Source organism: Nicotiana tabacum, chromosome 19, assembly GCF_000715075.1.
Source record: "Nicotiana tabacum cultivar K326 chromosome 19, ASM71507v2, whole genome shotgun sequence".
Lineage (NCBI taxonomy): Eukaryota > Viridiplantae > Streptophyta > Magnoliopsida > Solanales > Solanaceae > Nicotiana > Nicotiana tabacum.
The window spans coordinates 3,516,747-3,584,184 of NC_134098.1; the positions used below are offsets into that span (position 1 = coordinate 3,516,747).

Genomic DNA, 67,438 nt, shown 5'->3' on the forward strand with positions numbered 1-67,438 from the left:
TTTTCAACTGAGTATGCTTACAAATATATATATCGAGCTCCATAAATTCACAGCATACATTCTTTCCAATTCTTTCTCTTTTGATATTTAATTAGAGGTAATTAGATGAAGATTATTTATCAGGATAAGATGATGATAGGTATTAACAGTATTGTGATAAGATGATAAAATCTGATTAAGTTGAATAATAACCTGGAAAAAAGCAAAAGTAAATTGCCTAAGTCAATTAGCTAGAGGTGGACAAATAAACGTGAAACTAAAATCACGAAAAAAATTGCGGTGAAATGGTAAATACTCCTCTATCTTTAACCAGAAGCCTCGAGTCTGAGACAGATATAGAGTCATCTTTGGTAAGGAGCGTTTTACCCCCAAAGTGAGATTCCAAACGCGCGAATCCGAATTAGTCGGAACCCCAAAGCTAATATCAGACACCCGGACGAGAAAACAAGAAAAAAGAAGTAAGTTGGTAAAAAGCCAAATGAAAAGTAGCTTTCAAAAACATTCCCCAATGGTTCATTCAACTTAGTAAAATGCCATTTACGAACTACTAAATAAGAATGTTCACATAATGGTGAAAATGAGAGTTGCACACTTAGTACTATGTGTACCTCTCCCTTTAATCCTCACCATTTTTGTTTTTCTATAATTCTTTAGCGGATGGTCATTTAATTGTTGTTGTTGTTGTTATTGAATAAAAAGTACATCGAAGAGATTTGACTTATTTTCTCGAATGTCTATAGAGTTGAAACGTGAGTCCGAAACCAAAGTGTGGTTTTTTTGGACTCAAGCGATATAAATAGGTTAAAAATAAAACTGGGCACCATTTTATATATAGCGCGGTTATTCACTGCGCTATACCTTAACGGTAGTTTTGTCCGTTAAGGTATAGCGCGGTAAATAATCTCGCTATATATAAAATGTGGCCCCACCAATAAGTCATTTGCACTTAACTGACGCAACAATAATTCATATGGGTATAGCGCGTATTATGGATGCGCTATACATCAAATAATTGTACCCTCCGGGCTGGGTTTTTCCTTATTTAAGGAGTTTCATAATTTTGGTAAAAATCCATTCATGATCCTTCAAGTCTTTCGAAATATTTATTCGTTAAGTTATTTTGTATTTTGTCATAATGTCCGACGAGCAAAAAATTAGGGTTTTATTATATTGGGTGGGGGGGAAGGGGGAGGTTGTGGCGGAGAATAACTCAGTACGGCATAGTTGTTCTCTACAGTGTCATGTTAAGTTGCCACTTACAATGGGGTACGATAGATTGGTATCGTTGTTATGTAAGAAAATGAGTGTGTGCAAACGTTCGGTGAATATTAAAGTAACCGGGAGATATCCTTATTCTGTTACTCCGCAAGGGGTTGCTTGTTATACTGAGTTTAATATCGAAGATGATGAAACTCTGACAGATTTTTTGAGGACTCCGGATGAACACCGAGAACTTCATGTGATAAAAATATTGAAAATGTACGTCAAGGCTGAAGACGTTCGCAATAATGAGGTTCCGCAAAGCAGGGATATCCCTTAATCATCGGGTGGCAGTTTTAGTCGAACAGGTTCCGGGTGAAAGAGTTTGGCCTGATCTAAACTTATCTCCACTGGCGAATGAGGAGCGAGTATATAATTTCTCCCCAAGTTTACATAATCCGCAAGCGATGTGGTAAACTTCAATTTTTCTTTGTGTTACGATATTTATTTTTATGTATTGAATTTGTATTAATACTCGTATATTCCAATGGGATACTGGCCAGATATAAATTTTACTAAGTTATGAACCAACTGACAGTTGGAATATGCCTAGTTTTGGTGTGTTGGATCATGGTGGTCCATCCGGGAGTCATCACCAACAAGATAATGTGCATCATGGGATATCAACACATTATGATTTATAAGTGAAGTGATAAAGTTTATATATAAATTTTTGATGAATTTGAGAAACTCATTATTTTATTGGTTGTGTAGTGAAAATGAGCAACTTGAAGGTCCTGTCCTTACTCAATTTTCCGAAGACGACATATTTAATCGGGATTTAGAAGATGCGCAGAGTCAGGAAGATGATAGTGATTATGACAACAATGCCGACGAGTCTGGAGATGACACACTCTTCCCTGATGAGGGTGACGATGATGAGGACGAGAGTGATGAACCTGATTTGACGAAGGAGTATGCTCCACCTCCCGTTAGACCAAGAGTGTACGAGTCCCATGTGTCGTTTTATTCAAGGGATGTTCCCTACCTTGATCATTTGCCAAGTACGCCGGATGTCCGTGCCCTCACAAGGGATCTTGACGAAATTCAGACAGCAATGTGGGATGAATCTAGAGCAATGGTGCTGTCAAAGGGCATGCTTTTTGTTGATAAAGCGCGCCTAAGCAAGGCGGTGCGAATATAAAGCATAAAAGAGTGTTGTGAGATTGTGGTTCACGAGTCATCTCCGGAAGTATACAAGGTTATTTATCGTATATGGTTTCAAGGTTGTAATTGGATGTTGCGTGCGAGAAAGTTGAAAATAAATATATGGATTGTGGGGAAATATATATGCACCCACAATTGTGAAATGGACACATTCAGTGGGAATCATTTTAACTTGAATGTTGACTTGATTTATCTTGTCTTGATTCAACACATTGAAGATTTCATAAGGTACAAGATCAAAGAGGTATGAGAACTATTAATTAAACACACGAATCGTGAGTAAACGCAACACATATAAATCCAGGCCAAGTAAACTTAAGAATACATGTACCTGCGCGCCTTCAAGTATGTCCGACAAATCCCTGCAATAGGAGAGATGATGTCGAGCCTCGACCTCGCGTATGTAGCCTCGCCTATCAACCCATCTACAAGATAAAGGTAGAAACGGTAGAAGTGGTGCATCCGAAGTGATGGGTGGTAAAAGTGGCCGGAACTGCAGGAATCACTCCCAGGCCCAAACCTAATATAAATTGTAGACGTAAAATTTAAGATATTGTTTTTACTATGTATGTCATAATCATGAAAAGAATTGACTATGTTTTCACCTGCGCTAGCGGTAAAAATCTGACAACGTCTCTCTGGTGCCCGTGCACGCCCGACACATCTGCATATACAGGTAACCTAGAACAGTTGCACCCCAGCTATAATCAGGTAAATCATCTAGCTGCTCAAGATGATGTAGAAATCTCAAGTTGACTAGGTTTTCCGAAGTATTCGGAAACAGTACCCCACCAAACATCAGCAACTCCAACAATCTCGTGTGTCGGTCGATAACCTCCGGCGGTGAATCATCCGTAATCTCCGCATACATCGCCTCCAGATGCTGTCGGACGGGCTTCAGCTGCAAACGACTGGCCCCACTCAATGTAGTCTCCTCCGCAGGCTGGAATCCGGTGAGACGCTGTAACATATGCAGGTAATGCAATCCCCTATAGTCTCTGAGAGCATGCGGGTAAGCTACAGGTAATCTATCAACCGGCAGCCCGAAAAGAACCTCCACGTTCTCAAGCGTGATGGTAGCCTCGCTGATGGGTAGATGAAACGTGTTCATCTCCAGTTTCCACTGCTCTATCATAGTCGTGATCAACGCCCAGTTGAACTTCAACAGGACGATCTCTATGATCTTGTAGAAACCTATATCATGAAGGCGTCTAACTATACGGGGATGGAGTGTGTGGTCCTTAATGAACTCCCACATATCATCTATACGTCTGGTGCGGAATGTATGGGACAAACACTGCCCATCCCAGATGTGTGAAGACCTATGGTTGCCTAGCAATAGTAGCTCTCAAGATGTAGGTCGGGGATGCATAGGGGGAACCTCCATGACGATGTCTGTAAATTGAACAATATTAATTAAAGTATTTTTCTTTTTAATTGCTTAACATCTTTAACTATATTGTAATATCTTTTATATTAATATTTAATCGATATTTTTACTATATTATTACTTAGGTTGATACATTTTCTATATTATAATTTTATATGTTAGTTTATTATTTTATATGTTAGTTTACTATTTTATATGTTTGTTTCTTATTTTATATGTTAGTTTATTACTTTCTATATTTATTTATTATTTTATATGTTTGTTTCTTACTCACCTATTTTTGGGTATAATAGAATTAAATAATTAATTTTTATAACTATACGTGATATAATTAATAAGTACTTATATAAAAATACTTAGTTCGACAAATATTGTTGTTATTTATATTATTTTCTTACATTTGTTGACTAAAATTCGAGACAGTTTGTATTTGAACTATCATCCTTTTCAGATATTTTTGGGGTTAACAGATAATTAAATGATTAACTTCAATAATTATCAAGATACTAAGCCAAAAGGTACTACATTTATCTACGCTAAAGGGCACTACATTAAAGTTACGGGCACAACATAACACTAAAGGGCACTAAACAACAATAAAGTCACATATTAATATATGTACAACAATAAAATCCGGATAAAAAATAACTACACAATAAATAATCTAATCCGGATAAAGAATAACAAATTAATTTAATTACGAAAATACATATACCACTTTAAAAAATAACTAATAAATATTTTTATAACATCTAATAACATTAATTATTCATAAAATAATAATTTCTCAATTTTACTAATTATTTAGCACAAAAATAATCTGATCCAGATAAAAAAAGACAAACTAATGAAATCACAAAACAATCACAAAAAAAATAGACCATAGTAAAAAAATAACTAATACACATTTTTATACTTGAGTTTTGACAAAAAATAAGTATGAATACTCGATTTATAATTTTTTGCAAGGTGAAGATTGGATGATTTAGGGGCCGAAACGAGCAAACCACTACACGATAATGCCTTAGATTCGGTGTTAGCTTTCTACAATACGGACAAGATACGTTTTTTGTGGGACGGGTGGGCTCCACTGAGTTTTTTCTTTAAAAATGGAGGGGGATCGATTTTTGGGTTTTGGGGGTTCTGGTTCGCGTCTGGTGGGGGAAGGAGATGGCACGCTTTTTTATATAGGTATAGCGCATATATAGAAGGTGCTATACTATAGCGCCTTATATATGTGCGCTATCTCCCCCCCCCCTCCTCCCCCGTCCATTTTAAGTTCAAATATAGCCCGATTATTCACCGTGCTATATCTTAACAGACAAAATTGTCGTTAAGATATAGCGCGGTGAATAACCCCACTATATATAAAATGGTGACCAATTTTATTTTTAACCTAATTGTATTTTTTGAGTCCAAATGAACTATACTTTAGTTCCGGACTCATACCTCAAGGGGCAATTTGGTGAAGTCGGATCTTGCTTGCATTATTGTAAAGATTAAATTAATCTTATCATAAGGAATGTCTGTATGGTAAGTTTAAGTTGTATGCATTAACAATATAAAATCTCTTTTTACAATCAAATAACTTTAAAATTAAACAGCAAGTAACTGTTTAATAATGAACATCGGATAATAACTTTGAAAAAGAAGAATAAGTTACTCGTTAAAACCGTTTAAACTATACTGGGCGTGTAAAAATTTGTACACACTTGCTTTAAAAGAGAAAGAGCCAGAATTTAAAACTTATGGGTACGAATTCTAAATTTTTTAAATTATTGGATTTTTTAAATTAATAATTTATACATGTTCAATAAATTTTTTAAATCAAATACATAGTTTGGACCAAAGCTACTGGATTCGGCCGAACCCGTAGATTTTACTCACCCTCCGTCCTTGCTCGCTTATAAAACTTAAACATACTATTGTAATTTTAGCAATAGAAATAATAAGCAAAATAGAGGGACTACGAAGGACCAGAGGCGGATTCAATGTATCGGCACTGGGTTCAACTCAACCTAGTACTTTTGGCGAAAAAATAAATTTATATGTAAAAATTAACTAATATTATAATAAATAGCAATATGAATCCATAACTTTAAAAAGTCAATAGGCTCAATGCTAAAAATCCTAAATGTTAATTTAAATCCTAAATTTCCTCCCAAGAAGGATATGATCCTTCCACCCTTAATCAAAGATATCGAGTTCGAATCTTGAAAATAAAAAGAATCCTTGTAAGGAACACTCCCCTTATAGTGGGCCTTACAAAGCGTGAATCCAAATTAGTAGGGGTCCAAAAGCGAGGTGTGGGACAATGGATGGAAAACTAAAAAAAAAATAGAGGGACTACTAAGGGTTGTAGTAAGATAGAAAGGATCCCTCTACCCTAAATCAAAGGTCTAGAGTTCTAGTCGCCCTTGAAAATTTAAACAAAAAAAGTCCTTGTAGGGAGCACTTCATTTTAATGGGACTTACGAAGCGTGAATCCAAATTAGTCGGGGTCCAAAAACAAGGTGCGGGACAATGGATGGAAAACTTAAAAAATAAACTAAATAGAGGGACTACCAAGGGTTGTACTGGGATAAAAAAGGATCCATCTACCCTAAATCAAAGGTCTCGAGTTCGAACCCTTGAAAATTTTTAAAAATCCTTGTAGTGAGTACTTTTCCTGTTAATGGACTTACGATGTATGAATCCGAATTAGTTGGGGTCCAAAAGCGGGGTGTCGGACAACGAGCGGAAAACAAACAAAAAATAAGGAAAAATGACATTGTATAGCCGTTCTCAAAATAATAGTAAAAATGTGTATTTTTGTATATATATATATATATATATATATATATATATATATATATATATATATATACATGCTAAATACAAAAATTATATAAATTTTTTATATCTTTTCGGCTATTAAATATAAATAATTTTTGACGCATGCTAAAAGTGATATTTGCCCAAAAAGTAATAATAAACAGAGGGAAGAGGAGGGTCCCTCGCACAAGATTCCATTAGGCTCTTTGGACACCTACAAATATCCTGACAACCTCTTCCCCTTTTATTTGCATTCAGAAACATAGTAACCAAAAACACCCCATACTCTCTATACATACCAAATAGCAATAATAGTATCTTACATAATTTTTCCCCCTTTTTTGTCCTCTCTTAGCTTGCAACTGTCATCCAATTGGACACTGTTCTTTTCTATCTTCTTCTATTATCTGTTTCTTGGCCTATGAAGATATCAACAACTTGTATAAGCAACAAGAAAATCAAGTCATCTATAAGAATGGAAGAAGAAACAATTGCACCACAATTGAGTAAACCACCAATAATACCTTTGCCTAAGGCAAGTAAAGTGAAACAAGGGATAGTGTCAATTCTTGGATCAGAATCTGAAAGAGGAAAATCAAGTGCACCCTCAATTAGAAGAACATTTTCAGCTGATATGTCCTCTAAACAATGGCTAGCACAAAATGGATTTTTTTCTCCTATGAAAAAAATTGCTTCATCAAAAGATCTTGCTGTTGTTTCTGCTACTGATCATAAATCATTTGATGTTTGGAGCTCAATTTTGTCGAAAAAGAAAGATGATGATGACATGTCGAATCTTGAAACTCCTTATATTCATCCTCTTGTTAAAAGATCAACTAGTTCTTTGAGTGAAAAAAGTCTTGAAATTTGTACTGAAAGTCTTGGATCGGAGACTGGCTCTGATAGCTTTTCCTCCTACACTCCTTCTGAAACCGGAGATGTAGAAGAGGAGGAAAAAGACGAACAACAACAGCAATACTGCTCGCAATCCTTTGAGGAATTGCGAGTTGTAAAATATAATTATAGCAAGAAATCATCTTCTTTTCCTAAATCTTTTCCTCCTCCAATTCCTTCCTTGGCTAGAGGGGACAACAAGCCTTCCCTTCACATGAAATCTCAACGCCAAGATGGTAGATTGATTCTTGAAGCTATATCTATTCCTCCTCGAAATCTTTTTCGTGCCCATCGCCACGATGGTCGCCTTCTTCTCACCTTCATTGATGATAGTACTCCTACTTCATCATCAAAATCGGAGATGGAGGATTATGGGGAAGAATTTGATGAAGTGTTCGACGATATTGATGATCAAACATCTCAATTTGATGACAAGAGTATTGATTGTCCTGAACAAGAAGAAGAAGAGATAGAAAATGAGATCATTGTGACGGAGCAAAAGCCAAGATTATCAAGTGGGGTGATAAATATGAAGAATCTTGTACCATGGTCTAACAAGTTTAATAAAGTTATCGACTTAACGAGTTCTGTAGGTTCAACTGAACTGGTGGAGAAGCTAAGTCAGATAACCACAATTCCTCAGTCACTCCCAACTCAGCTAATTCCATCTCCACCACCACCGACCGTGGCCTCGGGCTCGGCAACTTTCAATGCCTATGAGTATTTTTGGAGGAAGAAGCCAACAGTTGTAAGCATTGCCAACAGTCCCATAGTTGCAACAAAATGCAACAACTTTCTTGCAACCAATAGTACTGCTACCAAAGCCAAGAGTACAACAAACATAGCAGCATTTGAGCAGCAAGACTTGGTTTTAATGAGAGGGAACAACAAAACAAATATGAACTATTTGGTACCTTTGCAAAGAGGATGCAAAGAGGCAAAGAGGTCTTTACTAATTTGGGAGCCTTATTGCATTGCCACCTCTTGATGTTCATCATAAAAGTTTAAATTCTTTAATCCAGGCCTAATCCAATTACTAATTAACCATTGAAATAAACATAATTAACTATGTAATAGTATAGTATATGTATTAGTAAGATTGTAATTTTCCTCTTTGAGTCATGACAAGTTTTTACTCTTTTTTGCCAAAAAAAGAGTTCTGTACAACTAAATAACAAAGAGAGAGATCATTGCTATATATGCAACCATCAGATTTTGAATAAAAAAAAATTCTCTCTTTTTCGATATAACCATCTGGTATCCGAAATCAACTGACTAATCAACTAATTCAGGTTCACGTCACATGAAAATACTCCTTAGTGTCAGGAGTGAAGCTATGCGTGGTCAAGGGTGGTTAACTGAACATCCTTCACTAAAAAATTATACTGTGTATGAGGTAAAATATTACTCGTTATTGATTATAAAATAGACTTTGAATGCCCTGCAAAGGTATTCAAATTTTGAACAGTGGAGTGTCATTTCTCTCTGGCTTGGCATCAAAATGGGAATTCTCCCTTTTTTTTTCCTTTTTTTCTTCCTTTTCCATAAGCTAATTTTGTCAGTCGAAACTAAGACTGGAGAAAAATTGAGTGGTATTGCTTTATAGATAGTGGGCAGAGTGGTTTCCCTTTGGGGAGTTTCTATGAACTTAATCATGAGAATGGTTTGCACTTTTTTTGTCCGTTGAATTCATTAGCTTTGACTTAAATTTTATATTTTTATTAAATAAAAAGTTATTTAATGTGTGTAAATAATATATTCAGAATCCAATAAGTGAAAGAATTATCGTTCAAAACTCATAAACTAAAAATTCTAGATCCTCATTTGTTTCATGCCCATAACCGCCATCACTCTACTGTTGATGCCAGCCTCCATCATCTAACACAAACTATGCTGTTGGGGATAGTGTGAAATATTATACTGCTACGTACTATATTCCATGCATGAATATTCGGTTCTTAATTTTCGATAAAGGAGTGAAAAGGGAAGATAATGGGGAATATAATTGAGGTTTCTATCCAAAAGAACATTTTTAAAATAAAATTAAAAAAGCAAAATATTTAAATAATTTAGTACAAAAAATTAGGTAAAGCGAATGAAGAGGATGGTTGGTTCAGGTGACGACGAAGATGGCTCAAGGAACAAGCAAAGCAATCATCTCTGCTTTCATAGGCCTTATGCGGTTGTGAACCTAAATTAGTTGGATCGATGAATTTTTAATGCCATATGATTGCACCAAGAAAAATTATAATAATTTATTTATTCTCATAAGAGTGCCAAAGCACAAGGAAAGATATTTCATCTGAAACGGGACGAATAAGTCTTGAAACAAGAGATTGTAACCACCAAACCGGCCGTTTTGAGTATTTGCATTTCGTTCAGCTATTTAAAGTATTGAGTAGCTTCATATGATGTATTATGACGTGTCTGAATCGTCGATTTTGGCGTTCAGGTGTTTCAGATTAGTTCGGAAGAATGAATTTCATGTTTGAAGCTTTAAGTTGGAGGAGTTGACTAAGTTTGACTTTTTAAAAATTCGATCTCAAATCGGAGTTTTGATGATTCTGTTAGGTCCGGATGGTAATTTTGAACTTGGGCGTATGCTCAGAATTTTATTTGAATATTTCTAGAAGGTTTCGGTACTAATTGGCGAAAGTTGAAAATTTTGAGGTTTAAAAAGTTCACAAGTTTGACCGGAAGTTGACTTTTTATGATATCGGATTCGGATTGTGTTTCCGGAAATTTCAGTAGCTTCATTATATCATTTATGACTTGTACACAAAATTTGAGTTCATTATGAGTTGATTTGATATGGTTCGACACGAGATTTTGAAGTTGATAAAAATTTAAAGTTTATTAAGTTTGAATTGAGGTGTGATTCGTCGTTCCGATATTGTTATGTGTGATTTGAGGCCTCGAGTAAGTCCGTATTATGTTATGGAACTTGTTGGTATATTCAGACGAGGTCCCGAGTAGCTCGGATGAGTTTCGGACGAGGTTCGGATCGTTGCAGATCATTTTTGTTAAGGCTGGGCAGGTCTGTTCTGGTGTGGTCGCACCTGTGGACCACTGGGCGCATGTGCGAATATGAAGACACAGAAGCAAAAGTTGGGCTGGTTGGAGAATCTTGCATAAGCGGCATTGTGGGCGCATCCGCGCCTCCGCAGAAGCGAAATTTGGCTTCGCAGAAGCGATACCTTGCTCGCACCTGCAGAAGCGGAGAAATATTTCGTAGGTGTGATGTGTCTTCTATTTGGTGGAATCCGCAAATGCGGGAAATTACTCGCAAATGCGAGTGCGCCAGTGTGCAAACCATGTCCACAAAAGCGGAAATCCTAGGAAGAAGCTTATATTCAAGGGTTTGAGGATTTATTCACATTTATAGATTTTGGAGCTCGGTTTGGGCGACTTGGAAGAGGAATTTCACCACACGAATTGGGGTAAGCGTTCTTAAATTGGTTGTGATTATATTTCATGAATTAATCTTCGTTTTCTGCGTTTGATTATCGATTTTGAAAGAGAAATTGGTGAAATTGTCTATAATTTCATAAAACGAATTTTCGAATTTTGAACATCGATTCGGAGTTGGATTTGAATGAAATTAGTATGGTTGGACTTAAAATTGAATGGGTTGTCAAATTTTGTGAGTTTTGTTGGGTTCTGAGAAGTCGGCTGTACGTTGACTTTTGGTTGACTTTTCGAGCTGAGTTGGGATTTATATAAATTGTTAAATTGTAAGAATTGGAGTATAATTTGATTAATTTGCACGTTATTTGACTAGTTTCGGATCGTTTGGCTAGAATTGAGGAGATAGGAAGGCGTTCGGAGGTTGATACGCGCGGAATGGAATTTTTGGAGTATTGTTTAGTTTGCTCGGTATTGGATTCGGCTTGTTCGAAGTAAGTAACACTTCTAAAGTTGGAGATGAGGATATGAACCATGATTATACGTGTTATGTGATTTTATTTGAAGGTGACGCACATGCTAGGTGACGGGCGTGTGGACGTGCGCCGTAGAATTGTGACTCAATTAATTCCGTGGAGTTGTGTAGTTAGATAATCTTGTCATTATCTATGTATTTTTATGTGTTAAAGAAACTGAGCTGTGACTTATGTTAGAAATCATGTTTAGACTATATGTCGGTATTATTGGGACCCACATAGGTCGAATTATTGTTGAATGATTTGCTTAATTTGTAATTACATACTCAGTCATATTTATTCATTTCATATCATATCTCAATCTCTGTTGTTATTTATTGATACATCATATCATCATTTTTGGTCTAATTTTCATGATATTTCTTTAGCCCGGGAGACTGGAGAGATTGATGACTAAGTGAGATCGAGGGCCTGATTGTGAGGATATTTATGGGATCGAGTTGCACGTCGTAACATGTTTATTTGATCCATTCCATGATTAGCTTATTATAGCGCTTGGGCTGGATCCGCCCCTCCGAAGTCTGGATACCTACATTGAGTGCAGGTACCTACTGAGTGCGAGTGCCGAGCGCAAGTGTCAAGTGATTTGGGAGGATTGAGTGACTGTGAGGATTGAGTGACTGGGAGGACTGAGTGAATTGATACTGTGAGAGTATGCATATAATTTTATACCGTGTTACATTACACTTGACATGGATACTTGACATACAAGTATAGAGATGCGTTTTTCTCATGCCATGTGATAATGAAATTTTTTATTGTGGAAGAACGTTTTTGGAAAAAATCATAGTTTTCAAATTTGCTCATATTTTGGTGATTTGGTGAAAAGAATTGAGTTTTACTGTCATCTTTAAAAAACATGCCTATTTTCTCGGAAATTGTGAACGAACAGAGCATTATATCTTGAGTTATTACTTGTATTGTTTTATTTTATGTTGTTATAAATTGTTTCATGAGTGTTGATGATGGACTCTGACTTTTGTCAAGCTCGTCACTACTTTCAGCCTAAGGTTAAGTTTGTTACTTATTGAGTACATGGGGTCGATTGTACTCATATTACACTTCTGCACCTTATGTACAGATTTCGGATGTTGATGTTGCTGTGTATGGTAGGAGCTGGCATTGAAGATGTACATGTGATCCGGTCATAGCTGCCTCTTGTTCTTGGTAACTTTAGAATTATTAATCTGTTCATTTATTTCAAACAGATGATGTATTTTATTTCATATTAGCTTTGTAAATTCTAAATTTTAGAAGCTCATGATTTGTACTATCAGTACTTGGGGAGTATATTAGAGTCAGATATATTATCTTTAGTTTCTCAGTTAAATCTCTTTTGAATCGGATTGTTGTTATTTGGCTTACCTAGCGGGTTGGGTTAGGTGCTATCAAGGCTAGTTAGATTTTGGGTTGTGAAAGAGATATAAATACTGTATATAATTCTATCACCATAATAAATCTTCTAGAAGAATTTTATGATATTACTAGAAATAAATAAGTCTCATGTTGTTAGGGTTTGCCTTGATTTTTTTCTCATATTTGATTCCCATGTTAGTCGAAGGAAGGGTAAAGTATTTACCTTAATTAATTTTACTTTTCTTAAAAGTAAAATATAGATCTTTTTCATATTTGATAGATACCTTTCTTGAAAGAAAAGATTGTGAACCTTAGTAAATTGATGATCCCTACTTTTCACTATAATACAATACCATCCACATTGTACTCCTTACGAGAGAATCTTATTTAAGGAGCGAATTTATTCTCTCGATAAGTATTTTTCTCTTTTATATTAGTAGATTGATGTAGGTCGATTGATCAAACCATATTATATTATAATGTTTTTTTTGATATAGTTTTCTTTTGTTGTCCCATTATCATCGCCAAGATTTACTTTGTTAGTTTTTGCATGGCGCCTTGTTATTTCGATCTCAACGTATATATGATGAACAATACAAAAGTGACAATATTTTTATCAACTGAAAGAAAGTAGAAAATCAAGATTTGAAAGAAATATATAGCGGACCGAAGAATCACCTAGTAAAAGTTAAGACATGAATATTTTTCAAATTAAAGCTAAGGTTGAAACTCGACCTTGTGGTGTTCTCAATCAAACAATATGTGATATTAGGACAATGTTTTGAAACTTTTGATTCATCCTAACCAATGAAAGGTTCGTAAAGATTTTTTTCAATGAAAGAAACTTTATTTAAAATGCAAAATTTAAAAAGGTTAAGTACATAAAAGAATTAATCATGGCGATTCACTTCCAAGATAGTCTTTGCAAAAATAATTGCTCCGAAGAGAAACCTGCAATCATTTAACAACCGAGAACAAGGTGATAATGGTAATAAAATGTGATTAATTAATACCTAAAATATTGTTTAATTCCACATTTTGTATTTCAATTCATCAAATGCATTGAACTAGTAAATGAGAGCAAATTTGGGTGGGGGTGTTTAACCAAAGAATTAGATTCTCAGTCAAAACTTATTTTAGAAGTACTCGAGTTACTAATAATCAAGAAATTCAATATTCTCTCAGAAATAAGAAAGGAAATAAGAATAAGAAATGACAAAATAATCAATAGAGAATACAAGAAAGTAATTATATTCCAATAACAATCAGCCTCCCCTTACAAATAAAATTCTTTTCCCTTATATAGGGGTTTACAAATATAACGTTTCATTCCTTTTATGTCTGAGTCATTATGAGCATTAATGAAATTAAATGAACTGTTATAATTGACGATCGTAACTGTTCATGAAGATTCTGTAACAGTTCTGATTCTTCTTCCTCATTAATTAGAGGTTCGTGAATCTTCTCCTTTTTATTATCTTGATTCATTCCATCCGCGTCTCTTCATTGAACAATTTAGGCTCGAGCACTGCGTCCTTTCATCTCGTGAGTGATTTGTTCGTACCTCTTGTAACTCGTGCATCTTTTAATTATTACACTCCAGTTATCATCTTCTTAGTGATCCATGTATCATGCCCTGTCAGCCACATATAACTCCACGTGAACTATTTATTTTCTATCAATACAAATAGTCCCCCCACTTGCCGAATATTCTGCAATTGAATATTTGGGAAGTGGCACGTATTTATGGAGGAAATATTTTGCCGTCGTTTCCCATGTATCATTACGTCTTCTTCAGAACCATCATGCCGCATGTCACTTCCATTTAATGTATGTGCTACATGGCCTTCGTCGATTGGGTTTGCGACTCTTCAGCTGTTTTTAAGGCTTTCTTGCGGCTGCGTCAATCACATTTAGTTTCACAAAACCTTCAATCTACAGTGTTCTTCTTCTTTAATCGTTCTTGTTCTTCAGCAAGCATTATTTTCTCGTATAACCATGTCTTCATCAAACCCCGATCCTCGCAGAGTAGTAATTATCGATGAACTTTCCCCTTCAACTGCTCGTGTTAGGAGTAGAAGAGGTGGTAGATTATGTAGTTTAGGATCTGTATCTATTCGTGGTTATACTTCTCAAACCAACATTGTTACTCCTTCTTCTTCTAGGTGTAGGGCTTCTTCAACCCATAGATCTTCTGTCAGAAATAGGGAATCAAATGAACTCATTCGAGAACCAACGGTTGATGAAATCGTTCCTCAAGAATTTTCTTTCTCTACGGATCGTGAATCGATTAGGAACCAAGTTACTTCTATGACTTTCCATGATCGTGTCGATGTCTATCCTTCCCATATTACTAATGGCTTGATTTCTCTTGTGCGAAGAGAATGCTACTGAAAATCTGATTTTTCACTTTTAGTTCCTGGCTCAAACCAAAGGATAACTTCGTACCATGCTGGTTATTCTTTTGTTTACACATATCCTTTTACCTTAGGTTTCAGACCAGCTATTGACCCAGCGATCATAGAATTTTGTCGTTTCTTTAATGTTTTTCTATGACAGATTGGTCCTATTGTATGGAGAGTTGTTGCATGTCTACAATACCTCTCTAATTTGGCTTCCTTATCCTTTACCTTTCAACACTTGCTTCATCTTTATTCCCCTAAGTTGTTTCGTTCAGGGGTCTTTACTCTCGTGGCCAGAAGCAAAAGGGTTTTGGTTAGCCCTGAAGATGATAGAGATCGTGGCTGGTATGCCCGTTTCGTTGCTGCTCCCACAAGTGATTTGGTGGGCGGGGAGAACAAGCCTTTTCCAAAAAAATAGAATTTTGCACGTAAATTTTTTTTTTTTTAAGTATCTCTCTTCTTCTTTTATGAGGGAAGAATAAATTTACGATCATGTGGCGTTTTTCTTTTCTTTTTAGCAACCATGGAAGTTTTTGAAGAAATACCATACTTCCGTGCTTGGGTAGGGAAATTGTTGTCGGTTGCTCCTGCGGAAGGAAGGTCTTGGAAATACCTTTCTCATAGGTTTGGTTGGAAAGTCAAGACTCATGGTATCCTTCTCTTTAATTTTTCACCTTTCTTTTGTATTTACTTGGAGGTTACTAACCTTTTACTATGCTAGGGTTTCCCATTCGAGTTGTCAGTGCCGCATCTATTACTTCATCAAGACTCTCTTTGTCCCTTGCTCAAGAGATGATTTTAAATTCTTCATCAAAGAGAAAAGCGGAGGGAGCTCGTGGCTCAGAGGAACAAGAAAAGGGTTCTTTAGTGCGCAGGCCTCGGGCTAGGAGGCGTGTTATTTCGGATGATGAAACCACCCCTCCTCCAAGTTCAGTTCCCGTGAATGAGCATGAAAGTGCTACTTTAGTGAGTTCTGATGAAGATATGAATGTTACCCCTCGTGATTCTATCGATAAATTATTTTCCCGTGGTTTTGATAGTGAAGATTTTGGTCCTATTTTCGAAGAAGTACCCATTGCCTCTTTTCCAGTGTCAGTTCCTATTGATTCTCAGATTTCCGCCCTTGTTGTTGTTGCTCCTCCCGTGGTTGTTTTCACTTCCTCAATTGTCCCTGTTGCTACCACTTCTCATGTTGAAGTTGATATTTCCAGTAGCAATAGGATGATGAAAAAGGTTACCATAGAAGTCCCCGAGGATGGTAATCTTTTGAAAAAATCTGGTCAAGCCAACGTATGGCTAAAATCTCTACTTGGCCCAGCTGAGAAGTCGAAGTTGGAAAGCCACAGTTCCTTAACATGGATGAATGATATTGTTCATTCATCTTTGAAGGTACGAGTCTTAGCTCTTTCCTTTATTTTCCTCGTGATTTTTTTTTATCTTTGTTTGATAACCACTTCTTCTTTTTCTTTTCTAGATCAACGTGATAGGCACGGAGCTTAAGAAGAGAATTGTCCATACTAAACAGCTAGTCGACGATTATTGTACGGAGGCGGACAACTGGAAGGAACAATACGAGGGTCTTCAATTGGAGAAAGAAGTTTTAGATGAGGAGAAGTGTGCTTTGGAGCAGCAAGTAAGAGTGATGGCGGCAAAATTGGCAATTGAAAAAGCCTCTTCCAGTCAAGTTAGCAAAGATAAAGGCATCCTTGAGTCTTCATTTACAGAGCAACTTTCCAAAGTTGCCGAAGAGATTAGGGGTTTGAATGAACTCCTTAACCAGAAAGAGACCTATGCCGGGGAGCTTGTTCAAACACTCACTCAAGCTCAAGAAGACCTATGTTCCTCTACTGATAAGGTCTAGTTTTTGGAGAGATCCCTCGCCCCTTTGATGGCTTCTTATGATGCCTCTTTAACTGAAAGAGAAGAGTTGCAGGCTGAGATCGAGCAATGGGAGAAGGAATACGAGGCTCTCAAAGATAAATCAACTCTTGACGTAATCTGGGCTTTTCTAAACACGCGCCTCGAGACTTTGATGGAGTCTAGCCAGGAAGGTTTTGACTTGAATGTTGAGATTGCAAAGGCTAATGAAACTATTGAAAAAAATCAGCATAGTCAGAACTTTTCCTCACCTGAGGTTGGAATTCCTGAAGGTGATGAACTTACTCTTGGTGAAGTTGGTGTTCAAGCCTTTTCTGCTCTATTCGAATCATCTTTCGCTGCTAGTGATGCCATATTGGATTCTACCTCTCCCGCTGTTGATAGTGTTGCTTTGGATTCTGCCTCATAGTGTTCTTAGTTTGTTTCTTTAACTTTTGATGGGAAGTTTGTTTTGTTTGTTTTTATTTTTGGAATGATTGGCTAGTTTTTACCCCTGGGCCATTTTGGGGTTTGTAATGATTTGGAAAGTTTTACTTGTTTTGTGATTTTGTATAAAAAAATCGGTTGGAACTAAGTTTATATCAACTCTTATAATATCTTATTTTGAGTTTCTGTACTACTCTCTTATTATGCATTTAAAAATGCTTCAATACTCCGTGACTTTTTGAACAGGCACGAATTATAAAAGAGGGCCCTTTTATAAACAACACTTAATGAAGAAGACGTCTCAACTTCATATTGGTGTAAACATACGAAAGAAGGAATAGGAACACACATGTTTCTTAAAATAATTTGAGAAAGTTTTGTATTGTTTGAACTTCCAAACTGTATAATACTTTACACGTATTCAAGTATCATCTACAACTCTTTCGTAACTGTTTTCCTTATAACAGATTTTACAAAATTCAAGGGTATATCTTGCAACCCATAACTAAATATTGCCTTTAACCTACATATTCGTAAGATTTTCTAATTTACATCCACGAGTGTATTCCTCATCATAGGTTTTTTGAATCAGGCTTGTGTTTATGAGGCTTGTGTTTTTGCTCTTAACTTTCGATTTGTTGGGTAGATTGCCTCAGGCTTGGGTAGATTGCCTCAGGCTTGACTCGAATTCTGACTTTTTCAGTCTTCTTTGCCTTTCATATATATAGTCCCCCAGGTGTTAGAGCTTTGAAGTATGAAATCTAGAGCACTTGATTATTCCTTCCATGTGGTCCATTTCCTGAAAAGGAAAAACATACGGGACTCGGAGGTATATATAATTTAGATGATGACTGCTTAACCCTTTATATTTCCATCAGAAAGGCTGCAACCCTAGACCAGGAATAATGTTGCTTCCGCGTGTCTTTCAAGTCTAATATCATCATTTGGTGTGGGCTAGCTTTTTGCCTATCATCTAAAAATTTTAGTATAATTTTAACTGTACAAAACAAAAATCGTAATTGTACGATACCTGACCGTGGGTATTTCTTTTGCTCAGAAATAGTATTTCTTTAAATGAGCAGCATTCCAACTCGAGGGTAAAACCTTGCCATTCATCGTTTCTAACTCGTAGGCACCTTTTCCAGTGATACCTCAAACTTTATAGGGTCCTTCCCAATTTGGATTTAACTTTCCTGCTCCGGTTGTTTTCATTGATTGGAAAACCTTTTTAAGAATGATGTACCCAATTTTGAAGTACCTGAGGTGAGCCTTTCTATTGTAGTATCGTTCTATGATTTGCTTTTGTGTTGCCATCCGTATTAGATCTGCTTCTCGTCTTTGTTCGAGTAAGTCCAAGTTTGCTCTTAATTCCTCAAGTTCGACTCTTCCGTTACCAATTTGAATCTCGTGCTTGGTTTTCCTATTTCAACTGGGATTAAAGCTTCTGAACCATACACAAGCGAAAATGGAGTTTCTCCCGTGGCTGTTTTTGATGTGGTTCTATAAGCCCATAATACTCCTGGTAATTCTTCAGGCCAATTCCCTTTTAATTTTTCTAGTCTTTTCATCAAATTATTGATGATAATCTTATTTGTTAACTCAACTTGTCCATTTGCCAAGGGATGGTAAGGTGAAGAGGTTATTCGTTTGATTTGCCGACTTTGAAAGAACTCCGTGATTTTCGAGCCTATAAATTGTGGGACATTATCACATACAATTTCTTTTGGAACTCCAAACCGACATATAATGTTTCGCCAAATGAAGTCTTTCACCTCCTTTTCTCGTACCTGTTTGAAAGCTCCTGTCTCTACCCATTTCGAAAAGTAATTTGTTAACACTAATAAGAACCGTACCTTTCCTTTAGCTTGTGGTAAAGGTCCTACTATATCCATTCCCCATTTCATAAATGGCCACAGGGAAATAACTGTATGTAATAACTCTGCAGGTCGATGCATATTGTTGGCATATCGTTGGCACTTATCACATTTGGCAACAAAGTTTTCCACATCTTCTTCCATTTTAGGCTAGTAGTATCCTGCCCTGATTAGTGATTTAACTAAAGATCTTCCACCTGCGTGATTTCCACAATGTCCTTCATGTACTTCCCTCATCATATACTCCATTTGATTGGGTCCAAGGCACCTTGCTAAAGGACTGCCAAATATTTTTCGATATAAATTATCTCGAATTAGGCAGTAACGAGCAGCTTTTCGTCGAAGCATTTGAGATTCTTTCTTGCCTTCAGGTACGATCCCATACTGTAAAAAATTAACAATCTCGTTTCTCCAATCCCAGGTTAAATTATTAAAGCTTACCTCATGTTTATCCTGGTCAAGTGCTGAATGAAATAAATGAATTACAATAGCATTTTCTTCACTCGTTACTTCTGCAACTGAAGCAAAGTTAGCCAACGCGTCTGCTTCTGTATTTTCTTCCTTGGGTATTTGCACGATCTTCCATGATTGGAATTGCCTGACCAGTTCTCGTGCTTTTTCCAAGTATTGTTGCATTCGTGGCTCTCTAGCAGTGTAAGTCCCCTGCATCTGATTGACTACCAGTTGAGAGTCACTTTTAATCATGATTTGCTCTATGGAGAGTTATCGTGCTAGTTCCAAACCTACAATTACAGCTTCATACTCTGCTTCATTGTTAGTAATAGGGTAACATTTAATTGTTTGTCTTATACTTTTACCTGAGGGTGGGATTAAGACAATACTTAAACCGGCTCCTTTGACATTTGAAGAGCCATCAGTAAATAAAGTCCATGTACCTGGATTAGCTCCAGTAAAAATTTGTAATTCCGTTTCTACTTCAGGAATTATTTTTGTATTAAAATATGCGACGAAATCTGCTAAAACATGAGACTTTATTGTTGTTCTAGGTTGATAAATAATGTCATATTCACTTAGTTCTATTGCCCACTTGGCTAGTCTGCCTGACAATTCTTGTTTATGCAAAATATTTCTTAATGGATATGCAGTTACCACGGAGATAGGATGGCATTAAAAATATGGTCTCAATTTCCTAGCTATCATGACTAATGCTAAAGCTAGTTTCTCTAGATGAGGATATCTAGTTTCAGCATCTAATAAAGATTTACTAACATAATCAATAGGAGATTGTTTACCTTTGTCCTCCCTTACTAAAACTGCACTTACCGCTACTTCTGCAACTGCAAGATATACAAATAATCTTTCTCCATCCCTTAGTTTAGACAGTAGGGGAGGATTTGTTAAGTAGGCCTTCAAATCTTTGAGGGCTTGTCGGTATTCCTCAGTCCATTCAAACTGATTTTGCTTCTTCAATACTGAAAAGAATTTAATGTTTTTCTCTGAAGATCTTGAAATGAATCTTCCCAAAGCTGCAATCCTACCTGTCAATCTTTGTACCTCTTTTTTGCTTGTGAGTATATCAAGTATTTCTTCAATAGCTTTAATCTGTACAGGATTTACTTTAATTCTTCTATTAGATACGAGAAAGCCTAGAAACTTACCTGCAGCTACGTCAAAAGCGCACTTTTCTGGATTCAGTTTCATATTATATCTGCGGAGGATCTCGAAGGTAGTTGAAAGATGTTGAAAATGATCTTCTGCTTGGGTAGATTTAACCAACATATCATCAATGTACACTTCCATCGTCTTCCCCAGGTGTTCTTGGAACATCTTGGTCACCAACCTCTGATACGTGGCTCTAGTATTTTTCAAGCCAAAAGGCATGACTTTGTAACAATAAGTCCCCCTGTTTGTAATAAATGAAGTTTTTTCTTCATCTAAGGGGTCCATTTTTATTTGATTATAACCAGAATACGTATCTAGAAAGCTTAATAATTGGTGGCCTGCGGTAGCATCAATCAATTGATCTATATGCGGTAAAGGGAATGAATCATTTGGGCATGCGTTATTTAAGTCAGTGTAATCCACACAAACTCTCCATTTACCGTTCTTTTTTGGAACTACCACAGTATTAGCTATCCAATTAGGATATTTTACCTCGCGTATTGAATGATCTTTAAGAGTTTATGTACCTCTTCATCGATCACTTAATTTTTGAATGATCCTTGCTTCCTCTTCTTTTGTTTGACAGGTAAGAATGATGGATCTTCATTTAATTTATGAATCATCACCTCCGGAGGTATACCTGTCATATCTGAATGGGACCATGCAAAACAATCCGCATTAGTTTTTAAATATTCAATTAACTTACCTCGCTTATCTGGGTTTAACCTTGCTCTGATATGAATTCTTCGATCTAGCCATTGTTCGAATAGTGGAACAGCTTCAAGCTCCTCAATCGTTGTTTTAATATTTTCATTCTCCTCTGGATCTTGAATTACATCTGGTCTGGAGTCCACGTCTGTTTGTTTTGATACAATATCTATTGAAATTTGATTTACCGCATCTTTCTCACTTGCACCCGCATCTTTTTTATTTGCGCTCGTATTTTTTTGACTTGGCTGTATCACCGAATTGATGCTCCTTGAAGTTTGTTGATCTCCTTGAATCTGTTGAATTCTCCATTTTGAAGGAAATTTGATAACCTGATGTAATGTGGATGTCACAACATCCATATCATGAATCCACGGCCTCCCAAGAATCACATTATAGGCCATATCTGTGTCTATCACTTGAAATTTTGTTTCTTTGATGACCCCCTCTGCGTATGTGCTTAGTTCAATCTCGCCCTTTGTAATAACGGTTGAGTTATCAAACCCAGATAAGGAACGTGCTTTTGGAACTACACGATCGCCCATCAACATTTTGTTCACCACTCGTAATAGAATAATATTCACAGAGCTACCTGGGTCAATCAAAACTCGTTTTACGTTAGTATCATGTATAAGTAAAGATATTATCAGTGCATCGTTGTGAGAAATCATTAATCCATCGGCATCTGCATCGTGAAGGTTATGTTATCGTCTTCCAGAGTTTGGCGAGTTCGCTTCCCGTGAGTTATTGTGAACTTTGTTGCTTTTCTCGCAGCTGTATAGGTTATGCCATTGACCTCTTCTCCACCGTTTATCACATTTACTGTTCTCTTTGGAGACGGAGGTTTTAGGGGCTCTTGCCTATTTTTCATGTAAGCTTGTTTTCCTTTCTCGTTGAACAATTCCATCAGATAGCCCTGCTTCAATAAATGTTCCACCTCACCTTGTAATAATCTGCAGTCTGATGTTCTATGGTCGTGGTCATTATGGAACTCGCACCAAAAGTCTAGGTTTCTTCTATTTGGATTTGATCTCATCTCTTTATGCCATCGTACCTTATCCTCCATGCTTCTTAAAACAGCGACCAACTCAGAAGTACTCACGTTAAAATTGTAGTCCCCAATGCTTGCGTTTGTATTAGCATCTCTGTTACGTCCACCTCGATCTTTTCTGAATCTCGACGATGACGAACCTGAATCTCTATTTGCGAACCTATGATCAGCCCACACATTTTCGAATTTGGAATGAGCTTCTCGCCCCGAAGGTCCCATATAAGGCTCGTACCTATTCTTACCGGACCTCTTCTCTGATTCTGACCGCCTCGAACTTGTTTTTTCTTCAACCCTTGACTGAGCTACGATATCTTCTTTGATACGTAACTTGATATTGTACCTATTATAGACATCATTCCATGTCGTGGCAGGGAATTTTCGTAGGCTCTCTTTAAGCCTCCTCGTAGCTTCTGAACTTTTCTTGTTTAAATTGCCTGCAAATGCCTTGGCTGCCCAATTGTCAGGTACTTTTGGTAGCAACATCCTTTAACGTTGGAATCTGTCTATGAATTCTCGAAGCAATTCTGTATCTCCTTGCTTTACTTTGAATATATCCTCCATTCTCTTTTTAACTTTTTGTGCACCCGAGTGTGCTTTTATAAATAGATATGCAAGCTCAGCAAAAGAATCAATAGAATTTTCAGGTAAAAGAAAGTACCATGTTAACGCTCCTTTAGTAAGTGTTTTCCCGAACTTTTTGACCAGCACAGATTCAATATCCTGCTTGGTTAAATCATTGCCTTTTACTCCCGTGGTGAATTCAGTAACGTGGTCACGTGGATCGGTCGTTCCATCGTATTTCGGGATGTCAGGCATTCTGAACTTTTTGGGAATTGGTAATGGAGCTGTGCTTGGTTTCTATAGTTGTTGTGAATATTTGTCGAAATCAACTCCTTTGATCACATGTGGTACGCCGGGTATTTGCTCAATACGTTCGTTTTGTTCTTTCACCTGTTTCTGCAAGATTAGTATTAAAGTTTGCAAATCAGAATTATTAGGCGTACCTGGTCTCCCATCACGTGACTCGGTGGGAGTTGGTCCGCTTCCAGAATTAGCCAACCCTGATCGTGAAATTTCCATAGTTGCAGTGTTGTTTGGTGTAGGTGTGGGTGGTACAATTGGTAGTCCCCTCACGAAAGTCTGGAGAGCATCATTCACATACTCAGCAATTAACTGCTTCACAGCATCCTGCTCGACAGTTTGTTCATTTCCATGTTGTTCTATTATTATGAGTAGTGGATCTTTCTGGTGATGCTTCTCTTGAATTGCGTGGGTTCCTTGAGGTGACAAAACTGGGGTTCCTTCCACCTGCTGGTTGTTGTCATTGACATTTGACATGATTCAATTGAGAGAGAGTGATTTGGAAAGTAAGAGAAGATTATCAGATTTTCGGTAACGGAACCAATTTGTTTAACCAAAGAATTCGATTCTCGGTCAAAACTTATTTTAGAAGTACTCGGGTTACTGATAATCAAGAAATTCAATATTCTCTCAGAAATAAGAAAGGAAATTAGAATAAGAAATGATAAAATAATCAATAGAGAGCACAAGAAAGTAATTATATTCCAATAATAATTAGAGCCTCCCCTTACAAATAAAATTCTCTTCCCTTATACAGGGGTTTATAAATATAACGTTTCATTCCTTTTATGTCTGAGTCATTATGAGTCATTATGAGCATTAATGACATTAAATGAACCGTTATAATTGGTGATCGTAACTGTTCATGAAGATTCTGTAACGGTTCCGATTCTTCTTACTCATTAATTGGAGGTTCATGAATCTTCCCCTTTTTATTATCTTGATTCATTCCATCTGCGTCTCTTCATTGAACAATTTAGGCTCGAGCACTACGTCCTTTCATCTCGTGAGTGATTTGTTCGTACCTCTTGTAACTCGTGTGTCTTTTAATTATTACACTCCAGTTGTCATCTTCTTAGTGATTCACGTATCATGCCCTGTCAGCCATATATAACTCCACGTATACTATTTATTTTCTACCAATACAGGATGGAGCAAATCGGTTGAAATTGCCAGCATTTATACATAAATACCAGTCCTTTTATACCACTTTTATTCACTAAAATTAACTAATAATATAGTAAATATTACAACTTGAGAGTATCTATAGTTGGAAAAGTTTCCTTCTATGTGAAATCACTTCGAAATAAAAATTTAAAAAGACTGATATTTGACATTATTTTTAATGATGAAGAAAAGAATATAATCAATTGGTATCATATACCTCGTATTCTCATGGTTGATTAAATTAACTAAAGTAATGTCCATAAACTAAAGTTATGGGCGGTGGACTTCCAAAAAAAACAATTCTTTAGATTAGCAATGGTAATAAATCTAAGTCTCCTCTATATTAAAGAGATTTGTATTATTTGTCTACTTAGGTCAACTCACTTGGTGATCAAACACGAATCCAAAATTTAAAATTTATAGATTCCTATAACGATCTCATGATTAATATACAATAATAATTAGATTTATAGTAAAATATTTATAGATTTTTAATAAATTTATTTTGTTTTTTACTTGAACAATTTATAAGCCCAAATTTCTTTTCCTTCGACTTTTTTCTTTAGTTTCTATTCCGAACATATTTGTTCTTCAAGTATTTGGCATAATTAAAAGTGGTAAAGTCTTTGGAACACTAATTGATATCTTTGTCACATTAGCCAAAACTTATTTGTTTTTGTTCATTCATATTGCAATTAGATGGACTAGGCAAATTTGTAGGTTCAATTCCTACTGGATGCACGCCACTGGGACCCTCCAATAAGTCTATTGGAATTGGCTCTGTATCAATGGAATCTCATCATCCATACATAACGAATTGGTGTGGTATATTCATATCATAATATATGTAAACGGGCTAAACCGTTTAAGACCGGGACCAGGGGAGGTGGGCCTGGCAAGTGGGCCGGTCCTTAGCCTGAGGCCCGCGAGACCGGACCGTTTGGGACCGGGACCGGACCGGTCCTAGCGGGCCTAAACGGTCCCAACGGCCATAATTTTAAAAAAACAAATCTGCCCATTTGGGCATTTAAAATCTAGTTATTTCCTCGGCCAAAATAGCTGTTGGCTATTTACAAAATAGCTGTTGGCTATTTACAAAATAGCCATTTAACCCTCTCCCTCAACTTTGTTTTAAGCCCAAACTTTTTATAATTACACTTTTTTCCTATTTTCAACGATAAATACCCCCTCATTCTTTCATTTTTCTCACAAAATCATCAATCTCTCTCAATCTCTCTTATATTATGATCTAAAAAAAGATCGGGAAGAATTGGCAAAAATGGTTACGGTTATGTGCTTACCTAATAATTGATTTAACATCCTAAATTTTAATATTCAATATTTAATATCGAATATAGCTTTTATATATATATTAATTATACTAACGCATTGCTTTGAATATCTCTTTATAATATTTTTGTCTTTAAATTTGAATTAAAAAATATAGTTCACAATATTTTTGTCTTTAAATTTGAATTAAAAAAATTTAGGTCACAATTCTATAATATAATTTACAAAGAATTGCTTTACATATTTTTATTACCATTTTTTTTTCTCTAACTTCTATAAAAAAAAAATTAAAAAATAGAAAGTATATGTTGGGCCCACTTAGGCCCGGGACCGGTCCACTTAGCCCGGGACCATTAGTTCGTGGTCCCGGTCCTGGGCCAGTTCCAACAAGAAGCCCACGAAGCCCGGCCCACTTAGGACCGTTTAATTTGGGGACCGGCCCATGAAGCCCACTTAGGACCGGGCCCGACCCACATGCCACCCTTAATTGAAATTGTCTATGTATCAATAGAATCTCATCATCCATACATAACGAATTGACATGGTTTTTCTATAGTTTTTGTTTCATACACCCTTTTATTTAAAACCTCAAACTTCTCTCTAGGCGAAAATTGAAGCTTAGAATTTATCATAATCATCAAAGTCTTAAAAGACTTTCACGCCAAACTTTGTCGCTAATAATTCGCATGAATCATGACTATAAATTATAGTGTCCCATCACCTCCAAATTCTAGGTCGGCCTCGATTGGTACTTGGTGAGTTGGCTCATGAGTGCACATTAAAAATGGCTTAAAAGACTATTTAATGGCATAATTTAGAATATTTTAGGTCACAAAGCATTTGTTTTCTCTATAAAAAAGAGTAAAGGATTGGTATATATAGGTGATAGAATGAAATGAACAGATTCTGAGTTGACTCAATTGCTTATATAAAATTAAAGTGAAGAATTAATTATTTAATTAATTAATTAGGATTATTCTCCTTGTAATAGTGACACGACCATGCGTCTTTATTAAGTATGTTTCTTGGATTAAAGTATCATTTTAGTGCGCTGACAATCCTAATCTTATTCTTTAATTAAAGCTAATAAAACCACCAAGGTTGTGGAGTGGATGGATAACTTTCTTCCATCCTTAGCTCGAGGTAGTGAGTTCGATTCATGGGAATAGAAAAATTCTGGTAGAATGCATTTTCTCTTTAAATGGATCTTACGTGACGTGAATTTGGATTAGTCAAAATTCAAACGCCAGTATTAGACACGAATGAGAAATAAAAAAAATTAAAACTAATATAAACTTCAAAAAAATTATATCATACATGTATGGTAAAAGTTATCTCCGCTATTTGATCTCTTGTTTCATAGAAAAAAAATATTAACTTTTTTTTTCCAAATATTTCTCTCAGTTTATTTTGGATTAGGAAATTAAAGTCTTGAAAAGTAGAAATATTATGTTGTTGAGCGCTTTCTACGAATTATTTTCCTTCCATTTTACCTGACGAAAATTACCTTACTTCAGCTGTAGCCAATACTGTCATTGTATTGTTAAAAGATGTAGAGAAGAAAACGAGACCTGTGCGTATCTTAAAATAATTTTGTCGGACGTATATTATCTTCCAACAACACAACTTGTAGGGTCTATTCCCATAAATGAAAGAAAGAAAAAAAAAAAATGAGGAGAGCTTCTACTCTCATTTCTACACACCAACAAAGAGAGAAAGAAAGAGTGAGGTATTACAGACTGGGTATAAGAAAATACTCTATGAGAAAAATAGAGAGTGAGCGATATTATAGCGAGGTGAGAATATCATAAGATGGTTATTTCTTTTTGAGTGTTATAGTGGTCTTTGGAGTATTTTACTCGGACCTACAAAGTGTAAAATTCTTTGCTATAGTGATATCAGTTGCTCGTCTTGGGGTCGTGGTTTTTCCCTTATTCAAAAGAGTTTTCCACGTAAAAATTTTGGTGTCGTTGTCACTCTTTTATTCTTGTTAATTACCGTATTTCGGTGCTACGTTATTATTCCGCTTTTATTACCTTGAATATTATTTTTGGAGGCGATTTATTCCCAACACAAATATCGAATAACTCTATCAACCAAAACTATTTAAGCAATTGAAAAGAAATGTCTTGGTCTATGTGATTCCCTATTAGCACTCAAGACTAGAAAATGAATATATAGTTTATCTATTGATTATTCCCTCCGGTCCTATTTACTTATCAATTTTACAAAAATAATTTTTTTAAATACTTTTAAACAATTATAGGCAGTGACGGAACAAAGAATCTATTCAATTGAATTTTCTTCACTAAAAATTACATAGTGTAAATAAAATTAAAATAATTTTTTTTTTATTATATATAAATTATTGAAACCCCTCTCCTTGACATAACACAAAATTCTAATATAATTGTAAAGTTTATCTAACAGTTGCTTTAGGTCATAAAATCAAATTCGAATTATTATATTTTAATATTTTGTTGGAATTTTGATCCCTTAAATAAATTCTTGACCCCTCCACTGACCTTAGCGTCAGCAAAATATCCATTCTTTTCTTTCACTTTTTTCCCCTTTTGTTAGAATAAGGACCACCACTTTGGTGTATGGGATAGAATTAGAGTTAGCTAGCTAATTAAGTTTAATTCTCAACTTGGGAGAATATTTCTTGTTCTGATTCTGTTTACTTTCGATTAATCCCCTCTTTAATTAGTGAATACAGCTAGTTACAAATAATAATGCTTTTCATGGTAAAGAATAATTACTGATAAGCTTGTTGAGTTTTAAAACAATTAAATCAATGAAAACAGTATATGGTTTTTATTCAAATTAAACTTTATATTTGTATTAGGAAATCTATAAAATATATATATAAATATTTAACTCAACAACCTAGACGAGCTATGAGTTTGTTGGAAAATTTAAAATCTATAAACTCCAAATTATGATTCCGCTTTCTATTGCTATATGACAATAAACGAAATTAAATATTGGCGAAGTAAGTGAAGGAAACTAAATAGTTTAATTTCCCTTCCTCTTGTTTGGTTTAAGGATAAATTAATTAATTAAGTGCAGTGAATTGGATTTCTCCTATACTGTCTTCCTCGTTCAAAGAATTAAATCTCCTCTTTGCTTATTGTCTTCAAAATAATTCTGTAATCAGAATCCCACGTAATATTACCATCATATAATCAATTATATTAAAAGTAATAATGTTGTTAAGGCGCAATAGTGATAGAGAATCATTTTCTTTTTATGGTGAGAATTTTTTTCTTCTTATTTTACAGAACGAATATTTCGTTTGTGAAAAACTAAAATTATTTTTAGCTCAAGCTAACCGAAGTGAAAGTATTTATTCATACAGTAATAGCATACAGATAAAAAAAGATCCCGTTCCGATTTTGATGAAGCAAATAGAGAAAATAAGGTAGTTTTCGAACGAAAGCTTAGTAGCTTATTATGAACCTTTCTATTCCTCTTCTTCGATTGCTAAAGACAGTGGAAAATTTTAGAATTTTTCTCCCATATTTATATATAAGATAATACAAGTAAATAATGTTATATAGATATAAACATGTAGACAATACACTACTACATGGTTGCTAGTTTGAAAATTGGAATAGTATCCAATCATAAATTCATAAGCCTAGCTTTGACTGACAATTCATATTCTACCACTTGTCTTTGGCTACCAAAATATCTCAACATTTAATAATGCATCTTTTAATTAAGTCCATCACTACGTCACCACCGATTGTATTCCTTCACTTTTAACGAAAAGTTTTGAATATTTATTGAAACTGAAATATTTTTTTCGTAAAGAACATTTTATCGATCTTAATAACTTACTCGATATAAATTTAAATTAATTAGATCAGTAAATTTGGAATACCAAACTGCATCATCATTCCCTAAAAAACGAATGAGGTTTCACAAAAAGGAGAGAAAAGGGGGCAAATAAATATTTAAATTGCATTCAATCTCTTCCCTTTTTGAATAACCCACTAACTAAAACTTTTATCTTTAGGCTTTGAGGCCATGCATGTTACAAATGGCCTCTAGCGTGGGTCAATTTATTTTGTGACTCATTACATACTTGTATTTAGTTTTATGATCGCATCTCTTTTTTTATACATGAGAGATTTATTTTTACACATAAGAAATCTTTTTTTTATACGTAAAAGATCTAAAAAGACATTTTCTTAAATTCAACATTATAAAATGCCACGAAGGCCTAAAACCTCCTCTAATGTACGGTTGATAATTGATTTCTTTTACATATATATTAAGCATCATCTTTTTGCATGAAAATTCATATTCATTCTTATGAATGTATGGTGAGTTGTTGAATCTAACGACGTCATCGATCAAAGGAACACTTCTTCATTAAGAAACATTTCACCTTTTGGAGTTGGTGTAATGCAAAATCAAATCGTGTGTACTAAAAAGTTTTAAAATATAAGTAAGTAAACACATAATAAGTTAAGATTTGCAAGTGTTAGGCCAAACCTTGCATCATGTTGTACATATATGAGAGAGCATATATTGTATATATATGAGAGAGCATATGAGAATAGATAGGGACAATACATCTTTTGGTTTGGCCTCTAGCAGCAGCGGCTATGCCGCTGCACTGCTGCCAGTCGGTATAGTGAGACAACTTTTACAAGTGTAGAGTTGATTGTACGATGACTGAGGAACTGATCATATCGGGTTCCTTGAGAAAATTTGGCTAGACATCGAAACATATCACAACAGTCGCAAAGGAACTGATCGTATTAGGTTCCTATCTAGTTCCTCAATAGAGTTTGAAAAATTATCAAAACCCACAATAGCGTAACTTATCATTTTCTTCCCTTTTGATGATGACAAACCCAGAATTGATATTACCCTGAGAACCAGATTTCCAACATGTTCCTCCTACGGATCAGGCCTAGATTCAACTTTTACCAGATTTGATTCAACTGTTACCCCCTCTTAGTTATCTTCCTCCTTTTGGCATCATTGAAAAGAATGAAAGAAATAGCGCAAGTAAAAAGAAGTTCAGCAACATTAACATAATACTTTTACGATTTTGGGGTGTTTCTTCTCGTGTATTGAAGTGCATCTGCTGAATTAGTCCTTGTTGTATTCTTTAAGTTCATGAATTAGCTCTAAGCAAGTAATAAAATATTTTTAATGATTAAATTTATTCCTTTATGTACTTTTTTTCTCTCGATGGGTTGATACATGCTGTTTTGAACAAATATTTATCGACAATGTTTAGAACATTTTTATTTTTATATTTGTGAGCACTTTAATTAAGAATATTACAGTCTATGGTTCTATGCACTAGTTAATATTGAAGCCGAACAAACCGAAATAATCGTACCGAATAAACCGAAACTGAAAGGAGAAAAACTGAACCATACCAAATTTAATTAGGTACAATATTGATATAACATTTTAAGAAACCAAATACCGAAAATACTGAGCCGAAATGTCTAAATATCATACCGTACCTACCGACAAACACCCCTATTTGAGATAGAGCAAGTTACATTTGTGGAATATTTTCATCCGCGATTGGAACGGCCTATGTTGTAACGCAAGAGAGAAGGTGAACCAACTTCCTTTGGTCACCTATCCCATCGGGTCGACTAGCATTCGCTCCTTCCTACTTACTTTATTATAATATAAGCTTAACATAAAAAATAGTTACATTCATTAGCCAAATATACAAAATAAAATATAATGTATAAAATATGTATATTACACATTAAATATGCACAAAATATACATTTTACCGGTTATTATTTTTGGAAGCTGCTATACTACTAGGTAATTTTCCCTTTTAAAGGCTTGTATACATGAATTATGGATTTTGCTTGTACTATCATAAAACAGAACAAAAGCTAGTTCTTGTAAAAGCTAAAAGAGAATATCTTCACTTCATATAATCCAGGCCACACAACAACACAACAACAGTCCCACAAGTGGGCAAGTGGAGTCTGAGGAGGGTAGTGTGTATGCAGACCTTACTTCTACCTAGAAGGTAGAGAGGTGGTTTCGATTTTGTAATGAAGCAGACTTTCCAAGTATTTCTCCACATAATCTAGGCCACATTGTGTCTTCACAACAGGTAATGTGGCAGGAACATTCAAATAGAATTCCGAATCAGACTCGTCGAGCTTGACCCAAAGTTTAAGTTGTTTTCTTGCTGCTTTAATGGCTGCTCTTGTTGCACAATGAACCGAGGATGCCAGAAGTAGTGGCGGTTCACCAGATGCTGCAAAACGTTGTTATAGCCGTACAGTCAACATTATGCACAAATAAATGGACATATACCATTTTGAGGAAACTTTAAAGTGAGATTGTTTCGTCCCTATAATTGAAAAATGCCTTGGTCATTTTTTTAACCTTCTAATAACTTTTTGGAAAAATCATGGAAATTTCTTCACAAGCTCGTTCAACAACTATGTTGCACAGATCCTTCAAAATCCTTACTGCACCCGTGTTGATCAACACGATTTTGGGTGTGGTTGTGGCAACTTGGGTTACTACACCTATGGCCAAGAAGCATAGGCTGATCGAGTATATATATAACGCACATACTAGAACACTTCACTATTATACGAGATAACCTATGAATTGGGTATATATATAACGCACATACTAGAACACTTCACTATTATACGAGATAACCTATGAATAAAATACTAAGTGTTTTAAAAGAACTTAACCATACCAGCTTTCATTTAGTAACTTCTATTAATTGTCGAAATCTACACTCCTATATTTGTAATATATATTTATTGACTGTATCTTAATGCTCATACCCATACTCCTATTTGTAAACCTGGTTGTGGCATCCGCACAAGATTTGGACAACCAAACTTGGGTTACTACACCTTTGGCCAAGAAGCATAGGCTGATCGGGTATATATATAACGCACATACTAGAACACTTCACTATTATACGAGATAACCTATGAATAAAATACTGAGTGTTTTAAAAGAACTTAACCATACCAGCTTTCATTTAGTAACTTCTATTAATTGTCGAAATCTACACTCCTATATTTGCAATATATATTTATTGACTGTATCTTAATGCTCATACCCATACTCCTATTTGTAAACCCCCCCCCCCCCCCAAATCCTTAGATTTAAGTAATGAGGAATCCAACTTCTAGATCCGCACCTGTATCAGGTGCCCGAACCCATACTCGAGCAACATAGATGGTTGCAACAAGGTGTACTTTTTTCCAGCACAAGAGACATGTTGCATTCTCGGCGGCAAAGACGTGTACTTTTTTCAGCAGCATAACATGAATATGAAATATTTGGAATCTCCTTTTAAGAGATGAAATGAAGAAATAACAGTACCTTTAGACGAGAGAACACGTTTCTCGTGATGTCCACTGTTTAGCACTCGAACATTGAAATTTTTCGGTATTGTGTCAATTGTTGGGATCTTGTATGTCCAAGTACTATCCGAAACGACCAACCCGTCTGTGTTTGTAAGATACTCTTCGAGCATAAAAAATCCAATTCCTTGAACAAAAGCCCCTTCAATCTGCAACAAACAAAATTCCCCACAAACAAAATTCGTAATTGTTTGAGGAAATCCACATTATAAAAGCTAAAACTTAGAGTACATTGAGGATAATTTCCGACAGACCTGTCCCATATCAACAGCTGGGTTCAAGCTTTGTCCACAGTCATATATAATGTCTGACTGCAAAATTTTTGTTTCTCCTGTCAGGATATCTATCTCTACCTGCAAAAACCAACATCTTTATTGTTATTTTCTGTAAAAAGGTGCTGCCGCATGTAAAATGGTCACTAGATGCTTCAAAACTAGAATGTCGGCCGAAGTGTTTTACAATTATTGGATATTGATTAATCCTTGAAGACGAGGTGAAGCAATAAATCTTTCCACAATTAAGAAATATATGTCGGCCGAAATATCCAAACCGATTAATCCGAAACCGAGCTTAAAAAATCCGATCCAATCCAAGCTTATTTGAATTGGATTTGGATTGTAATTTCTTCAATCCGAAAACCGAAAATCCAAATTTTCATATCTAGTCTGAACTGCAAATTTTCATATCTAGTCTAAACTGCCCGAACGCTCACCCCTACATGAAGCTGCAAAATTAAGTGAAAAAGAAAACAAGTTCACCTCGCTTACAGCAGCACCATAGTTCAAATATTGCATGGAACCGAATGCCGGCACATAATAAGAGTTCGCTGCTAAGTTAATTGCTTGCATTTGTGCCTGAAAAGGGTAGAGTAGGATCAGAATTTGAACACTTATTATTCGACGTATATACAAAGAATGTTTTAAGACATTAAATTCAGACATATGGATCAGGAGCTACGTTTCATGCATTTCCCTTTCAACTTAAACCAATGTATCATGGTCTTTAAAATTAAGTCCAACACAGGATATCCACTGACAGATGTTTCCAATTTGAGTCAGTTCTTTTACCATATATTATCCTCTTGACTACTTCAATTTGACATCAATTTTTAGAAACTGGAATTCTATTTGGAATGGTTCTATCTGATGGGTATTCATAACATATGTTGTGCAGACTCTCCAAAATGCTGCCGCACCCGTGTCGCATCCTCCAAAAATACACTACTTTTAGAGGATCCGACTCTCAACCAACGATATTTTTGGAGAGTCCGAACAACATAGAATCATAACTGACATGGTCAGAGGCAAAGTCAGGATTTGAAGCTTATGGGTTCGGATTCTAGTTCTTTTAAGCTACTTAGTTCTAAAATAATAATTTGTATATATTCAATGAAATTTTTAAGACAAATACAGGATTTGGACGAAAACTACTGTGTTCAGCCGAACCTGTAGCCGAAAGGTTAGCTCCGTCACTGGACATGGTATAGGCTTGAGATAAATACGTCTAAAAGTATAAAGCAGAAATCAGCTCGATTGCATAAACTGTGCCTCGTGAAAGGACAGTGAACGATTTTATCTTACAAAATTGTAAATTAAGGAAGTCAAAAGAGAAGATCAGACAGAAAAGAGAAACCTGGCGAATCAATGTAGTCCAATCAACAGAACCATTTTGTTCTTGCAATGTCTTCTTCAGAGGGGTCAGTCTTTCAACTAATACATTACAGCAAAGTCTAACAGCTTCACAGCTCGATTCAGATGTAGTACTTCCAGCAGTAAACCCGCCTTGCACTAAGCTTAAAGTGTCTGCTTGTATGACGCGTACTTTCTCCACAAGTTCTTCACCCCAACTACTTTCAATTAAACTAAGACCATAGGCTGTCATTTGCTTCACCTTTGTCCATAGACCTTGGCCTATTTCAATACCTCCGACCTCAACAACTATTGATCCGTCCGACAGAATGCTTACTTTTCCGGGCGTTGGTCGTTGTGTAGATTCATAAACAAGTGGCACTCGAGAAATACCCCTTTTCTTCCATATATTTTTCTGGTTATATTGTCCTATCATCTCACTTCTTTGAACGAAACTTGATGATGTGGCCAGCTTATCCATCATACCTGGTAAAGTATAATCTCCTATATCTCCTGCACTGTGCTCATAAAATAATTTAAGACTTTCAAATGTATGAATATTTTGTTTTCTGATTGAGTCCACCTCCGAAGACAGTACACTCGCTACATGCTCCATTATAGCTTCGGCAATATACGATCCTTGTACCTCCCCCGGGCCCCGCATAGCTGATTTGCTAGTAAGGTTCGTCTTACATACCTTTATATCAAAAGATAAGGCACCCCAATCATACTTTTTGAGAGCCCCGATAAAGTTCGACGGTATGATAGGGCTTACATCTTCAATTATCCCAGCATTTATCAATACATCAAGATGTAAGGCAGTGATTTTCCCATTTGACTTAAATCCAACACTGTATGTTATTTTCATGGGGTGTCTCCCTCCTGCCATAATCATGTCAGTCTTTCGGTTGACGCATATTCGGACAGGGCGTTGTAACTTGAACGCTGCAAGTGCACAGGCTGTGGAGACCTAACATGTCATACATAGATTTTCATAACGGAACTAGAATTCTTTTGCAACAGAAAGAAAGAGAAGAAGAAAGAGTAAGAGACAAAAATGTTTCATACATAATAGGAAAACATAGGAAAAATTTATTAAAGAGAGCATCAGAAAAATCATAAGGAAAAACTGTTTGTGCCTGCTTAAGCATGGAATCTGCAAAGCTTCTAAAAAGAGCTAGTTTATTACGACCGAACCAAAAAATGGAAAAAAGAAACGGGAGAAAATCTTATTTAAGATTCTGTGACGCGGAATGTGCACAAGGTACTTGAATCGTCTTCTAGTAAGTTTATCTAAACATATCGATAGCTGCTTATGAAGTTCCTATAATCCTACTATTAAAGACTCCCACAAACTTTCACGGTGTTGTCCACAGATCATTGCACTACTACCATCCCACAATTAAGACATGCACATCCATTGGATTAATAACAGAACACTTTTTACTTATTTTTTTATTTTTTAAACCATGTTAGCAAAGAGTTTATCTTACCCTATAATATTTTCCAAGCAGAAAATTTATGATTTCTTCCATTTTTACTCTATAAGGAGTAACAGATACTTACAGGCATCGCTCTCACCGCCTTGCCTCCAAAGCCACCTCCAACCCTTCTTGTAACAACACGGATGTTGTGCTCGGGGACACCAAGACAACTAGCAATTACACTACCTACATACTCGGGGCACTGACTTGATGCGTAGACAACCATACAGTTATCTTCATCCGGAACTGCAAGAGCAGTCTGTGTCTCCATATAAAAGTAGTACTGAGACCCAAGTCTCATCTGCAAATGATAATTAACAGAGCCAATCACTATTAAATTTGAATCATTAGTATATTTTTACACATAGCTTTTTTCATTTTTGGCCGGCGGCCCAAAATAATTACAGGCAGTAGCCCAAATATACAAAACATATACACTGATTATGTATATGATATGTATATTATATGTTTTTTTTGTATATTATATGTATATTTATACTTAATTTACGGAACATATACATTCGCCGGCTATTATTTTTTTGGGCGGCCCAAAAATGTAATTATCCCAATATATAGTATTCCACCTCGCAGGAACCGAGATTTCGAAAACTTGTTTAAGAGAAATCACTGAAGAACTAATCAAAAATACCTCAGCAGAGAGGATCTTGTGGTCAGCTTCAGCCATTCCTTTTGAGAAATCACCAACTTTTTTCGGATATAGAAATGGTGGAACTTGAAAAAAACTGGACTTCTGAACTGCTTCCTCGACAGTTAAAATTGGTGAATCTACATTTTCAGTGTCATATTCAACGACGGCCATGTTTGCGGCCACATCAGCAGACCTCTGACTTTCAGCAACCTAAGTTATTTAACCACAAAATTGAACATAAAAGAAATAATTTAAAATAGACCTCTCTAGTGAAGCATATGAAAAATCACCTTGCCTGAACCTCTTCTAGCAAAAGGGCGATGAAAAAAATAAGGGCTTACCACAAAAGCAATTCGGTCACCAGCATATCGGGTGAGATCATCTGCAAATAAAGGTTCGGGACCAAATATGGTCTTAGATCCTACATTTGCTCCTCTGCTCGGGATATCTTTAAAAGTAATAATGCAACTAACTCCATCAGGTAATGAATTAGTCCCAAAATGGATGCCCTTTACCCCTGCTAATGGTCTTGTACTATAGATAAATGCTCCATATAGGCAGTTTGGTGGTGATGGAATGTCGTCCACGTAAACAGATTCTCCTGCAAATTTCATTCTTTTTGATAAGGTAATGAAATTTATTGATTGCAAGGGAATTTCCCACATACAAGATGTGTACAATATAGAGAATTACATGCATGATTCTCTACTACATGTTGCTTCATTTTTGATGTTCTTGAGCCGAGGGTCTTTCGGAAACAGCCTTGTGTGCACACTACCCTCCCCACACCCCACTTGTGGGATTTCACCGGGTTTGTTGTTGTTGTTGTTGTATTCTCTACTACATGTATTTAATCATATATGCTAGCAAGAGTGCTCTAGGTGCTCCCAAACATGCACTAATCCTAGAATAGTGACATCTAGTGTTAGTAATTGGGCTCTAAATCTAATTATTGTTTAATATTTAGTGGATTTCTTTAGGCAAATACAGGATTTGGACTAAAGCTATTGGGCTCGGCCGAACCCGTAGCTAGGCTAAACAACCTTATCCCACTAACCCAGATCATGCCTTTAGGACCCACTAGAGGTAGAAGAGCTCTCCACCAAGAGTTTCTCCATTCACAGGGCTCGAACCCAAGACCTTTGGTAAAAAATAGAGGGATCATATCTACCCCACCACATTCCTTGGTGATCATGTCTATCGTAATTGATAGAACATTCCAAAATTTAACTTCCTCATCTTTTTGGTTCCCACTCGCCAGCCTTTCTTCTCCTCGACACTACTTGCTTCCTCGCTTCCGTTGCTCTATCTTCTCTTCCACCCTTCTCTAGTTTCCCATATCCTTCCATTGTTTCCCCATTCTCCCTCTTTACCATGTCATTTTACTCACAGAGACAACTGTCTCGCCCACAAAACTACTAAAGGGCCAAATGGGATTATCTCCCATTTGTTTCTCCTTATCACGTTCACCTCACAAGGGAGCGAGTCAACAGATCCATCGTCAGCCAATCTCTGCTTCTCTGGTAGCATAGGGTCTTTTCCTTCTAGCAATTGACAAGATAACTGTTAATTTACAGCATGTATATAGTGTAGTATTGTCCCACATTGGTAGAGGAGTAGTATGTCCTTGTATAGTATAGCTATAAATAAGGACCTCTTGTGTAGTATTATTCATTCATTCAATATATCAATAACATATTTTCTCCCGTGCCTTCTCACATGGTATCAGAGCAATTGTGAGAGACTTATCGCTGTGCATAAATTCCAGCGATTCCGGGAAAGAGAAATCAGTATTTTTTAAGGTTGTTTTCTATCTGCTTCATTTCTGTCAGTGTTGTGCAAAATTCAACACTACCACAAGAATCGTCACTGTCCGGCGACCAAATCCCAGTGAACAACTCCGGCAGAAGCAGCCTCACGCGCCACCAGAAGCTCACGCACGTGAGCTCACGCGCCGGCGCGTACGACCACTTCCGGACATTTTTTGAAAATCTTCCTTCAGAACAGTTGGGTCGCCTGGTAATTCCGATCCTACCCCTACTGTTTTCATTTCATTCCGACAACTTTGAGTTTTTTCCGGTAGCTACAGTACTATTCCGACAGCTACAGTAGATTCCGGCAGCTACAGTATTTCAGTATTCTGTTTCTGTGTTTCCGTACACTGCTTCAGTGGATTACAGTTGATTCTTTCTCCTATTTGGTAATAATTTACAACAATGTCTTTGGGATTTGATGCTTTTGGGTCTAGAAACATGAGTTCTGGAAACTCTAGTGCTATTATTACCTCGGAACCTTTAATGGGAGGTTCAAACTACTTAGCTTGGGCTTCATCTGTCGAGTTATGGTGTAGAGGTCAAGGTGTTCTAGATCATCTAATCAAACAGTCTAGCGATGGAGATGAAAAGGCAATAGCACTTTGGGCAAAAATCGATGCTCAGTTATGTAGCATCTTGTGGCGATCTATTGATTCCAAGTTGATGCCCTTGTTTCGTCCATTCCAGACATGTTATTTGGTTTGGGTAAAGGCACGCACCTTATACACTAATGACATATCTCGCTTCTATGATGTGATCTCACGGATGACAAACTTAAAGAAGCAGGAATTGGATATGTCTACTTACTTGGGTCAAGTACAGGCAGTCATGGAGGAATTTGAGAAGTTGATGCCAGTTTCGGCTAGTGTGGAAAAACAACAAGAGCAGTGACAGAAGATGTTTCTCGTTCTTACCATCGCTGGACTTCCTAATGATCTTGATTCAGTACGCGACCAGATTTTGGCTAGTCCGTCTGTCCCGACAGTTGATGAATTATTCTCTCGATTACTCCGCCTTGCTGCAGCACCAAGTCCACCAGTGAGCTCATCACAGATACTTGATTCCTCTGTCTTGCATCCCAGACAATGGATGTTCGGGCATCTCAAACTATGGAGCATAGACGAGGAGGAGGTCGTTTTGGAAGATCTAGACCCAAGTGTTCTTATTGTCACAAACTTGGACACACTCGTGAAATGTGTTATTCCTTACATGGTCGTCCACCCAAAAATGCTTACATTGCTCAGACCGAGACTCCAGGTAACCAAGGATTTTCTTTATCTAAAGAAGAATATAATGAGCTCCTTCAGTATCGAGCAAGTAAGCAGACATCTCCACAAGTAGCCTCAGTTGCTCAGACTGATACTTCTGTTTCTGGTAATTCTTTTGCTTGTGTTTCCCAGTCTAGCACTCTTGGCCCATGGGTCATGGACTCCGGCGCTTCTGATCACATCTCTGGTAATATATCACTTTTGTCAAATATTGTATATTCACAGTCTCTTCCCACTGTTACTTTAGCCAATGGATGTCAAACTAAGGCAAAAGGAGTTGGACAAGCTAATCCCTTGTCTTCTATCACCCTAGATTCCGTTCTTTATGTCCCTGACTGTCCTTTTAGTCTTGCATCTGTTAGTCGTTTGACTCGTGCCCTCCATTGTGGTATATACTTTATTGACGATTCTTTTATTATGCAGGACCGCAGTACGGGACAGACAATTGGTACAGGACGTGAATCAGAAGGCCTTTACTACCTTAACTCACTCAGTCCTTCCACAACATGTCTAGTTACAGATCCTCCAGATCTAATCCACAGACGTTTAGGACATCCGAGTTTATCCAAACTTCAGAAGATGGTGCCTAGTTTATCTAGTTTGTCTACATTAGATTGTGAGTCGTGTCAACTTGGGAAACATACCCGAGCCTCCTTTTCGCGTAGTGTTGAGAGTCATGCAGAGTCTGTCTTCTCCTTAGTTCATTCTGATATATGGGGTCCTAGTAGAGTCAATTCATCCTTGGGTTACTTTGTCAGTTTCATTGATGATTATTCAAGATGTACTTGGCTTTTCTTAATGAAAGATCGTTCTGAGTTATTTTCTATATTCCAGAGTTTCTGTGCTGAAATCAAAAACCAATTTGGTGTTTCTATTCGCATTTTTCGCAGTGATAATGCCTTAGAATATTTATCTTCTCAATTTCAGCAATTTATGACTTCTCAGGGAATTATTCATCAGACATCTTGTCCTTATACCCCTCAGCAAAATGGGGTTGCTGAGAGAAAGAATAGGCACCTTATTGAGACTGCTCGCACACTTCTAATTGAATCTCGTGTTCCGTTGCGTTTTTGGGGCGATGCAGTTCTCACAGCTTGTTATTTGATTAATCGGATGCCTTCATCTCCCATCAAGAATCAGATTCCGCATTCAGTATTGTTTCCCCAGTCACCCTTATACTCTCTTCCACCTCGTGTTTTTGGGAGCACGTGTTTTGTTCATAACTTAGCCCCTGGGAAAGATAAGTTAGCTCCCCGTGCTCTCAAGTGTGTCTTCCTTGGTTATTCTCGTGTTCAGAAGGGATATCGTTGTTATTCTCCAGATCTTCGTAGGTACCTTATGTCAGCTGACGTCACATTTTTTGAGTCTAAACCTTTCTTTACCTCTGCTGACCACCATGATATATCTGAGGTCTTACCTATACCGACCTTTGAGGAGTTTACTATAGCTCCTCCTCCACCTTCGACCACAGAGTTTTCATCCATACCAACCGTTGAGGAGTCTAGTGTTGTTCCCCCTAGTTCCCCGGCCACAGGAACACCACTCTTGACTTATCATCGTCGTTTGCGTCCTCCATCAGGCCCAACTGGTTCTCGTCCTGCACCTGACCCTGCTCCTGCTGCGGACCCTGCTCCTAGTACACCGATTGCACTTCGGAAAGGTATAAGGACCACACTTAACCCTAATCCTCATTATGTCGGTTTGAGCTATCATCGTCTGTCATCTCCCCATTATGCTTTTATATCTTCTTTGTCCTCAGTTTTCATCCGTAAGTCTACAGGTGAAGCGTTGTCTGATCCAGGATGGCGCCAGGCTATGAGTGACGAGATGTCTGCTTTACATACAAGTGGTACTTGGGAGCTTGTTCCTCTTACCTCAGGTAAATCTACTGTTGGTTGTCGTTGGGTTTATACAGTCAAAGTTGGTCCCGATTGACAGATTGATCGACTTAAGGCCCGTCTTGTTGCCAAAGGATATACTCAGATATTTGGGCTCGATTACAGTGATACCTTCTCTCCCGTGGCTAAAGTGGCTTCAGTCCGCCTTTTTCTATCCATGGCTGCGGTTCGTCATTGGCCCCTCTATCAGCTGGACATTAAAAATGCCTTTCTTCACGGTGATCTTGAGGATGAGGTTTATATGGAGCAACCACCTGATTTTGTTGCTCAGGGGGAGTCTCGTGGCCTTGTATGTCGCTTGCGTCGGTCACTTTATGGTCTAAAGCAGTCTCCTCGAGCCTAGTTTGGTAAGTTCAGCACGGTTATCCAGGAGTTTGGCATGATTCGTAGTGAACCTGATCACTCTGTGTTTTATCGGCACTCTGCTTCAAGTCTCTGTATTTATCTGGTAGTCTATGTTGATGATATTGTTATTACTGGCAATGATCAGGATGGTATTACCAACCTGAAACAGCATCTCTTCCAGCACTTCCAAACTAAGGATCTAGGCAGATTGAAGTACTTTCTGGGTATTAAGGTTGCCCAGTCTAGCTCAGGTATTGTTATTTCTCAAAGAAAATATGCTTTAGACATTCTTAAGGAGACGGGGATGATAGGTTGCAGACCTGTTGACACTCCGATGGATCCGAATTCTAAACTTATGCCAGGACAGGGGGAGCCGCTTAGCGATCCTGCAAGCTATAGGCGGCTGGTTGGAAAATTAAATTATCTCACAGTGACTAGACCCGACATTTCCTATCCTGTGAGTGTGGTAAGTCAGTTTATGAATTCTCCCTGTGATAGTCATTGGGATGCAGTTGTCCGCATTATTCGATATATAAAATCGGCTCAAGGCAAAGGGTTACTCTTTGAGGATCGAGGTCATGAGCAGATCATTGGATACTCAGATGCTGATTGGGCAGGATCACCTTCTGATAGACGTTCTACGTCTGGATATTGTGTTTTAGTAGGAGGAAATTTGGTGTCCTGGAAGCGCAAGAAACAGAATGTAGTTGCTCGGTCTAGTGCAGAAGCAGAATATCGAGCAATGGCTATGGCAACATGTGAGCTAGTCTGGACCAAACAATTGCTCAAGGAGTTGAAATTTGGTGAAATCAGTCGGATGGAACTTGTGTGCGATAATCAAGCTGCCCTTCATATTGCATCAAATCCGGTGTTCCATGAGAGAACTAAACACATTGAGATTGATTGTCACTTCGTCAGAGAAAATATACTTTCAGGAGAGATTGCTACAAAGTTTGTGAGGTCAAATGATCAACTTGCAGATATCTTCACCAAGTCTCTCACTGGTCCTCGTATTAGTTATATATGTAACAAGCTCGGTACATATGATTTGTATGCACCGGCTTGAGGGGGAGTGTTAATTTACAGCATGTATATAGTGTAGTATTGTCCCACATTGGTAGAGGAGTAGTATGTCCTTGTATAGTATAGCTATAAATAAGGACCTCTTGTGTAGTATTATTCATTCATTCAATATATCAATAACATATTTTCTCCCGTGCCTTCTCACAATAACAACAAGGCGATTTATTCAAGCATATAAGAACTTTCAATTAATTTAACTTGAAAACTTTGCAGAAGTAATACAGGTAGGCTTTTAATTAGTTTTCCCTATCACTACCCACTTTATACACAGTCAGCAATTTCAAAGCCAGAAAAAGGATGCAAAATGACATAAAACCGAGTTTTTATGCATGATGTGGAATAAAACATAAAAGGGAGAAACGGACCAGAAGCTTGTAAGGAAGCTCCAGATTTCTTCATTGGTTCACCCACCGGATAATACTCTTTACTCGATTCCACGACTTGCTTAGCAGATGATAGAAGTGTGTCGACTTTCTCTTCACTAATATAACCGTCTTTGTTACTCTTTGAGACTTCCTCTACCAAAGTACTTTGGTTTAACAGACCACCAGATATCGTGGGACAAACATCGGTGAACTGAAATAGAAACTCAAAAAGAAAACCAACTGCCATGCTTGACCTGTAATCAGGGTGTGAAGTTCCATCTTCGGGTACCACTGCTTGTTTGACTAATTTAAGTGCTTCGGATAACACATTAACGTTTAATATCTTCCCAGTTATATATTCTTCTACTTTTTTGGCCCTTGTTGCTTGTTTTGTTCCATAAGCACCAAAAGCCAACTGGATATTGTTAATCAAGAACTGATTACAGTGGGGAGAAACATCAGCAAGGAAAGCAGCATTTACGTATGCCAATGCATTTCCAAGAGGTCGTGCTGCAGCTCGATAGGTTTCAAACAAATACTTCGAACAGGTTTCAAGAGAACTTCCATCCTTTTTAAATGGAATTAAAAGACTAAGTAGCACACTCCTTGAGTCTAGTGGCGGCCTCGCTAAGAACTCCACGAACGTAAGTTTTTCATGTCTTTGACTGGTCATTATGCAAACAGTAGCGCCCAAACCAAGAAATAATGTAGCTATATCTGAAGGAAAACCATTCTTTTGTGACATAACCAAATTTCCCCCAACACTAGCGGTGTTTCTAACAAATGGTGAAGCAATCTTCTCCATGTGCTGAACCAACTTTTCGCTAACCAGCTTTCCATATGAACTCAAAGCGACTTTGTTTTTATCCTTCAAGAATGATATAAGTTTAGAGATAGTGACAGTAGCCCCCAATTTAATTCCTGTGTGATCTAATTCAATGATCGAAAGTTCAGAGATATGTCTCAGATCAATATATCGGTCATGTCGCTGGGTTTCCTTGTAATATCCTGTGCCTGTGTTACCAACAACCAGCTTAATGCTTGCATCATTTTCAGCCAAATTGGAGTTCAACAAACTTTGAAGCTCGTCGACAGAAATAGGAGTGTACCAGGGATACCTTCTGGAGTCCAAACATGTGGCCGATTCACTTTTCAAGAATTGAGGAAATGTAGTTAAATTCTTACTTGGATCATAGGGAGGTAACTTACTCACTTTTATATCCCTAGAATCTTCTTTTTTCCAAAAAGAATTGAGCCCCAAATCCTCTATGTCAACATCGGCCGCAAATGTCTTGCACGCATCAGCAATGGGCCGGTATCCAGTACAACGACAAAGGTTCCCTGCTATGGCTTTTTCAGCTTCAGGTGCGGTCAACTTAGAGAATCCTGGTGGAGAATCCGTGTGGTTTGCTTTATCGGCATTGACAAGAGCCGAGTAAAAGGACATACAAATTCCGGGAGTGCAATATCCACATTGAGAAGCATGAAACCCCGCAAACCGTTCATGAATCGAGTGGTAACCATCCTTGGTGTTTCCAAGGCCTTCACTTGTAGTAATTGAGCAACCATTTAAACTGCAAAGAAGCGTAAGGCATGAACTCACACTAAAATCTTCAACCCGTTTAAGCGTCGGATCATATTTTGAGAGAAGAACAACACAAGCTCCACAACCGCCTGCAACCATTTATAGGAATTGAAGAGATCTTTTCAAACTAAAGTTCTCAATTATCTATACAAACATCATAAAAAGATTGAAGAGTTGAAAATCACCTTCAAAGACTTCTAATGAATAAAAGATTTTCTAGTCTAAACTTACCAAATTGCAGAACCAGAATTCCGTGTAACAAAGTATTGAACTGCGCTATTTTCTATAAGTAACAGAATGTATGAAGTCAGCCCGACAAAAAAGCAATAACTTAGCTAGCATTTCGGGAGAACCTAGTCATTTTGTTCCGTACATAACTATCTCTATAGAGCAAGGAGTAAAGTATTCATACTTAAAACTTCTTATCGACCTCAGGACAGCAAAAGTGCTTAATAACAGTAACTGAGAGTTATATTTGCATGTACAGAATGAGAACTTCATTTTCCTGGATCACCTCCTGTACAGGAAGAGCTAATGCTTGTCGGGTATTTTGTTTCGACACTGATTCACACTCCTAAAAAGAAGGAAGGGAGCTACATCTGCGGGAAGTTATGAGCATTACATTCATACACAACTTCCATAGTCTATGAGCAGTGACAATTGTCCTACGAACACCGTAATGACATTACACAGTTCAGGACCCATTCAGTGACTTTGGCATTGGATATTTGAACGTTCCCAAAATAGGGAGTATTAGGTAAATTTGATATATATGCACACTTAGAGATACCATGTTTTCAAGAAAAAGGCACAAAAAAAAAATGAACAAGGAGCCAACCTATCACAACAAAAATACCAATATAAAAAAGTTCAAAGCATTACCCCCAAAAAATACAAGAACAACAAACTCAGTGTAATACCACAAGTGGGGTCAGGGGAGCGTAATGTGTAAGCAGACCTTACCCATACCTCATGAAGATAGAGAGGTTGTTACCGGTTGACCCTCTGCTCAAGGAACAATTACCAAAAAACAAAACAAAAAGTTCAAAGCTTTTAGCATTTCTTTTGCAGTTGCACCAAAATAAACATATAGAGCACAACTTCACATAGCCCAATGGAACCCATTGTTCACATATTTACATGTATAAAATCTTTGAAATTTCAACAAATATTAACTTTTTGAACCCATAATTTCAAAATTCAACGAGTTCAATGCTAAGAATATAAATTAAAGGGTAACCCGTGCACTAAGCTCCCGCCATGCGCGGGTCCGCGGAAGGGTCGGACCACAAGAGACGCAGCCTTGCATTACTACAAGAGGTTGTTTTCAAGGGTCGAACCCGTGACTTCCTGGTCACATGACATCAACTTTACTAGTTATGTAAAGGCTCCCCTTCGCTAAGAATATAGATTGACGTCATCAAATTTAAATCATGAATCGTCTCTGTAAATATAAATAAAGGGAGAGGAAGGAGTATGACCTTCACCACAGCCAAGCTTGGGACTTTTGAAGCAAGTCTTAGTGCGCAAGAACTCAAGCAAAGAAGTTGAAGGGTCAATACTAGGAAGCTCAAATCTTTGTCCATTCACAGCAAATACCAAGATCCCATTTTTCACTGTCTCCTCCATTTTCCACTCTACAGAGAACTAAAATTGAGGTGTTGAAGTTCAAATTTTTGATTTGTGTTCTTTTGGCTGATAATTGTGCAGTAACCAATCTTGACTTCAATTGGGTGTTCAAGATTTTTTATTTTTAAGTGTCTCCTCCATTTTTCACTCTCCAAACAAGCTCAGAAGAGAACTAAAAATCAGATTTCAGACTACAAATTCTTGACTTTTTGTGTTCTTTTTGCTGAAAAACTGCACAACTAACCAATCTTGACTTCAATTGGGTGTTCAAGATTTTGCATTTTTCACTGTCTCCTCCATTTTTCACTCTCCAAACAAGCTAAGAAGAGAACTAAAAATGAGATTTCAGACTTCAAATTCTTGACTTTTTGTGTTCTTTTTGTGGAAAAATTGCACAACTAACCAATCTTGACTTCAATTGGATTTTTCAAGATTTTGCATTTTTCACTGTCTTCTCCATTCTTTACTCTCCAAATAAGATTCTTGGCTCAAACAATCCCTTTTAAATTTCATGTAATTATAAGCCAATTATTAAACTCTCCACCTCCACCCCCACCCCCCCTCTTCTTCTTTTTTTCTTTTTTTGGTTGGCTGCTAATGCAGAAGAATCTAAGGAAAGGGATTATTAAGAAAGGCCATTTACTTGAGAAAAGCTGACAAAATATGCGGTGAAAGCACCGACTAAGTACGGCTGAGGGAAAAGACAAATCAAGTTCTAAGACAATATACATTTTTTTGTTCCACAATTTTCTCTCTTTCCCTACTTCTTTTTATTTAGCATAAGAATTAAAGTAGATCGGTAATTTCAAGGATGATCTTTGACTTGTAATTCTTATTTTACTAAGTTAGTGAACTTTTTTTTTTTTTTGGTTCGTTTAAAAAATAATGATCTCTTTTTAAATTTGAAAACAATTTAGCTTAAACTTACAATTTTATCCTTAACGAGAAACTTTTATAATCATACAAATACTCTGGGTCCATTTTTAACTTGTTTAGGACCACAAATTTTAAAATTCTTCATTTTTTCTTAAACTCCGTACCCAGTCAAACAGGCTCACATAAATTGAAACAGAAGGAGTATATTAAAGTCATTAAATTATTTTTTATAATAAAAAATCACTTAATTTTATTTAAATATTCTAAATATATACTATTCTTTTTTCTTGAAAAAGCACTCAACTTTGCTTGAATATTATAGGAATTGTCTCATTTGCTTCCTCATAGTGACTTTTAATGATATTTGGGCAAAGTCAAATAATTGTTTTCATCACAAAAAGAAATCAGACAAAATTGAGTAATTTTTTTACTACAAAAAATAATTTAACGCGACATAAATATAACAAAAGTGAAAGTTGAATAACTATCCATAATATTAGCTTTCAAAAAAGGTAGTAAAAGGTTTTCTTTACCAATTAGAGAGTTAAAAGTTTAGGACAATCAATCAATCAATAAAACCATAAGACGTATACTATAAAAAGAAAAATCAGAATTAGCTATAAACTTCGTCGCTAATTTGTTGCTAAATCGCTCATAGCTAACAAAACTTGTTGATAATATATCGCTAAAAAGGATTAACGACGGATTCTTTTATTTAGTTCCAGAATTTATCTGGCACTAACTCCTATTTTTTAGTAATTAATAGAAAACCAACACTCGAATTAGCTTTAAAATTAGGCCGAGTTAATAAGAATTTGTCTGCATAGGTATGTGCAATTTTCATTTTGTTTTTATATAACGACATGCACTTATATAAACTAGACTAACTCAAGGGATGTTAATGGTTAGTGATAGCTTCGCTTGATTATAACTTATAAATACTCCTCGCTTGATTAATCGAATATAATTAGGAATAATAACACTGTAACCAAGGGTGAAGCTACAATATTGTGAAAATAGCATGGGCTAGCTAGTTTTCGGACTGGTAATTGGAACAATAGCCAGTATTTGTAAAGTCATTAAAAAATAGCCACTATTTTGCTGAAACACGGAAAGTTCCAGCATAATATACGGGATTACGGAGCTTCTGCATATAAACTTCCGGTATATTATGTTGGAACTCTACCACACGAAAAGTTTCAGCATAATATGCGGGATTATGGAGCTCATGCATATAAACTTCTCGCATATTATGTTGGAACTCCAGCATATTATAAAATTCCAGCACATTATGTTGGAAGCTCATATGTAAAGAATTCGAACTCCAACATAATAGATACTTCCGGAAGGGTGTTTTTGTTCAGATTTTATCAAAAATTGGCTAAATTTCGAATACTTTTGAAATTGTGGTTGGTTTTCAATTACCAGTTGTAATAATTTTTTCCTACGATATTACGTATGAGTTAAGATGAATTCAATAACTTTTGCTTAGACTATATATTTATATTAAGAAATTTATTAATGTGTATAAATATTTAACTGCAAATTTTGTAATTATCTAAAACGAGTTATGATTTCAATGCAAGTTCAGAATTCAATAAACTTTGAATATTGGCTCCGTTTTTTTAATGTGCAAATATGTTAAACATAAGGACAAGCTAAATTTGTTTTTAAATTAAATTAGAATAGGATGTAGAAACGAGACATGCAGTTCACATTGAATTATTCCAACTTCTCTGATAACAATTGAATATATTCTTAATAATGTTTTAAAGGAATCTATATCTCTTTCCCATGCACAAAGAATATGTAGTCAAAAGTTGACCAAAAGAAAGGCATAGAATTATATTTGTTTAAAGAATATTTAAATCGAAAGTTAACACAGAAAGCATCTCAAGAAAATACTTTCTGTGGATTTTCTTGTATATATATATAACCTACAAACTTCCATCCTTTCTATATCTCAACAAGAAGAAAAGCCTTAAAAGGAAATATATTACTAAAATCTGTCCAAAAAAAAGAAAAGAAACATAGAAAATGGATATAAAGAGAGTTGCAGCTGCTCAAGAATATGAAGATTTTGTGCCAACATCAATGATGGTTCAGGAAAAAGACTATGACACTCTTCTCTTTAATCTTTCAGGTGAATTCTTCTCAATTTTTTGTCCGGTAGCGGTAATGCCTTAAATCAAAGGGTGTCATCTGACTCTGTTTCGTCGAAATTTTTTACTATTTTATAGAAAATATTTTTCTAAAAGCAATATACATATACATATATATTATAGGACGACACCATGAAAAAAAATCATTGTATACTAACATGCCTTACAAGTTGAAATGTAACAATAGGCCGACATCAATTGCGCTAAATCCTAGTTGTCACACCCTTTGAGGTGCGGTTCTTCTTCGGAGTTTTTTTAAGTTTTTATTCCCTCCGTTCAAGAGCTCCCCACTTGGGTGACTCGAACTCACTACGTGAACACGGGATGCCTTGTGTACCGGGCTGCCTTGGTTGTCAATCGTAAACTCCCCCCTCCCCCCAAAAAAGAAAATAAGGAAAAAGAATAATAAGAACAAATGGAGTGTGCAATATTACTAGGAAATTCCTGAATGGGAGAGTGATATTAACTTTTCTTGATAAATTATAGTTGACTCTAAAGTGAAAATTTTACTATATCGTCTGTATGAGATATTTTCAGAAAGAAGAAAATGAAGGCAAATTCCAAATTCAAAATTTATTATTCTCAGCATAAAATTCTCACAAAAATAAATATAATCAGATCAAATATTGAGAACTCATGTATGCTTAATTTCATTATTACATAGGATTGCTGTTACTTCATACTTTTCATAGCCAACCTTAAAATATGTTCTATCTTCAGGGAGATAATGATCCGTGGAATATGTGAAAATCTTGAAAATCTTGAACGCATAAAAATTAAATTTTGAGTAGTTTCCATGTATAATTGCCTCGTTGTTGTTAAAGGCTTGGTTAAAGTGCGTAAACCCTGAAACTCGGTGAAGCTCAGATTATGCGCTTCGCCTTGCTTAACTGGCACTTTACTGTAAGCGTGCTAATATATAAGGTGTGTGCACCTTCACATATGGTCCGTCTTTAAGAGCACAACATATAAAATAGCTTAATTATATTTTTTTAACTCTTTTGTCCAAATACTTATTGTTTTTATTTATAGTTAAATTTTCTAAAATAGCTTCTTTTTTTTGTTCTTTGGCGCTTTTTTCGCTAAAATCTACACTTTAATATCGCTCTGCGCTTAATAAAGCTCCAACATATCTCTCTAGTTTTGCGCTTTTCACTTTTGATATATTGTTTACCCTAAAAACGGATAACAATTGAATTTATATATGGTTTTAAGGACACGTAATTTCGCTTGGCATAAACTGAGAAAATATGTAAATTGATATTGAAAATTGATTGTAAAAAAAAATAAAGCAAACCAAGCAAGACGAGTAGCTTTGGCCCTCGAGACAGGTTACCTCGAACCAAATGAATGAGCATAATGAGATATAAAGTAACAAAGTATTGAGAGGTTAAAGAATAGTATATTGCTTTGAATTGTGTGAATATGATCTCTTTACAAATGATTAGCCCCTTTTATATAGTAGAGGAGTCTTACTTATGGTATAATTCTAAATACAGTAAAAAATCTCATGATTGTCTAATTAACCGGCCTCATCTTGATACGTGCCAAGATTTCTGCCGTGATCCTTGCTCGATCACAGATGTTTCGACTTACCGTTACTTGACTAGGTAAACCTCCTCCGATGTCGCTCGATCTGCAATCCGCTTGGTCTCGATCTTGATTGATCTCGTTCTTGACCGGTCTCTGAATTAAGGGCTCGGCAATCTAACTTCATACTGAGGCTCGATATAACCCGAGGCGGAACCGATGCCTATCATGATCCAGCCTCGATTAGTCATGAGAAGGGCAGGCCCGGTTCTGACCGTATGCATATATATATACTCTGAAATACCCTAACGAAATTGAAATTCTACAGGTTTCAAGAAAGAACAAGTGAAAGTTGAGTTGTGCAAAACAGGGAATCTGACAATTAGTGGACAAAGGCCAGTTAATAAATGGCAGAGGTTTCAGAAAGTCATTCCTGTTTCAGAAAATTGTGACAAAAGCAAAATCAGTGCTAGGTTTGTAAATAGAAATATTCTTTGTGTTAAATATCCAAAACTAATCATTTCAGAAGAAAAAAAGGATAAAAATTTGCCACCTTCAGCTACAAGCCAAAAGACCACTTTAAAGGTGAGTTTAGTTTTCAGGATAATATTTTCCTTATCATTTTTTGGTTTTTGGATTCTAGAAAATGTTTTCCAAGGAAAACATCGAAAGGGTGAAAATGACTTCCTCGCTTGTCGGCGGAAATCATTTTCCTTCGAGTCGTGACATTTATCTTAACTTATAACTTCATATTACTTGCTCCAATCAACACGTAAATATCAGTGTTAAATTTTAGCATTCAATGAATTCATTAAACCACTCTCCAGTTTACTAATATTGTTTTATTAATTTTTAATACGTATGTTTTCCGAAAAATATTTTCCACATAAAACATTGGTATTTTCGTGAAAAATTGTTTTCTTCGTACCAAAAACACACTAAGCGTCGTTTGGTTGGAAAATAAGTTATCTTATGATTAATTATTCCGGGATTAGTTATCCCGGGATTGTTATCCCACCCTCTCATAGGGATAGAATAACATTATAATCCCAGGATAACTAATCATCGGATTAATTATATCGTGATTTTATCTCAACCAAACGTGGAAAAACTCTTCTCAAATTTAATTTCGGAATTAATTATTCCTTATCCCTCGTATCAAAAGAAGACTAATAGAGACGAATTTACTAAGCAGGATAATGCTGAGAATGGTCCTACTAAAGAGCCAGTACTGAAAGAAGAACCAAAGAACATTATTCCAAAAACTAATGAACAAACAGAGGCCAAAAGTCTTCCCAAAAGCACTTCAGGAGATGGAAAAACAACTAGTTTATTCACTAAACCAGATGATCAATCGATAAATGATAAGGAATTGCCACAACAGGATCAAAATACCACTTCAATTGATGAGCCAAAGATTAATAATTCAAGAACCAGTGAACAAACAAGAGTTAAACCAGATAACGATAACAGCAACAACAATAACAATAACAACAGAGCCTCAGTTCCAAACAAGTTGGGGCCGGCTGGTGATTTGTTCGCAAAGCTGAAGATGCGAAAGGAAGTGATAAACATGACCCTGGTTGCTCTGTTGTTTCTTTGTGTCGGTCGTTGCGCCATCAATGTGATGAAGTCTCCCAAGAAAGCTAAAGAATGAGGCTAGCTTGTCTTCCTGGAAATTTAATTTCAAAGTTGGGATATTAGGCATTTCCTTTGGTGATAGAACTTATAAAGGTTTATTCAATGTAATCAATGAAATTGTTATGATTAGAACAACTGTCATTTGGATACCTGCAATCATGAAATATACTAGTCATTGATGTTTGGCTAAAATTTCATATTTTTGCATGTAATTTTCCTTGCATTATGTCTTGATCTCGTTAACTTTAGTATGAATATTTGTGACTCGAGCTTAATGATGATATTTATATGTGTAGGAATCAATTGGAAGTGATTTGGGGAGTTTGCATGCAAATTGACGTCAAAAAGGGAAGAATTTGGAGGAAGTATAAGTTTGGTGTCCAGGTTGGCGCTAGGCACCAACCAAAACGCCAAAGACAGAAGACCAAAAAGTTTGTTGTCCTGGTTGGCGCCAGGCGCCAAGCGAAACGACAAAGGGCGGATTTTGTCCTAATTCGACTGGGACTTGGGGATTTCAACCCTAAACGTCCCCAACATGTATAAAAGGGGTTCTAAACCTATTTTTGAGGAGGGGGGCATATTTTAGACGAATGAGCGAACATACTTTTGGACCAAGGGAGAGCACAGAGCCACCGTGGAGGCCGAAATTTATCAGATTCCATCTTTCTTCCATCAAACTTAGTAATCTTTACTTTTTTTAGATGATTTGTTGTTTGGCTACCATGTCTATGTGGAGCCAAACTTCGCTTCTAGGATTGTGGTTGTCATGAATATTGAATTTTATTAATTACATCACCGTTAACTCGAGTTAGAGAGAGTTTGTTTTTTAACCCGTGGCTCGGAAAAAAGATTTCGCGGTTAGGATATGAATATACCTAACAGTCTTGCTTAGTTGAATACCGTATTATATTCGTTCATGATATATTCAATACCATAGGAATATAAGGTTAATATATTATGGATAGACGAATAGTATTGTGGGAACATGTTATTTATATAAACGATTCGATCAACTAGCAACCATAGATAATTCGGATTAACAGATGTAATTACAAACTCAATAGGATTGATAAACCAATCACAACCCTGAAATCTATATCTCCCTTGGTTACGTGTTTAAATTCCGCAATAGTAGTTTAGTAGAAAAATAACATTTTTGATTATCTTGAACAGTAAATTGATTTTAGTTTGCTTAGTGAATGATTAATCTAAGTCTTTGTGGGTTCGACATCCGACTTTCGAGTCACTTTATTACTTGACGGCCACGTATACTTGTGCGTGTACTTGGGGAACCAACACTCCTTCTGTTCCAATTTATGTGAACTTGTTTGATTGGGCGCGAAGTTTAAGAAAAAATGAAGACTTTTGAATTTTGTGGTCCTAAATAAGTCAAAAGGGGGTCCAGAATATTTGTATGGTTATAAAAGCTTCTCATTAAGGGTAGAATTAAAAATTTAAGCTAAATAATTTTTAAATTTAGAAAAGGGTCAGTCTTTTTGGAACGGACTAAAAAAGAAATAGGTTCACATAAACTGGAACGGAGGGAGTAATAGAATACAGTGGATGATTGTTCTTAATGAAATTAATTACCTCTTCTGCGTCCATTGTGATTTCCAGGCCGGTGAATGTAGAGTCTTGGGCAAAGCTCATGACGTGGCACAGAGCTAATATTACCGTCAAGGTATTGGTGCGCCCGGAAGTGTAGCCAGAATTTCAACTTAATGAGTTCTGATTTTAGAACGACTATTTCAAGTGCTAATAATTGGGGTCTAAATTATTTCAAACACATACGCACTGTTTGATCAAAAGCTATTAAATTTAGCCAAACCAGTGTATAGGCTTCTACCTTCGCCCTGTTGGTAGCATAGAGGAAATTGTTGGAAGTGTGTCAGGCTATTTAAAAAGAGAAAAATAATAAATTGTACAAGACAAGACAAAATTTACGTGGTTCGATAATTTTTGCCTACTCCGCGATCACACAAAGAATAACTCTTTATTGATATTGAGAGAGAAAGAAGAATGTTGTGAGTATGATTTACAATGGCTAATTAACATACTTTGATCTAATTAGCTCCATATTGATCTTTTAGACTTATTTTTGAAAGAAAACTAAAATTAGAATATAATCCTCTAATTGCAATACCATGGAATAAAATGATTTGATTTGTTTTCACATGTCTATATTATCTTGTTCATAGAAAAATGTTAGACAATTCCTGCAACTGAAAAATATTTTTTAAGAATGAAATTAATAAAATCTTACCTAAAATAAATAATATCTTAAGGATGTTGGAATAGATTGGTCATGTTATCAATAAGGAAAAGAATGTTAGAAGAAGTTGATTTTAAAAAATAAGTAACGTCTTTAAATCTAAAAAGCTAGAAGAATAAAATTCAAATAACAATGTGTATAATTATATTCTATTTAATAATTCCAAGGCCTCTAATAAGAGATATAGCTTTAGGCGACGTACATCATTGCGCCGCCCCTGTATGTTGGTTTAATTCATTGTGGATTTGAATGGTTGAATGGCGGTTAATGATGGTTCGCTTGGTAAGGGTGTTGACGGTTGTCAGTCACGAATTGTGACGATTCGATAGGTTGTTTTGAGTATTAGCCTTTATTTCTGAGTTCTGAGACCTCCATTAGCTTCATTTGATATTTTTTTATTTGTGTGCGTAGTCCGTGTCTTTTTTCCGAAAAGTTTTTACGTAAATTTTGAAGAAAAAGTAAATTTTGGTTTAAAATAGAACTTGAGTTGACCACGGTCAATATTCTTGGTAAACGACTTCTAATCGGTATTTTGACAATCCTGATATGTTCGTATGATGTTTTTGGACTTATACGCTCTTTTGGTTAAGGTTCGGAGTGACCCGAGCACATTTTGGCGTGTTATATGAAAAATTATAAAAATGATTTTTCAAATTGAAGATCATGAGTTTTGATGATCGATTCTTGTTATTTGATGTTATTTTGATGACTTGAGGTAGCGAACAAGTTTATATGATGTTATTACACTTGTGTGCATGTCTCGTTTGGAGCCCGGGGAGCTCGGATGAGTTCAGGTGTGTATCCGATGAGTTTTGGATGATATGAGTTAGTTGGTGTGCTTCAGTTCTGGCGTTGATATGCAAATCTCGCATTTGTGAGGTGTGATGATCCAGAATGTCATATTTAATTTAAACATTCATTTCAGTGTTCGGTGACCTCGAAAAGCACTATTCATCATTCCTCGACTTGCGTGCACAATCCGTATAATTTTTCGGAAAGTTTTTATATGAAAATTGATTAAAATGCGTAATAGAGCTTTAAAACTCAACTGAGTTGATTTCGGTCAACATTTTAAGCAAACAGATCCGGATCAATATTTTGACTATTCCGGTAGGTCCGTATCGTGATTTGGGACTTGGGCGTATGCCCGGAATCGAATTCAGAGGTCCCTAGATCAAGTTATAGCCATTTAACGGAAACTAAAAATCTTAAGGCTAAAGGTTTTCAAAGTTTGATCGTGGAGTTGACTCTATTGATATCGGACTCGGATTGAGATTTCAAAAATTGAAATAGCTCTTTTATGTCATTTATGACTTGTGTGCCAAATTTGAAATCATTCCGGATTCATTTAATATGTTTCGGCACTCTGATGTTGTTCTTGAATTTTTGGAAGTGCGGGGACACATGCACTGATTCTCTAATTTTTTTCACAATACATGTGCGCATCAATTCCTCTCAAAATAGATTTTTACTCTCCACTCACCGTCAATTTTGGGTGCACATGTTTTAGATTTTTCTGGCATCTTCTCCAAGATAATCACTTAGGCGAAAATATAGATTCACTCATACATAAAAAAAAAAGAAAGAGAGAGAGAGAGGGAGTGGGGACAAGACTTTGAGGGGAGGAGAGGATATTTGGGAAGAGAGAGAGGGAGTGAGGAAATATAGATTCACTCATACATAAAAAATAAAAATAAAAAATACAGAGAGAGAGGGAGTGGGGGACAATAGAAAAAAAAAGGAAACTTTTGGGCAGAAAATTGGGAGGATTTTCGGATAAACATAGGGACAAAGAACTACAGTATTGGTTTTTTTTATATATATTGGTTTTTTGTTTTTATATATATGAAAATTTTCCGTTTATGATTTTGGGGTTCTTGTTCATTCATAGATAAAAGAAAAAAAGATTTCAATTCTTCTTAGTTTCAATTTGATTCCAAATTCGAAAATACACAAATATTTTCAAGTTTCCTCTCTGATTTTTTGGGTTCCGAAAACATGGAGATTAGCTAAGGTCCGTTGACTGCTCATGAGGTTCAAGTTCGTGGTTCTGAATCCATTTTTATTGATGTCTTGCTTGTTTGTTGCTGGACATTCGAATTCCGGCGCCGGATTTGCTTGTAATAGCTTCCGAACAGAAGTAATCGAAAAACTCTTATATTTAGATTTGTGGATTTCGGACACGAATTCGCGAGGCAAAGGTTTATTGGAATCTTGAATTTGGTTGCAAAGCGAGGTAAGTGTCGTGGTTAACCTTGACTTGAGAGAATATGACTTATTTGTCTATTTGCTACATAATTTAATGTGCGAGTACAACGTATATGTGAGGTGAAGAGTACTTATGCGTTGTGGTTGAGTCAAAGCATACAGGTGAAATTTGTTTATCGATAATAATTGCCTATTTAATTAAGATATTCCCGCTTAAGTTTATTATTGATTATTTGATCATTATTCATGAAATTATTATTCATTTAATTATTGTTGAATATTTTGGAAGGTGAAGTCAGTATTCTGGTATTGAATTGATTGATAAGTGTATATCCCTGCATTTAAATACTCTTCCGAATTTATATTATTATTTTCATGGTAAGGAAGAGTGTAAAAGCAAGAAGGGTGTTGTTGTACCATTTGTGAGTGTAAAAGCACGAAGGGTGATGCCGTGTCAATTTCAGAGATTGTAAAAGCACGAAGGGTGATACTGTGCCAAAAGAGAGTTAAAGCACGAAGGGTGATGCCGTGCCAATTATTATTATTATTTATTTATCAGTTTATGAAAGGAATGAGAGTAAAAGCATGAAGGGTGGTGCCGTGCCATTTTTATATTATCAATTGCTAATTTTATTGTTGATGAATTAATTAGCTGCTATGTGACACTTCTCCTGCTAAAATTTCTATATCACTCCCCTTCGCATGTTCCCTCCCAAATTTATAAATTATTATTTATTGTGTTATTGTTGTTTCGTATTTGTATATACTTGTACAGGTTATTTACGTACGTGTCCTGTCATAGCCTCGTCACTACTTCGTCGAGGTTAGGCTCGACACTTACGGAGTAGACAGGGTCGGTTGTACTCATACTACATTCTGCACATCTTGTGCACATTTTGAAGTTGGTCCCAACGGTGTACCATAGACGTGTTCGAATTCAGCTACTCAGATGAGACTTGAGATATAACTGCACATCGTTCGCAGTTCCGAAGTCCCCTTCTATCTTATCTTAGCTGTGTATTATCTTTTAAACAACTTGAATTTTATTCAGACATTTAATTGTATTATTCTAGTAGCTCGTGCACTTGTGACACCAGATTCAGGGGTGTATTTTGATAATTCGGTATTTATGATTGTAACGACCCGGCCGGTCGTTTTGAGAATTTAAGTCTCGTTCGGCGGCATAAGGCCCTGAGCAGCTTCATATTATGTGTATTGACTTGCGTGCATGGTTGAATTCGGTTACTCGATGTTTCAGAGTGATTTGGGACACTTAGTCCCTAAAACGGAAGCTCAAGTCTTAGTATTTTGACCGTAGTTAGAACTATGTGAAGACGACTCCAGAATGGAGTTCTGTTGGTTCCATTAGCTCCGTTGGGTGATTTTGGACTTAGGAGCATGTCCGAACTGTAAATCCGAGGTCTGTAGCTGATTTAGGCTTGAAATGGCGAAAAATCAAATTTTTGGAGATTTGGACCGGAAGTGGACTTTTTGATATCGGGGTCGGAATGCGATTCCGAGAGTTGGAACAACTCTGTTATGTTATTCGGGACTTGCGTGCAAAATTTGACGTCATTCCGGGTTGATTTGATAGGTTTCGGCATGGGGTTTAGAAGTTGAAAGATTTGAAATTTATAAGTTCGATTCATGGTGCGATGCGTAGCTTTAATGTTAGTTGATGTGATTTGAGGGCTCGACTAAATTCGTATGGTATTTTAGAATTGGTTGGTATGTTTGGTTGAGGTTCCGGGGGCCTCGGGTGAGTTTCGGATGCTTAACGGATTAAAAGTTTGATTTGTGTTACTGCTAAATTTTTAGGCTTCTGGTATTTTCGCACCTGCGGTGAAGAGACCGCAGGTGCGAGAGCGCACGTGCGGAGAGGCAAGCGCAGAAGCGGAAAAGTGGAGGAGTGCCAGGGGTCACAGGTGCGAGGAAAATTCTGCATCTGTGATGCCCGCAGATGCGAAGATTGAGGCGCATGTGCGAGAAATGCTGGACTTGACAGTCTCCGTAGGTGCAGAGAAATTGTGCGCATTAGCAGCTCCGCAGAAGCGGATTCGGCGCGTAGAAGCGAGAGGAAAGCGCAGGTGCGGTTTGGACGTGCGCACCTGTGGTTGCACAGATGCGGCTAATTATGCGCAGGTGCGGTCACGCCTGTGCAGAAAAGAGAAATTCGAAGGTTTGGTTTCATTCTTCGTTTTTGGACTTGAGAGCTCGAAATTTGGTGATTTTTTAAGGGATTTTCAGAGGAAGCTTTGGGGTAATGATTCCTAATTCGTTTTTGGTTGTATTGCATTAATCTATAGTTGTTTTCTTCATTTAGTTTCGGATTTTTGGGGTTGAAATTGGAAAAAATTGGAAGAACTTCTTCAATAAAGATTTCGAGTTTTGAAAGGGAATTTGTGGTCGGATTTGAGTATTTCTTATATGGTTGGACTCGTGAGTGAATGGGTGTTCATATTTTATGATTTTTACCCGATTCCGAGACGTGGGCCCGGTCGACTTTTTAGGGCAAATTTCGGAATTTTTGTTAAAATATTGATTTCATTAATTAGATGAGTCTATTATCATTGTATTCATGACATGCAATTGTGTTTGGTTAGATTTGGATCATTCGGAGTCGGATAATTGAGGAAAGGACATTCTTACGGACTGTTTGAGCTTGGTTCAAAGTAAGTATCTGGCCTAACCTTGTGTGGGAAATTTCCCTCTTAGGATTTGAGTCTTTTATGTTGATTGTAGCCCGTGTGCACGAGGTGACGAGTGCGTGCACAGACTTATTTTTGGAAAGTTGGCCTTTTAGGATCCTTAGGTCCTTATATTCACTGAGTATGAAATTGTTCTTGATATGATTAAGTTCCTAATTACTAGTTTCGCCTCTACATGCTTTAATTAAAATTTATTGCTTTCAGGATTCGCTCTTATTGCCTATTTGACTCTTATTTGACTTAACTGAAGATTTTACCTCCTCTATTGTCATGCTATCTTTTCATAACTGCTTATCCTTATTTGAAATTATTATTGTATCATCTTATAATTTGTTCAGTCTTAAATTGAGGTTATGATTATCTTTACGCTGCTTATCTTTAATTAAATTGTTGAAAATCCTTTGAAATTCCTCAACCTTAAAAAAAGTTTTAGATATCCTATATCTTAGTCGACTTATTTTATTTGGAATTATTTGACTCGTGTTAGTTTTCCTGCTGTTGAAATGTATATTGTGGGATCGTTGATAAACATTAGTTTCCCTTTGTTGAGTTGTTCTATTTACGCCTAGCATTCTTTACTGTGGTTATTCCTTGTGATTTGGTCCCACATTTTCCTGTGATTTAAAAGTTCGTGAGTTGACTTACTTGTCGTACTTTGTATTATTGCTATTGTTGTTGTTGTATTTGTTGTGGTGATGCACGAGGTTTCTGCCGTGCGATTGTTGTTATTGGGTTGCACGAGGTTTCTGCCGTGCTATTGTTACTATTGATATTTGCACATGCGGCGTGACAAGGTGGGATATATATATGTAGGGGGGGGGGGTTGCGCATGTGGCGAGACAAGGTGGGAACATTATTATGCACGTGTGGCGAGACAAGACGGGCATTTATGTTACTATTGCACCCGTGGCGAGACAAGGTAGGCTATGTCAGGGATTGATTTGTGATGATTTATGGCCTGGGGCATTCTTGTTGTTGATATTTGTGTAGTGGTATACGTACCTGTGTGAGCTTTATCTTGTGAAAGCTGTGAGAAAATATTCTACGTGTTGTATGTTCTTCTTCTTCCTTATGCTTATTTGCTGGTATGGACTATGTTAGGACACTTGCACAAGAATACACCTACTTAAGCACTCTTATCGGATAAGAGGTATTCTTGATATTGTTGAGCATAGATACTCACCCTCGTTTACTTGTCCTCTATGTGAGAATGGCTCTATTGGCACGTGAGTCGTCAGTGTGGTTATGAGGTATTATGAGGGCACATGATGCCAAGTGTTAGGGTTATGTATTGAGACCCGTGAGTTATGAATTGTCCGAGGTTCGGTCCCTCGTGGAGTTATTGACTAAAACCTGATGTAAAAGCACTTGTAATTACTGAGTTATTACTTGTCCTTGTTGTATTCGTGATTCCGGATTTAGGATGTGTTTCATTCACTTTGTCTACTTCATTTTCATGATATTTCGCTGATACTTGTTGTTTCTTGATTTAATGTCATTACTGTATTGTGAGCCATATTGCATAGTCTTTAGGTAGACATCATACTTATGTTATTCATGTACTTATATCTGTTCGGTTTATTAGACCAATAGGTGTCTTGACTTTTCCTTGTCACTACTCCACCGAGGTTAGTCTTGATACTTACTGGGCACCGCTGTGGTGTGCTCATGCTATTCTTCTGCACATTTTTATGCAAATCCAGGTACTTGTTCGTTAGCTAACTGTGTGGACTGTTGCTGTGGAGACTCAAGGTAAACCTGCTGCTGCGTTAGCAGGCTTCAGAGTCACCTTCCAATTTTCGTTTTGCACTGTTTATTCTTATTTCTGGACAGTTGTATTTAGAAGTTTTCTAGCAAACACTCTGTAGAGCTTATGACTTGTACTACCGGTTTTGAGAATTTTAAGAGATTCTATTTAAATAATGTTGTTATTTTAATTATTATTAGGCTTACCTAGTCCCTAAGACTAGGTGCCATCACGATACCCAACTGAGGGAAAATTGGGTCGTGGCAATGGTCTTCTGCACTTTATTTCAGTAATTGACTTCTATTTAATTTATTTGCTTAAAAATCATTTAAATTATTTTAACGTTGGCTTGCCTAGAAAGTAAAATATTAGGCGCCATCACGGTCCTGAAGGTGAGAATTTCGGGCCGTGACACGAGGTTTGGCTCGCAAATACGAGCCTCGCTTTTGCGATCAAGACATTGCATTTGCGAGCATGGGTTTGGGCTGGGAGACCTCGCATTTGCGAGGTAGACTTCACTTTTATGATGGGGGAAAGTCATATTTGCAAACTAATAGGTTGCAATTGCGATTACTGGGCATCTTCGCAAATGCGAAGTGGATATCCGCATTTGCGGGGAGGGGAGGAGGTTCGCATTTGCGATAAAAGTGTCGCATTTGCGACTTCTGGGCTTCTGACGCACTGATCATATTTGCGATCCGTGCTTCGCATTTGCAGATTTCGTAATTGCAAACAAGAGCTCGCAATTGTGATACCTACAACAGGGTAAAAAAGAAAAAAATGGGATTTGGCTCATTTTACACCATTTCTCAATCCTACCTCTAGAGATAATTTTCTTGAGAGCTTTTCTTCCTAATCATTGGTAAGTGACTCTAATCTACTTTCTTTCAATTACCCATTATTTTTCATGAGTTTTTAACTTCGAATCTATGATTTCCATGATTGAATGGTAGAAATTGGGAATTTCATACAATTGAGATTTAGACCTCAAATTGAGGCTAAATTTTGAAATAAATCACATAACCGAACTCGGGGGTTGAATGGGTAAATCGAATTTTGGTCTGAATCTCGGATTTTTGACCAAGCGGGTCCGGGGTTGACTTTTGTTTACTTTTTTAAATTCATCGAAGATTGAAATTTTTTTCGTCGTGAGTAGTTCCTAAAGATTATTTTAAATTATTTGATCGATAACTGGTTAGATTTGGTTGTCTTGGAGGCTTGTTCAAAAGGCAAGGTCATAGTTAGTTGATTGGTTTGGTTGTGGAGTAAGGTAAGTGTCGTGTCTAACTTTGACTTGAGGGAATTAGGACTTGTTGGTCTATTTAATATGTGAATTATATGGGAAACAATGTATATGTGAGGTGACGAGTGTATATGCACCGTCATTGGGTTAAAGCATGTTGGATTTGGCTATTTACGTTCATGTATTCGTTTGTTCTATTTTATCTCTTGTTACATGCTTTAGTTTCTGCATGTTCTCACTTGTTATTCATGCTTTACTTGTTATTTGTTATTTAATTGTTACTTGTTTCGATTTGTATATTTCTTACTCAATATCAGCTTACTTGCTACATGCTTTTAATTGTCTTAACTGTATATTTTAGTTGACTTATGTTCTACTTGTTTTTATTATTCTTATACTACATGAAGCACTTTATTATGTCATTCTGTTTATGTGACTCATTGGCTATTTTGGTATTAATATTTTGTCAAAGTTTGGGGATTATGAAGTATTGGCTATTCTCCGTTTGTACCGGTGGTTCCCTATTGTTTTGCACGTTCCATTTCTCTTTTATGTTGATATTTCATAAATAGTGGTGTTGAGTTATTTATGTTAATAATTGATATTGAGGGATCCGTTACGCGCTGCAACGGTAATGAAAAGAATTGATATTGAGGGATCGGGTTGCACACCAAAATATGAAATAATATGATATGATATTGGAAATGAGTTGTACGCTGTAAATATTGTGTTAAAATTTGGGATCGGTTGCACGCTGCAATAAATTTGATATGTTGTAGTTGGTTGTGGCTATAGAGTTTATTCTCGGTATTGTGATATGAGATTTGAGATTATGTTGTTCTGGGGGCCTCTGGTAGATGACCTTCGGGTCCGTTTATATGAGTTACTGCTTATTTACATTTTCGTATTCTATTATTATTATTCGTATAAGTTTATTGTAAGTGTCTTGTCATAGCCTCGTTACTATTTTGTTGAGGTTAATCTCGGCACATACAAAGTACATGGGGTCGGTTGTACTCATGCTATACTTCTGCACTTCTTGTGCAAATACCAATGTTAGTCCCAGCGATGTTTGTAGGAGTTCTTGCCCGGACCGATTTGCTGCAGGAGACCTAAAATAGAGCTGCTGGCGTTCGCAACCCCTGAAGTACCATTTCTACTCTATCTTTATTGTTTATCTTATTTCAAACAGTTATATTTCATTAAGACCATACTTTATAGTATTCTAACTGCTCATATACTGGGGACACCTGATTTTTGGGATTAGACTAGACCGTGTTAGGATATGGATTTATCTTGTGTAATTAAGTTTTGTTAATCGTTAATTATTACTCTTATGCTATTTTAAATTCTAGAAATGGATAGTTAATGATCTAACATCGGCTTGCCTAGTAAGTAGATGTTAAGCGCCATCACAACTCCGATATTGAAATTCCGGGTCGTGACACGATTCCCTGAGACTTTGGGTCGTGACAATACTACATATATAAACCCCAAAGAGGTTGACTAAACCATATGCTAGTATGGTAGTCGAAAATGTGTGACATTATAGTGGAGACGACTAGAAATTCCTTCAACATAGCCGGACTTGAAAATTTCATAATATCTTACATATAGTGATCACTGAAAATACATCCAAAGAAGGAGACTGGCATACATCACACACCATTATTAATTTCACACACTAGCTAGAACTAGCCAATATCGCCAAATAGTCATCACACAAACACAAACATACATATATATATATATATAAGTAATTATACAACTCTAACAAATCTCCTTCGATCACTTTCCAAGTGATTGATTTCTTCTGATGATCGAAGGCTTCAATCACTTCCTTAACAATCTTTTCTTTTCCATCTATAATCATTAAAATTCAAAAATACAAGAGATGTTACTCCTAGTTCAATAGTGCAATTCCTCATAAAAGATATAAACATTCACGAAAAAATTATAGATTTGATTATAATGTGTTTGGTATGACTGAAGCAATTTTTCATGAAAAAAGTTTTGTTCTGCACAATATTTGGAAAATATTTTCTAATATTTGATTGGTGAGTGAAAGATATATTACGGAAAGCATACATTAAAGATAATAATAATAATAATATTAAAAATTTATAGGTCATTTAATTTGATAAAATTTTGAGTGCTAAATCCTAATAGTAACGTCTAAAGGTTAATTGGAGCAAGTAGAAAAAAGTTAAAAGTTAAAATAGTTGTAACGACTCGGAATTCCCACCGTCGGGAACGTGATGACACCTAACATTTCACTTGCTAGACAAGCCAATATTAAAATATTTTATTCATTTTTCAATAGTTTAAATTATATAATGAGAATGATTGAAATAACTGTAATAATCCAAAGTAATGTGCGGAAGCTAAAATAGATAAAATATCTAATACAACCCTGGACCCGGTGTCACAAGTACACGAGTTACTAGAATAATACATACAAGGGTTTGAATAAAACATAAAGCCGTCTAAAGGAAAATACACAGCTAAATAAAAGAAAAGGGGACTTTAGGAGTTGCGGACGCTGAATAGTTGTACCTAAAGTCTCCTCAAAGATGTCCAATTCGAGCACGCTAACAACCGCCGCTGGGACCGACTCCAAAATTTGTACAATAAGTGTAGAGTGTAGTATGAGTACAACCGACCCTATGCACTCTGTAAGTGCCGAGTCTAACCTCAACGAAGTAGTGACGAAGCTAAGGCATGTCACTCACACTAAAACCTGAACGCAGTATATAATAAAGACAGAAAAAGGAAATACGAAACAAAATAGGTCAGCCAATTGAAGATAGTAGCTACAACCTCAAGAAATAAGCTAGTGACTATCAGAATTACCAAATCCTTAGAGTTTTGAATGAAAATACTGAAAACAAATATAGCTCAAGGAAAATAGAAACACATAGGTTATTGCGGCGTGCAACCCGATCCCACTGTATAACACAATCCTTCCTTATTCCATTGTAGCAATATTAACAATCATAAATAAATATATATGTTGCGCCGCGCAACCCGATCCCACCATATAACAAATCAGTTTCATAATTCACCCTTATTTCACCGTATAAATCCACCCTTATTTCACATATTGCGGTGCGTAACCCGATCCCACCATATCAGTATAAATTCACTCTTATTCCTCCGCATCAATCCACCCTTATTTCACCTGTTGCGGCGTGCAACCAGATTCTATCATATCATTATAATTAATCACTAAGTACAAAATATTTCATAATGCAAATCATAAGAACCACCATAACTGATGAATATAAAGCTGAAACAGTAAGGAAACCTTGTGCCAACTTGGAAATTCACGTATGAAATACTACACGTCAAGACTAGTGCAGTAAATGACAATTACAAGGTACAAGTACGTCAATTAAGGCAAATAGCAGCAAGTCGTGAAAGCATGAAGAGGTCTAACATTTTTAACAGGATAAACAATGATTAACAAGTAGTAATTAAAGCATGGAAGGCATTTAGAGCACATAACAGTTAAAGCAGTGAAGGAGATAATTAAGGAAAAGCGGAAAATCAGGGACACAAGTAATTCGGCGGCGTATAAGCACTCGTCACCTCGCTTATACGCCGCAACACATGAAATTCATATAGCACATAGTTCAAGGGTTCCTAATTCCCTCAAGTCAAGTTTAAACTCTACATTTACCTCACTCTGCAGTCAACTCGGAGCTCTACTGAGGCCTTTCCCCAAGAATTCACCTCCTAACCACTCGTATCTAACCACAATTGACTGAATAATATCAAATATTGCTAAAGGAA

General features: G+C 36.4%; 3 protein-coding genes across 5 annotated transcripts; 2 read left to right on the forward strand and 1 right to left on the reverse strand.

The window, feature by feature from the left end:
- The first annotated feature begins 6,868 nt into the window (after positions 1–6,868).
- On the forward strand, positions 6,869–8,719 carry LOC142173822 (protein FAF-like, chloroplastic). Its single transcript, XM_075239624.1, has one exon. It carries the CDS (start codon positions 7,053–7,055, stop codon positions 8,511–8,513), a length of 1,461 nt encoding a protein of 486 aa, XP_075095725.1. The 5' UTR covers positions 6,869–7,052; the 3' UTR covers positions 8,514–8,719.
- A 23,086-nt stretch (positions 8,720–31,805) lies between these two features.
- On the reverse strand, positions 31,806–47,883 carry LOC107784015 (abscisic-aldehyde oxidase). Of its 2 annotated transcripts, XR_012703175.1 has the most exons (11): positions 47,109–47,883; positions 44,043–45,716; positions 37,611–37,870; positions 37,270–37,479; positions 36,703–36,921; positions 35,141–36,106; positions 34,954–35,011; positions 34,267–34,362; positions 33,763–33,861; positions 33,468–33,657; positions 31,806–32,367 (listed from the first exon to the last, which is right to left on the reverse strand). XR_012703175.1 is itself a non-coding variant. In XM_075239503.1 (10 exons), exons 1-10 carry the CDS (start codon positions 47,254–47,256, stop codon positions 32,123–32,125), a joined length of 4,107 nt encoding a protein of 1,368 aa, XP_075095604.1. In that variant the 5' UTR covers positions 47,257–47,883; the 3' UTR covers positions 31,806–32,122. The 2 variants fall into 2 exon arrangements, 1 of the variants encoding a protein (XP_075095604.1); XM_075239503.1 differs by lacking the exon at positions 34,954–35,011.
- A 2,193-nt stretch (positions 47,884–50,076) lies between these two features.
- Positions 50,077–54,270, forward strand: LOC107774916 (uncharacterized). Of its 2 annotated transcripts, XR_012703176.1 has the most exons (4): positions 50,077–50,275; positions 52,153–52,409; positions 53,020–53,558; positions 53,762–54,270. XR_012703176.1 is itself a non-coding variant. In XM_016594586.2 (3 exons), exons 1-3 carry the CDS (start codon positions 50,170–50,172, stop codon positions 53,479–53,481), a joined length of 825 nt encoding a protein of 274 aa, XP_016450072.2. In that variant the 5' UTR covers positions 50,077–50,169; the 3' UTR covers positions 53,482–53,657. The 2 variants fall into 2 exon arrangements, 1 of the variants encoding a protein (XP_016450072.2); XM_016594586.2 differs by lacking the exon at positions 53,762–54,270 and having other exon boundaries at positions 53,020–53,657.
- Positions 54,271–67,438: the final 13,168 nt, after the last annotated feature.

Coding starts and splice junctions, on each gene's coding strand:
- LOC142173822 (XM_075239624.1), top strand. CDS start 7,053: ATGAAGATATCAACAACTTGTATAAGCAACAAGAAAATCAAGTCATCT.
- LOC107784015 (XM_075239503.1), bottom strand. CDS start 47,256: ATGGAGGAGACAGTGAAAAATGGGATCTTGGTATTTGCTGTGAATGGA. Junction 36,922..37,269: donor ACAAGATCCTCTCTGCTGAG/GTATTTTTGATT, acceptor TATCATTTGCAG/ATGAGACTTGGGTCTCAGTA. Junction 33,862..34,266: donor ATGGTGCTGCTGTAAGCGAG/GTGAACTTGTTT, acceptor TGGTTTTTGCAG/GTAGAGATAGATATCCTGAC.
- LOC107774916 (XM_016594586.2), top strand. CDS start 50,170: ATGGATATAAAGAGAGTTGCAGCTGCTCAAGAATATGAAGATTTTGTG. Junction 50,276..52,152: donor TCTTCTCTTTAATCTTTCAG/GTGAATTCTTCT, acceptor GAAATTCTACAG/GTTTCAAGAAAGAACAAGTG. Junction 52,410..53,019: donor GCCAAAAGACCACTTTAAAG/GTGAGTTTAGTT, acceptor TTTACTAAGCAG/GATAATGCTGAGAATGGTCC.